The sequence below is a fragment of the Bacillus rossius genome, chromosome 13 (genome assembly GCF_032445375.1).
Source record: "Bacillus rossius redtenbacheri isolate Brsri chromosome 13, Brsri_v3, whole genome shotgun sequence".
In the NCBI taxonomy this organism is placed as follows: domain Eukaryota; kingdom Metazoa; phylum Arthropoda; class Insecta; order Phasmatodea; family Bacillidae; genus Bacillus; species Bacillus rossius.
This window is the reverse complement of record NC_086340.1, coordinates 17,350,248-17,405,321: the sequence shown is the minus strand read 5'-3', so window position 1 is coordinate 17,405,321 and position 55,074 is coordinate 17,350,248. Positions and strand designations below refer to the sequence as shown.

At 37.2% G+C, this 55,074-nt stretch overlaps 1 protein-coding gene across 1 annotated transcript; it reads right to left on the bottom strand.

The window, feature by feature from the left end:
* Positions 1 to 1,545: 1,545 nt before the first annotated feature.
* Positions 1,546 to 54,867, bottom strand: LOC134538284 (probable helicase with zinc finger domain). The gene is made up of 19 exons (XM_063379457.1): positions 53,969 to 54,867; positions 47,948 to 48,290; positions 45,515 to 45,712; positions 43,626 to 44,184; positions 41,007 to 41,229; positions 38,655 to 38,943; positions 36,605 to 36,711; positions 36,332 to 36,431; positions 34,548 to 34,674; positions 30,805 to 30,937; positions 30,376 to 30,494; positions 30,067 to 30,213; positions 28,616 to 28,762; positions 25,958 to 26,141; positions 24,957 to 25,161; positions 19,605 to 20,175; positions 19,029 to 19,141; positions 15,732 to 15,867; positions 1,546 to 10,934 (listed from the first exon to the last, which is right to left on the bottom strand). The coding sequence occupies exons 1-19, from the start codon at positions 54,612 to 54,614 to the stop codon at positions 10,593 to 10,595; spliced, it is 4,689 nt and encodes a 1,562-aa protein (XP_063235527.1). The 5' UTR covers positions 54,615 to 54,867; the 3' UTR covers positions 1,546 to 10,592.
* Positions 54,868 to 55,074: the final 207 nt, after the last annotated feature.

Below are 55,074 nucleotides of genomic sequence, written 5' to 3'. Positions count from 1 at the left end.
CCCTCGTGCTGTTTTCGTGAGTTCTGATTGGCCACGCCTTAAATATTGGAACACACCAAGCAACGAAAATAGGACGCTGTCAATTACGCAAAACCAGTAGCCCAGCTCGTACAGCTACTACTATCCAGTTTGAATTCGAGTGAAGAAACTAGTAGTAGATCCAGTATGACTCCTAGCTTACAATATTGTAAGAAATATTGTTCCGTGTGCGGCGGGCTTAAATCTTTATCCAATTTTTGGTCACATACATGCACATGCGTACGCACTCACACACTTGCACGTCATCGTTACGTTTTTAAAAATGTCCATCGCTGGAACTTAAATTATGCATGCTAAACAATCCGAAGTAGGCCTCGAAGATAAAAGAAAAGTTACTTAAATGGCAAGTGCAAACAGATAATATTCTCATGAGGTGAAGTCAACGAGGTGTGCAGGTTGTGTCCTACTCAGGGGCGGTGGTTCATTACAGTATTTTTTTTTATTTTATCAACTTGGGGTACGGGGCACTGACGCTTTACTGCCTCTTGCGCTGGCGGAATCGTGACGTCCCATGCGCACACGTGTGTCGCTGGTGGGAGGTAGAGGTTGGTGGTGAGAAGAGGGTACCAGGGCAAAAAGGGGTGAGGCTCAACGGGCTTGTGGGAGGGTAAACTACGCAGTAACACAACACACAACCAACTATGGTCAACAACAATTATGGTCATTTATAAAGCACAGACATCTCAAGATGCCCCCAACCCTAAGAATTGAAATTAAGTAAGAACACTAATTTATTCCCAGGGCTTCTTTTGTTGATTCATTTTTATCGTGAAAATGTACTAAACTGTCGATATGGAAGGCAAAAAAAAGCAAGCTGAAATGCAAGAAGTTGAAAGTTGGGCTATGCTTGTGTTGCATTGTGTTTTTGCATCACGCATGGTTTATGAACGAGTATTTGAAATCGTCTCTACTGAACCTTTTTTTTGCACTGTACGTTTCTTGCAGAGTTTGTAAACCCGGCCTGAATTTTTAGCCATTTCCCAGATGCAGGAACTCAGAAAAATGACTTCTAGTGAGTGACTGCAACACAATAAGTTAGTCAGCAAAAAACGTAGATTTTTTTATATTTGTACAACCTTTTACAATAAAATTTTGCTACAAAACCACAAAATAAAATTTACTTGGTGCAAAATTCAAATAAATTGTTTGTGATGAATAATGATGGCATGCAAATTTAATAACTTAACATAGGGAGAGTTATGCCAAATCTGAAAAATAATCTACATAATTAAATAATTACATAATTGGTAGGTATAATTTCAATTCAAGAAAAATATGAAGTAATATGCCAAAAAAATTTTGTTATGTATTCAAGGTTATTTATTGTATGATCTCGATGTTGAAATACAAATTGTAATAAAATATTATTTATTTCTTTAATTTTATAAATTCTGAAAATTAGACAGATACCAATGAAATTAACGTGAATAAGTTTGTTCCATCAATACTAACATCTGTGGCAGCTATAACAGAATTGGTAGTAGACAAGCATAATAACAACATGAAGATCTTGCAAGAAACTTTTATTTTATTTCATACATAAACTCATATTTTATTAGCTTATTAGGTAAGATACACACACACAAAATATTTCTGTTTTATTATGTCACGCTGTTTCTGGAGGGGGAAACCTTCTTCGGGACAAAAACCCCCTCTCAAGCAATAAAATTCAGCAACTACACGTCTACATAACCAGCAAATGTGATCACCCTATCTCCTATCACATCATTCTGAAACACAGCAGATTACAAACTACTCCCTGACACAATTGTATTTTCTGTATAATGATGAAGTCCCTGTATCTACTTAAAAGTCTAACAAGACCTCCTCCAAACACTTTCATTCTGAAAATATATACCAAAAACTCTTACATTAAGTGTGATAAAATTACACAGTGGGACCCGAAATTTCAGAGTGGCCAACTAGATTGTTGTGAACACATTACACTGTACTTATTACAATAATTTTTGTATATTTGAAAACTAAACAAACTACATACACATTTATGAGAAAATCTTACACATATAGGTATTCATTCAACATACATTTACAAGTGTATGAATTTTTCACCAACCTCAAAAAACCCAAGTGGAAATTTGTTGTAAGAGAAGTAAATTTACCTCACTTTAAGTTCAAAACTCTCTTTCTTACTATCAAAATTAAAGTTTTCGAAAATCCTTCTAAAAATTGATTAATTATTAGAAGCTCTTCGTCACAACAATAAAACCACAAAGTCTTCAACTTAACAGAGGGCAGTAATTATTTTTTGGGAATTTTTTATTGTACTTACACATTTTTTTATGAAAACTAATACGTAATACATTTTTCACTCATTACCTACTACCTCATCAGTCATGGGTAACACAATAAGCACATAAAATGAAGAGACAACCAATTCATCATTTTAACAAAACTTCAAGAAGAGCCTTTTAAAATTAATTACAATTACTTACCTTCCAAACTAAGTACTACTGATGTTACGCATAACTATTTAAAAATATTTCATGACCGTCATCTAAATAAATACAAGCAAACTACACACATTTGCAAGTTTAAAAAATCCATAGGGATTTTAAATTTGATTTAAGAAACAGACCCATAATTTTTTACAGTGGTATAAAAGTCACAAGATTTCTAGGGCCATATATATTGTAACATAAAACCTATTTACCACTGATGATGGGGCAGTTCAAAGTTTCCTCTTCAATTAACCTCTCTAAACTCTAACCATGGATATCCTAGTATGAGACTGTTACTTAAAATGAATTTATGTTAAGAGAATCAGTGGTTTATGGATGTGTTTACAGAGTAGACTACCAATTATCCGGGCTAATGACTGTCAAGGGGTCCAATGATAACCGAAAAACGTGGTTAAAGCAATGTCAAAAATAAATGTTTAGTTAAAATGTTTTTATACCAACTAGACAAAACTGTATAAGGTTTTATGTAATAGGTACTAAAGTGTTAGACATAATTCACAGAAAAAGTTGCAGTACATAACACTAAAACATAGCCACATTTCACGTTGCTGTGTTTTAGGTCTAGCTGGTGTATATATATATATATATTTTTTTTTTTTTTGTTGAATGACAAGTACCACTCATTATTGTTTATAATTTGCTCTCGCAGTTTCGAAGTTCATGATGCACAATAACACCAATTATGTACTCACTGTGTTTGGTAGCATTTTTCATCTTCAATAACAGCATGAACTGCTCTTTCACAGCAATTAAAAAAAAAGTGAAATGTTATATTTGTGTTTTTGGTTTATGGAAGTGAAATATGGCACAGTTATCCCGCAAACCGGATAACCCGCACCCGGATAATCTGAAGTTTACTGCAGTGTTTGTTAATTCAGTGGTTTTTTTAACTTTACGTGCTGCTTACTAGCAGCACCCAGTTTACCAGTTGGCTGCTAGCTTCTGGAGAAGCGATAGTAGTTATTTCGACCATCATGGCGATAAGTTGTGCTATGGTTGAAAGTGAATCGTTGGTAATTATTCCACTATTACCTGGATTTTACTGTCTTTTACGTGTACCTGTTTCGACAAAAACCGGTGGTTAGCTAAACGACTGCCACTGCTAGCTATTCTGGTGTACAGTGTATTGAGTCCAACACTCAACAATTAAGAGTAATTCTGTTTTTCCCCCACACACATTCAAACAATCTATAGTGATAGAAACTACCACTTATCTCGTTTCAGCGACTTCCATGACGGGACTCTCATCGTAACAGGCAGAATTTTCTCTGCACATTTTTCGCTCTCAACTACACGACAATGCAAGACACCCAGCCCAAAAAAAAAAATACATGCAGAATAATCAATGATTTTTTTTTTTTTTTTTTTTTTTTAATGCTGATATGTGTAAAGGCAAGGATGAGGAATCATGGACGTTGTATAATATATATATTTTTAAAATTTTTTCGATAGGTTTAGAAGAGACCTGCGTCAAAGTGTGAAACAATAAATTTGGGCTAAACCGTTAGTGTAACACTGGCTTCCGTTTTCCTCAATGAAGGTAAGTGAAAGTAGACTAAAAACTAAAACAAGAATAAATATAAGATGAATGGATTTCAGGATCTTTAAATAACATTTTATTACAAAAATTTTTGTATCACAAGATAATTTTTGTATGTAAAATGCAAATTTAAAAAAAAATGAGAAAGATTTACTATTTGAAAGGAGCATGCCCATTTTTATATTATAAATCCAATAATGATTCAGACATAATTAAAATATTACGAATGTTTACATTTACTGTGCGACTATATACAGGCTTCCCGATCATTCAAACGCCACAGTGGGTGTTCTGGTACACAAACCCCCTTACCTTAACAAAAAAAAAATGCAGTAAAATATGTTTGGTGGGGATGGGAGGGGGAGAATGAGTTTCTCTACCAGACTTTTTTTTACGAAGAAAAAAGCTTCAGCAACAAATCTCAAAAAGATCTCTTATCTTTACATTTTGCAAAGCTAAGCTCAGCTGGCAAAATAAACCAATCTATATGTGGCTTTTTAGATTTGCAATATCCAAAATCAAGCATTATTGATTGTGATTGCAGATACTTCTTGACTGTTGTGCGTAAAAAATGGCATTTTTACGAGTTCCAGTGCACAGAAAAGCATTGTGTTCATTATAAAACCAGCAAAATGTTACTGTAACTGGATTGGGAAATACATTTTATTACATATTATATTATCTGTAAACGGAAAATGCAGCTAAATGAGAATTTTTTTTTTTTACGTTAACGAGCATACCAAAGAAATAAATATTCTTACCTCCAAAGTTGTTTAGTGCAAATTTGTTATTGTACAAGAAACAATTACCTATTTTCGAAACAGTGAACAAACAGTAGGGTAAAGACAGAAGGCTCACAATGAAATAACCATAATCCACTTTACGAATAATAATTTTATGGTTCAATTGGTCACAAATGGATATGTTGGTTCCTTTACTCATTAACAAAAAAAATGTGTTATACATTGTGTGTGTGTGAACCCATGAAAATTACTATTAAATTATTTTTAAGGCTCAGCCAGATTTCTACACAGGCAGGAATCGACTATACTACATACCCCTATGCCGCACAATAAGTTAACCAACCCTGAATATTACCTATGTGAATGTGTACAGCCAACCAATAACCAAAAAAATGCAGTCATCCCTTAAACACTCTAGTAAATATTCAACTGTTGCACTTGTTGTCACACAGGTAGTGCAACAAGGTACATTTCAGGATAATAAAAATAGACACGGATGAGATAAAAAGCTGAGTCCACAAGAAAGTAAGCTCTGCAGATAGCAAAGAAACTACAATCTCGCCCTAAATTGTTAAGGAAAAATTTACATTTCAACGCCATAACAGAATACTGAACTGAAAACCTTCAATTTGAATGTATAATCTGTTAAAACATTAATTTTCTTAGGATATAAATAAAGCAAGATGTACTGGGAAATAAATATTAACATTTTATTATGGTCCCACACATTTTCTACACAAATTATGTACCACTGTATTTCATTAATATGTACTGCCTGTGTGTCTAAACCTCACTACTGGTTGTCTACAAATATCTGGTGAATCGGGACATTTTTCAGGACAGCGCAATATATTTTCTAAAAGCATTTTTATATGAAAGGGTCATTTTTATATAAAATAAATAAGTTTAAACATTGTATGAAATAGATCTATTATTTGCAGAAATGTGCCACTTTTAAAGTTAGAAAACTAAAAGGTTTTGAAAAAAAATGCATACTGATTTAAGTGGACATTTCCCAGATATTTATATTTACATTAAAGGCGAAACTGAAAAAAGGCATAAAAAATCAACATGCACGAAAGCAAAAGGCTGATGAAAATTAAAATTTCATTACTTCCAACACCATTACTGTTTATTTCGGGACTTTTTCGTGACTTTTGTGACCAGTCCAGTTCAATGATTTTCATGACATGTGGACATTTAAGACACCCTGCAAAAGCAGTAAAATAGTGGGCTTTATATCTCTAAACTAAGACTGCAAACACTGCAATCAATCAAAAATACATATCATATAAAAAACAAACACAAATGTTACATTGTATAATGAGGAATAAAAGATCAAGACTTACAAAACACTAGCAATTTCTCCCTAATTTAACTAGGGCATCAAGTTATATAAATGACTAGTTTTCTATCTTACATATTTTATAAATGCAAATTATGATAAAAAATATAATACAAAATCAAGAATGTGCATAATTTTTTTTATTATTTTCCCCATCTTTCCGGTTTATTTCCCCCCCCCCCCCCCCATATTTATAGGGTTTTTGTTTACTAAGTAGCTATTTTCTTAAATTACAGACACCAATATTGTAGAAAAATAGCTGAATAATTTTGCACTTTAAAAAAGATAGCACACATATTTGAACTCCGTAAAACAGTGCACTAAATTAAAATCGGGCTGGAAACAAAAACCTACAAATAAATTTTCAGAAATGTTATCAACTGAAATACATACATAGTTGGCAGTAAACATATGAAAAAAATTAATATTTTCTCATATGAAGTTGGAAAGAAACAATAATTAAGCATTTTTAAGGGGGAACATGAGTGAAAAATCATTACTTCACGAGGACCAACAATTGCAAACTAACGTGTTTTAACACAAAATCATCAGGCACAAAAATTATGACACAGGTTTCCTTAAATAACGGCTCTTCTACTTGCTGCCAAACCATGGAGCAAGCATACTTGATGATACAGCTCGGAACTGCGTCAGCAAAATGGTCGATGCAAAAGCAACGTGACGTAAGAAACTGAAAGTAACGTTAAAACTATGACTTCTTTCACAACCCACACCACGCAGCAGAGAAAAAGGGTGCGTCAACGAGACATAACACACGAGTTGCCAACTAAAACCATCCTCAAATCCCACCTTCCGTCAGTTCTGGAAAATACTGCAGGTGCCAATCCCAACCTCAAACCAAAGCTTGCACAGTCAGGTACGGGAAATCTAAACAAAAATGTTGCGGGTTGATCCAAAGGCATAATGCTTTCGTTTGGTTCAAGTCACGGCCGTGCAAAAGTGGACCTTGAGTCTTTTCAGTCTTACCATTCCTCGCTCCGTACCCTCCAGAGCTATTTCTTGGCCAAACTGCAATGAACTTTGATACGGCAGCAGAAAGTATTTATCTAAACAATGCACATTCACGTAAAGCTGTTTTTTTTTTGTCATCCTCTCTGGTGAGACTGGGACTTTATCAGCATCCTGAATCTGCCCTGGGACTGGAGTTAGGATGGGTTCTCAATTATAAAACATCAACGAGTGCATAGCACGTCCACAGTAGACTTGTGCGAAATAGATTCACAATTGAAATCTTACTGTTTATTTCAGCCAATGAAATTTCGCGATGTAACCGTGTTAGTAAATAGCTACAGTAAATACCAAATGATTATCCCGTGACATTTGACCAGCAATTTGTGACACAGTTTTTCAACATATAAATAAATAAGGGTTATATATAAATTTTTTAGTAACCATTCTAACCACGACACTTTTTTTATTTGCAATTTTCGCTAGAGACTTAAAGAAATTGCATTGATTCATTTTAAATCAGGAATTACATATACCTAAGCATTGTAATATCTCGACAATCTTGCCATAATATGATTGATGAACACAAACAGTAGCACCGTGTGTCCGTAACAGAAATTGTAAAGAAAATTTATTTATTTAAAAGAAATATCATTAGGACAATGTAATTGATGCTTAAATACCACAGACTTTATGCTAAGAATATGATTTAATTACTCTAGGCATCACAAATATGACAAGTCTAGAAACAGTTTTGGAATTATATGTGCTTTGCAGTTAACTTTATTTATAAAAGAGCTACATGGAAAGACAACTGAGTTCTTGGTAACGACAATAAGTTGGTTCTTTAGACCATTCGAAAAAGAACATTTTGAGCAACAAACGATGTGTAGGATGGATGTGATGTAGGAATTCTTCGAGTACTAAGTTAAGTTTTAGTACCAAAATTTGTTTGATTTATGAATTGATAAGATGAAGTTCCTAAAAGAGGACAAATATTTCGTCTACTGATAATTTTGCTAGATTTACATATGAAAGTACTACATATTATAGTTCTAGATTTATTGAAGGAGAAATAGGTCTTTACTTCCCGCTCTACGGTCAGACTGAGGATTGTCATGCAGCTAAGAGCTAGTAACACATGAATGGTTTGATGTAAATAAGCCAAAATCCTGAAAAGTGTTTTCGCGATGAGACAGTCTGGGAACTCCAAGAAGAATGACGACGTTTACCATTGAAGTCATTTTTGATACACAATAAGTAAAATTAAACATAATATGAAGTGGGAAGTCTATTTGCAGTAACATGCATATTTTTTTATGTTAGAAAGCTAAAACCTTTCCATAAATAATTTCCACATGATTTGCGTGATCAGCCTCAGATTATTTAAAAAATGTGTGCAAGTAAAAACTGAGGAGAGGCACCCAAAAACAAAATACAAGTTAGTAAAAAGGCTGCTAGAAAAAGAAAATTTCATGACATTCCAGGATTATTACTGTTCATTTAGGGACTGTCATTGACTAGTCCTTCAATGTGTTTACTTTTCCATCGCTTTCTGTACTTCAGTTTCGTTACTTTTTCATGAATTTTGTGGCCTGTGTACACTCTAACCATCGAAACAATCTAATTAAAAAAAATCACAACGTATTCACACTTGAGTGTACACCCAGTCAGTTACCACAGTTTGGCAGCATATTGTCAATCCAAACCTTTATAAAGTTTATTTTTTTGCAAAATGTTGGGCAGACTTATTTTTGGCAAGTTCTCTCCAAGCCTCGTAAAGGAAAACTATTGCTCCTCCTATTTCAGCACACCTCTTAAATTCAACGGTTTTGAAATAGAATTAGCTATCTGCATATAACTCAACCTTTGTTTCAGTTGAGTTATTTTATTTTAAAGTAAAAGGTTCATGTAGGTATTTTTTTACAGTAAGAAAAACAGTCATTAGCATTTTTTTATGTTGTATATTTATTAAATATTTCATTTTAATAAAAACAAATTATAAAATGTTACAAAATAATGACACATTTCACTACCGTATATTTTTATTTTCCTGTACAATTTCGCTTGGGTGAGTCTAGAGGTTTGTTAACTAGACCGATGATATATGTATAAGAAAAATTGTCCCTCAACTTAACACTGTGTTAAAGTTTTGTGTTTGAAAATGGTGGCTGCTAAAATACGTTTATTTTCTTTTACATACATTAGAATAAGTTTGAACATGATGGTGATAGCAACAATTTTTGTGTTTTCATCAATGTAACTGTTTCACGTTTTACACTATTTAAGAGATAATGCAACTGTAACATGGTAATCATTGACAACTGCATTTAAGTACCCGAGTAAAAGATGATTATTACTGACAAAACACCAGAGAATAATTGACCTGTGCCTCGTGAAATAATGGTTTACAAGACAGGTGCTTATAAAAAATGTTTAAAATGAATATGAAAACATGTTCCCCACTTTGCACTTAATTTGTACTTGCTCTCCGACCGTTACAAAATCGTGCTTTTTCTGATCCACGACTGTGGCTACATTTGTGCTGCAACACAATCGATCGGTGCCGGCGAACAGCACTCTTAACCGCACCGTAACACAAAATGTCACACGGTGGGTTCCGGACGAAGCTGGAACGTGGGGGCGACCGTAAGGATCTCGCACCCCGACTCTCGCCACACAAGATGTTCTCGACACCCCCGTCGCGAGGACTCCACTCGCGACGTACCACTCACCTGACGCAGCTGTAGCTGTGCCACTCTCCTCCTCGCGAGCAGGACGTGCAGTGTGACTTTGACAATGCCACGGCACGGCACCTGAGCGCGGATGCTGTCGCCGCACATGCGCTCAGCCATTAGCCTCATGAATCACCTGAAGGTTTCAGATATAAATGATGGATATACAAACTTGCACAAATTTACAAGACGGCCGTGTGTTCCCGCTTTAAAATTTTTACGCAGACGATACAACCATGACACAAACTTACATTAACGACACTGCACAATCACACAAATTTGAAAGTAGGTGGTATACTCAATGGAAACTTGGGTGTTTCCATTTTTTATATTAAAAAGTCATACAGATCCATATAATTTAAATACAACATATAATAAATATCACCTAAAAAAAAAAAAATGTCTGGACGCAGTGTAATCTAATGCTCACAATATATATTTTCCAAAAATAAACAAATATATATAAAAATTATTCTACTTTTAGTAATGCGGATGAAACTGAAGCATACGATGCTTTTTTCAAAAAATTTTTCAAGTTTTGGTCGAAGTATGTATACACATTACTGAATTACTTTCTCGGAAGAAAAAAAAAACACTGTGCCGTGTAAAAAATGATTCTGGGTAAGTATCATGATTGTAATAACCGGTTGGGAGCGCAATGTTTCAGAATTTCTTGAAGATGGAAAAACTGGGTTCGTACGGAGGCGGCCAAGTCGGTAAGGGAACGAGGGGAGAGCAGCGCTAGCTGAAGTGGTGGTAGAGGCCGGACGCGCCCTGCATGCCCTTGCTGCCCAGCGCCCGCAGGACGACGAAGGGGTCCTGGTCGGGGGCCCTGCGGGGGTCGGCCCGGAGCACGCTGGCGTACGTGGCCGAGCCCCCAGCGTCGCCGGCCGCCGCGGGCCGCAGGCTCCCCACCGCCGCCCGGGCGTAGCCCGCGAACGCCCCGCTGCTGCTGCTGCCCGCTCCCGAGCCGTCGCACTGGGGCTGGCGGCGGTACAGGGGGGCGGAGCGCCGCGCCTCCCGCGGCAAATCTTCTGCCCCCCCCGCCGCGCCGCGCCACAGGGCGTCGTCCTTCGCGCTCCCCTGCGGGCACCCGCGCACACACGCCTCACACAGGATCCGTCCCAGCACTCGCCGGGAGTGATCTCGACGAAACCACCGAGAATACAGACCCGGAGCCTCTGCAACGAGAGTCCGGCATCTTGAACACTGCGTAACCTCACCCCGTCCTTTCTACCAGGCCGGTGCAAATACGTACTAGTTTTCTGATGCGATGTTTTGAATATTTTCAAAGTGAAATCGAATTTTGAATATTGTTCTCCGCGAAGCTGTACTATTGTAATAATTTAACGTGCCCGTCCACCTAGCTTGTGAACAGCGTTGCAGAGTGTATGAAATACATGTTTTTACAGAAAAAATTTCTAAATCTGTTTCTGTACGAAAAGAAAACACACTTCGGGCAATGAACTAAATATCTTTTTAAAAATTAATCGCTAGGGGTATGCACTTTTCGTGTTTATTTGTTCACTGAATTCAAGGTTATTTTTCTGGAAAATCTGTGTTATTTTTCTCTGAAAGGGAGGTTATTTTGACTACCAAAATGGATAACAGTAATACCAATTTCATATCTCAAGTGTTGTGAAAGTTGTTTTAACACTAATACACACTAAATACTAAGTACTTAATATTAAAAAAGATGACAAAGAGGTATAATTGAAATTGAATATCCAGTATTTGGAGAAGTATGAAGTCATTTCTCACTTCTTATTTAAATACTTACTGTACTAACTGAATTGTTAACTTCAAACCATTGGCAATCTGGGACCTTACTACTTCAAAATTATTACAACACTTAATCAACACAGCAAACACTATTTAAAATAAAAGTTAGCTTAAAATAAATGAATATCAATTAAAAACAACACAGTAAGTAGGCTACGCTCACAAAGTTGTTCACAGCTCAAATCTTCAAAAGAAAATATGGCCATTGTTGCAAGTTTTGACTCTGTGAGTGTTGTTCTTCTATCCGTCAACACTGTATTGTACGAAGACAAGAACCGTTCACAGTCAAAATTGGTACAAGGGAACCAAATCGCTTCGAAACACTTGGTCGCAAAATCTGGCCTCGTTAATTTCACAACTCTTAAAGCTGTGAGAATGTCTGGGCGATTACTTTCTGAAACCTGCTGGTTCAGTGCCGCTTGCAAATGACAGAAACCTGAAGTTATTTCTTCAGTATCCAGTGAAGTAAATCCAAAAATATTTCTAATATTTTCAACCAGGCTTGGGTTTACTGTTGCTAGGATGATATATTTTGAATCCAATACTTTAAGGTGTTCGAACATTTTTTTGCTGGGATCCTGTGCCATTAAAGAAGTCAACTTTGCTTGGGCTTGTGAAACTACTCTTTGAAGTGACAGTTTTGCTTCTGCTGCCTTAGTTGGGGAAAGAGACTCTAGTGCACTTTGGGTGTTATCAAAGCAAACACCATTTGAAACAGCTGTGTAGCATTCTTTGAGATGCTCCAGTTCACCGTGTAGCAAATGTGAAGTTGGATATGATGAACCCTCCAACTTTAGCATCAAATCCACCAATTCCTTGGCATGCTCCTTTACGAAAATTGCTTGTACATGAACAACTGCCAGATGCTGTTTGCTGAGGGCACTGAAGTATTCTACACCAGCATTCTGAAGCGCTTTGATCTCGTCTTTTTGGCAGAAGTCAGCAATATCAAGCAAATAATCTGCAAGGTAAAACACAGATGTGAACCAAGAGTTCCACCTAGTAATTACAGGAATGGGGAACAAAGGTCGTTTCTCTCCGTATTTCTCTTCTAGGAAACTTGCGTACAGGTGTCGCCTCTTCCTAGTATTCAAAAAAATGTTCTTTACCTTAACAACTGTAAGATTCAGCTCGGACAGTTCTTTAATCCACACCCCACCAACAAGATTGAGTTTATGTGGCCAGCACTGCACATACTGTAAATGATCGCCAACAATGATTTCCAAAGCTTTGCTGCACTTAACCATGTACCTTGCAGTCTGTAACTAAAGATCTCACATTGTCATATTTAATGTCCTACTTATGCAAGGAATCAACAATTGCTCTTGTGCATGTAGTTGCATTAGCTGCAGCTAAAAAATGTAAACCACCCACAACAATTTGTGGCTTATCAAAATCATCAACAAAAAAACGAAATAAAACAACAAACACACACATCTTCCCATACGATCTGTCGTTTCATCACAAAACACATCCACTCGTTTCTCTTTCAGGACTCTCTTTAGGTCTTCTACTCGCTGGTGTGCCAAGTCTTCCACGCATTTTTCTCTCAAAGTACGTGCATTTGGCAAATCACCAGCTCCTTCTATGTACTTATCGAGCCATTTCTTAATGTTGGGATTATCAAGTTTTTGTAAAGGTATATTTGCTTTAATAAAAGCCTCTGTGGTGTCCTTGATGAAGTTAGTCTTGAAATCTGTCTTCTTTGCGATGTTACTGAAAGATGCCGATATCAAACACTGCCGTTTTACACTTTGCTCAGCAATACTTTCTGTTGCCCGTTTCTTATGTTTTTTACTGCCAATATGCTTCGCTCAGGAGTCTTTGCGGTCCCATGTCACAGACACATTACAAAAACGACAGAAAATGGTTTTTTCATCGCTTGCATACAAACCGTGTTGCGAAAACTCTCCGGCCCGTTGTTTGGCAGTCACTACAGGTTTCGGCGTTTTTGTCAACAAAAGTAATCACGGTAAATTAACGCATTTTTGTTAAAAATATTTATGACTTCGGATAAGTATGTAGGCCTACGCCACGTAAGTATTAGAGCACAACTACCACGCCATGCAAGTTCAATTCATACCGTTTACAAGTTTGTCGTATTCAACCACGCGCGGGCACGGCCGTAAACAGTTTTGTTTTGTTGTGACTTCGTGTGAGTGTGCGTGAGCGTGACTGCGCGCGCAGCCTACCGGCTGCCAGCTGCACTGCTGCTGCTGATTGCATCATTGTGTGAGCTCAGCGAGTAACAACGTGTTTTGTAGCTACTGCGTATTTGTTTGATGTTTTGTGTACAAGTGTATCAAACTATACTCACGTCTTTACTTACATCGTTCAAGTTATTAAAAATATTCAATTTCGCCTCTATACATGTTTACACAGTTTTTCTTACCATAAATACTAAAAAAAATCGTCACATGTTCGCGTGTGAGAGGAAGCAGCGCATCGTACTCCAGTTGAATTATGGCGGCTGTATTGTGTTTACTAATTCTGCACTAGGTTAGGCCTACGTTATGGACTTCGTCAGAAGTACGTATTTTTAGCATAGTTTAATCAAATAGTTATGGATATCGGGTTTATTTGTTTTCAAACGTTAAGGTTCGCGTAAAAATAGTGTCCTATAATGTGTATATCGGGTTTATTCGTTATAAATCGTTAAAATTCGCGTAAAAATGATTTTATTGAAAATTCGTGATTATTCGCTTTAAAATGTCAAAATTCACGTAAAAAATCGTTTTATCGCAAATGCGAATTTTGCATACCCCTATTAATCGCCAATCTAAAACAATATTTTAGAACCCCTCGGCATAGCCAAAAGCAAGGTTTTAGTGCTGTCGTATCTTACAAACTATTCACGGAATTTATGTGGCACCATTGTAAGTTCATGCGCTGAACCTTTCTACACACTTTACGCCAATAAAATTATATGGTCACCACATCAAATTCCGAGAGGCAGGAGTACAACTGTGGCATGTTTTGCCCTTGGTTGTCCATCACGTGGATGCGCTCTCGGCCGGAGAACCACCCTCGCCTTGTTTACACATTGTTTTTGTTCTGTCTTACATCATAATGTCCAGCTGTTTCCTTTGAATATTAATTTGTTTTTCATAGATGAAAGAAGAGAAAAAAGGAAACAAGGTTAAGATTACATGCAACTCGTACGAAACAAATTTAGAATACAGGGATGAATAGGATCGGAGGGGTGAATAGGATCAAAAGTTTGTAACATTATATTTTGAAACGTAATACAGCAGAAAATATTATTTATTTTTAAAATAGTTCTAATGGTAGTTCTAATACATAGTTCTATGTACAATTCTTTTTTTTGCTGTCTTACGCTTAAAAATATAATGTTACAAACTTTTGATTCTATTCACACCGCTGATCCTATTCACCCCATTTCACGGTATGTATTTGAGACAAAACACAAAAGTGCACGAAAGATATTATAATAAATTACAGAAAAAAACCCTCAATATGTAAAACTAATGTTAATGAAAATGAAATAACAAATAGCAAGACAGAAGGAGCCTTAAGAAGCCACTGCAGTGTTTCAGGGGCACTACGCAACCCGCGTTAACATCATAAGATTCAATGCTATTTTCATTTTGCTTATAACTAATATAGATTTCGAAATGCTGCTTGCTTGATATGTAAGACAACGATGCTCTCATCAAAGCCCCTTTCTTCAAAAACGTGCATAAATTATGGTTTTATACTAATCTTTACTAATATCCATAGGCTAAGTGTATTGTCTAGGTTTGAACCGTAATTTATGCACGTTTTTTGAAGGAAAGGGGCTTTGACGAGAGCATCGTTTTCTTACATATCAAGCAAGCATCATTTCGAAATCTATATTTAGTTAATTAGTTATAAGCAAAATGAAAACAGCATTGAATCTTATGAGGTTAGCGCGGGTTGCGTAGTGCCCCTGAAACACTGGCGTGGCCTCTTGAGAATTTTTTTTTTCTTTCTCTCATTCGACGACCAGTCCACGTATATTCCCAACATTTTATTTTCGAACATGATCTACCCACGCAAGACAGACATGCCCTGGCGTGGGAACTGCCAGCAGAAGGTCGGGTACTGCCCACGTACCTGCGGGGGCCGGGCCGGGAAGGACTCGTCGCAGTGCGGGGGCAGCCGGCCCGAGGACGGCGCGGCCCGGGAGGCGGGGACTTGCGCGAGCTTCGCCTGGCCGTCGGCGCTCCCCAGCGAGAGCAGCTCCATGAACCTGCCAACCCACCGAGCGCTCCGTGACTCCGACTGCACGTGGGGACAAGAAGACTGCGTGGTGGATTGCGGCAACACCCAAAGGACACTGAAAAGCTCCTCAAAACACTGCATGACACCGAAATGCGGAAAAATGCACGTTATATCACGGAATTCAGCAGTATTTAAACCAAAATTTAATTCAAATCGTAAAAAGAAGTACTTTTTCAATGTTTGAAATTCCAGGTATGTCATTCCCTGACAAAAAATTGTACCAAAGTGCAGGGGTGCAACAACAGGGGGGGGGGGGGGGGGGGGGGGGCAAGGGTATTTTGCCCCTCCTCTGAAACATTGAAGTGGGGGCAAACGGGGGCAAAGAAAGTGCTGTGTAATCAATTTTTAGATAGTAAATCTGCTTAAATAGCACCATTTTCCACCTTGAAATACAAATTTCCACGGGGGAGGACCCCCAAACCCCCCGCTTCAATAGGGGGGATAGATAATTATTTATGAAAAGGTATATTGCCCCCCCCTCTTTGGAAATTTAGTTGTTGCGCCCCTGCCAAAGTGTACGGATCAGAAAAAATTAATTTAATTTTTTTTATTGTACATCTCTTATTGAATCACTCATAATACACAAATGCTCACTAGAAAAAACTCAGAACGTTTCTTTCCCAAAACGTCGGGCATAAAATTGCTTTCTCCCCATCTCCTGATTTTATTCTGGCGGTATACATGTCAAACTTGTAAACAAACTACTATTTTCAAAGAAATAACTGCAGTCTATCTTGATTCAATACACGCAAGCCATTAGAAACAAAACCTTTTCAGCAGTTCAAACAAACTAATAAGGGTGGCTTACAAATTATTCAGAGGCACAAATTCAAACAAGCACTTTATTCAACATTTTAAAAATTTCACCACATAATCAAAGTTATTTCACTCTTTTCGCAAAACGGTAGATGAATAAATCTTGTCCATAATTGAAAATATGAATTTTAGACGTGTTAAATTCATAATAGTTATTTTTTAGTTTTGTATCATATAAAAAAGATTCGGTTTGACCATGGAGATTATTTAAAAAAAATGAGAACCATTATATTATGAACAAAATGTGAACAATGTAATTAAAAGGATGTTTAAATCGATATATGCGTTCAATCCTTCAATCTACCACCATATTCACACAGTAGACGATGCAACTTTCACCTTGAAAGCAACATAAACAATCGTAAACAACAACTGAATGGACTTGAGTGGAAATTAGCTGTAAATATGTTTGTAATATTACCAAATGGGTACATGGGCGTCGTAACCTATAATAAGTCAATTACTTGAGTTGAACAAATTTTGTCACTATTCCATAAGTTAGTGTTATTGTTTTAATTCTGCGGGTATCATAAAATTAAATAAGGTTAAATTTATCATGTATTATTTTGTGGTCCTTGAAAATTACTTGTATGGTTACTAGATTTGGGCCTGCACAATAAATTTCCTTTGAACCAATATGGAAATCATGGAAATAATTGTCACAATCCCATTCCATTTCCAGCCCGAAATTTTCCAGGGTCTAAATTCCATATCCTGCAAACTCTAATTATTTAAATTAATAAAAAAATAGGTTGTCTGTAAAGTTGATTTACAGACGATAGTTTAACGTGACGTCATAACAAAACATTGATGAAATTATTGCATACTTTTATGAATAAAATTGAATAATTTTAATTTTAATAATAAAAGAATAAATACTTGAAATAATACTAGTAACTAGTAATCAGATTTTTAAAATGCAAGAATAATTAACATTTATTGCCGAAATTGTTGTTGTAATAAGCAATGAAAACCACATTAACTTTTCACTTCACTTTATAAACAGTCGACAAAACAGTTCACGTGTAGATGACTTGTAATTAATTTTAAAAACTGGCGTTTAGCTATAAAGTTTAAATATAATAATGAACAAGTTTTCATATAAATAAACTGTAATCAAATATCTTATCAAATATCTCATCAATTAATTATATGAATCACCATAATTTTTTAGTCGATTGTGACATAACTAGGGATGGTGAATTTTAGTTTTTGCTAAATAGATGCTAAAATATGCTAAATTATATTTTTTCCGCTATAAAATGCTAAATCTAGACTATTCCGAGGTAAATGCGAAATCAAGGTAAAAAACGTAGATTCGTCTTCACTCTACACAATTTACTTACCGATTGTATTTCATTTCAGTTCAGTATCAAAAGAAACCATCATTTTATGGCATATTCAGCACAAGTATCTTATTGTCACGTCATTCACAACTACTATTGTTCGTAAATATTGAATGTAGAATGAACATCCGTGCCTCGCGATTGTAAACAAAGCAAAGAACAACAAGCTGGAAGATTGTCCGTCATCTTGCAGAGTACAAGTTTTTAGGCCACCATATTGCGACATCTCTGCTTCGTTGCGCTAACAATTGTAAGTCCCATTTTCTGGCTGTGTTTCACGTGAAAGCCGCGTTCTTGTGTAGTCTGTGGAATGTTGCGTGTTTACAAATACGTGCATACTCGCGAATGTGTTGTATACTGTTATTTCTCGTGGTAAAAATGGGACGAAACGTCATTTCCATTCGCAATCGCATAAATGTTATAGGAAAGTGATACAAATATTTTTATTGCGCAATTTTAATTTATGTAATCGCCATCTGGAATGGAAAAAAAAATATTTACTTGAAAAGCACATTAAATCTGAGGGACATCAGACTGCAAAAAAAAAAAGATTCACCGAGAAGTCGGTTGAAGAAAAAAAGTCTGTAAAACGGCAAGCAACAGTTTCTTTTTTAAAAATATACTTTTCTTCAGTAATGTAAAATGAGAGAATTGGCAAAATTGTGTTTTTTAAATGCTACAAAATGCTAAATGTCATTATTTTAAATGCTATAAATCACCATCTCTAAACATAACCTATTATTACTGCACTCGCTGACAGCGTAACGGAACAATGATCGTAACGGGACACAGCGTAACGGAACAATGTGCGTAACGGGACACTTTTTTGTGCGTGCAGCCAGCGTTCATCAATTTATTAGACGTCACGTCAGAAAAAAAAAAAAGATAGCCAAACTAAAACCTTTGTCTCCAGACGAACATTACAACTAGAGGTGACAGCGGGCTTATAGGTAATGTGGGTGCTCACTTGGTGGCCGCCTCCACGCCCGAAGCGTCGGCCAGGTGGGACCACTCGAGCTGCTTGGACTGCGGCACCGGGAGGGACGGGGGCACCACGGCGGGACGGGGCGGCCCGTGACCCTGCGAGCAGCGGGCACCACCCCCGTCAACAAACACCACACAGCTACTTCATTATTATCAAAAGCAAAACCTAAGAGAAAAATTCAAGTCCAAAAAGAACAAAATTATGTAAAAAAAAAAAAAAAAGCAGCATTTTACTAGTCAAGACTTATCTATTTTTAATTTTGATATTTTGTCTTCATAACTTATTTTTAGTGTTTATTGTTAAACATTGTTTTAGAAACACATTATCAAGAGACAATAATTTTTATATTTATTATGTTTGGCAGTAGTTAAGTTTATACATATGTAAATACGTAACCATTTTGACTTTCATTTTAACTATTAAGAAAATAATAACAGATGTCACTCAATGCACATCAGTAACAAGAACCTGTTAAGGATTCTGTATACAATGGTAAAGTTTGGTTTTCAAATTTTTTCTGCACGAACTGATGAATAAATGCGAAAGGGGGGGGCTCACGTTCATGAAGAGCTGGCTGAGAGGCGGCAGCTTCTCGGGGAAGTGCACGTTGCGCAGGAACTGTATCTGCTCGGGCTTGTCGGCGCACGGCCGCGCCGCCGCGAACCCCGGCGGGTCCCCGGGAGCCTCGGGGGCCGAGCCCCCCTCAGCGGCCGGCCGCTTCTCGCCCGGGGACGCCAGCACGGCCACGGCGGCGGCCTGCCAGCCCCCGGGCGACACCAGCGGGTAGTTCAGCGCCCACGGGTTGAACGGCAGCGGCGGAGGGGGCGGCGGGGGCGGCGGCGGGCGGCAGTAGTACACGGGGGGGAACGGGTACACGCAGGGGGGGAAGGGCGCCGGGGGCAGGCGGAAGGGGGGCGGGGGGGCCACCCCGGGGGCCAGCAGCGGAGGGGGCAGGTTGATGTACGACTCGGCCAGGTAGCGCCGGGGGACGAACTCCGGGGCCAGAGGGTTCAGGACGTAGGTCTTCTTCAGCTCCACGCCGTCCAGCTGGCTCCTCAGGTAGAGCCACGTGATGCCGAACAGGCTCTTGTTCTGGTCGCAGATCTCGATGAAGCGCTCCCACACCTTCCTGGCGAAGCCAATGCAAAAGAAAACATTTAGAACATTTAGCAGCTAAAAGAAATGAAACAGAGTTCAAAAGGTGCAAGTGACGGTAGGGATGTGCCAATTCATTCAAAGACTGATTACAATTCAAACTGCAGGTTCAGGAAAATACCGTGTTTTATCGCATAATCGTCTCACATTTTATACTAAAATCAAGTCTGAAAAGTAGGGGTGTTATTTTTATGCAAAAAAGGCATTTTTTTTGGTGAAGTTATTCATAAAAACAAAAAAACCTATCTATGGAAAGTATGTTTATTCAATAAGTACAGTATACAAATGCACGCCAAACAATTTAAACTAACAAGTCATGAAAAAAAAAAAACATTTCGTTCAACTTTAAATAGACAAACAAAACAAACATGAGCTGGAACTAACGCATAACTATCATCGTAGCACATGCTTACCACGAAAGAGAGTGGGCTATCAAATTTAGTTAACTGGACACTAGACAGAGTGCGTGCGTTGCATGCAATCAGCAAGCTATCGATACAGATATTCGACTATGTGCGCGCGCTCTACATGTAAATCAACATAACCAAACATGAATGATGCCAACTAGAGCTGGCTGCATTTTTATAAGCGGTACACAGGAATGATGAAGAAGTACAGATAAAGGTTATAAATTTTGAAAATGTCTTTAAAAGAAAATTTACAGATCAGACAACTTCGTATTTCTGTTAATTAAATAAGTGGTAATATCCAAATGAATATTAGATTTAAACTTTAAAATACATAGTTTTATATGGGAAAACTACCTACCAAAGCGCATGGATCTAACCGCAGGACCAAAACCAGCATGCAATGTTCCTGCAAGAATTTATTTTCTCCAAATTTTGACGCCCTAAAATAACGGTGCTACAATGATGCGATTAAAAACAGTATTTCCAGTCCAAATATTGATTTATTGCTGAAACAAGTAAATACAGCTAAAAATTGGTGTAATTGAACTCAATTTTTTTAAAATACATTTATTTATTTTATTTTATTTATTTATTTGATTTGTTACATGCCACACCAACAGCACAAGGCTCCAACGGTGGGCACAACATGTAAGACATGTAAAAAAAACAAATACAGTAACAGAACAAAAATAAGAACAAAACAATAAATTATAAGAACAACAAATAGTAGGACAAAAACAAAGACAAGACAACATAACATACAAATATCCATATGAGTGCTTAACTTCTGAAAAGTACTTAAAATAACAAAAATGTTTCATGAGAGTAATAAATGTATAAGTACAGAACATATAATATTATGTGGATAAATACAGTTGGTATCCTTAGATTAATACATCTGGTATTAAATAATTTAGGTAATAACATTAGAGCATAAAGATAATTAATCTTTGGATGCCGAAAGAATAATTTTTTTAACAAGTTTTTTCTCTCTGGTAGGTTGTAGTAAATATTAAGTACATATTCATACCGCACATTAAAGTTCAACAAAAGATAAATGGGCAAAAGGAGAAATTGAACAATTATTGCCCTGTGAAACAGTTCATGTTTGGTTTAATGTGTATATTTCTGGAAAAGAAAGGTAAAATTTGGGTAGGTACATAATGGGTAGAGTCCCGGAAAATTCGCAAATGAGAAATAACCGCGATAAAATGCGAAATGACTCAATAAATGCGATAAAATGCTAAATAAGAGTTTTTCTGCGATAAATGCTAATACAGTGGAACCTCATAATTACGAGTACGGGATACTACGAGACCTTCGAAGTTACGACAGTTTTGTAATGCACCGTCGATTGGACTACGTAAATCATGCTAAATTAAAATGGCTAGAGTGATTTAAAAGGCATCTTCAAACAAGGAAAAACGCCTGCTGTTAGGAAAAAAAACATTCACGTAGTATTAACACGGACTGATAAGCGCCTTTGTGTGTGTTGCTGGGTCTGAGGGTGTGTGCGTGCATGCGTGTGTCTGTGACTTCCTCCCCCTCTCTACAAATGAACAAAGAAGATGGCAGATGCCCTTCCCTTCCCCTCCTCTTTCCAACCCTCCGGTGTTTTCCTTTCTTCTCACCACTTACCTCCCCTCCCTGAACAAGCTAGGCGACGGTCACAGCTTTTTTTTTTTCGCTGCATCTCGGAGCACGGTCATGAGTGTGACCATTTCATTCGCGATTAAAACAAAAACTGTTGCAGATACAAAAAAAATCACAGATACATTTTATATTAGAAATTTAATTTGCTACAACTTTTATTCTATGCGTTTTTTTACTACGAGGTACCGTTTCCGAGATGTTGTGCGACATTAAGACATTCTGGGAATGTTCTGGATTTTAAATTTGACTTAAATCTTATATATTTGGTTATTAGGAGTACTCGTAGTTATGAGGATTTTTCTCGCCATGGTCAGCTCTCGTAGTAGCGAGGTTCCACTGTACTGCCGTGAATGCACGAAAATCCTGCGGATGGTCCGGCGGTAGCCAGCCAGTGTGTGTAGGTGTGTTTGTAAAGCCTGCCCCACACGACACCCATTTCCTTAGCAGTTTTCATGTAATTTTTATGCTAGCGCGCCTGCTCCCGTGTGGGTAACATTTCAGCACCCTTCCAAGGGGTCTGGCTCTGGGTATAAAAGTTTTCATAACAGAAGTCTTAGCCAAAACCGTAATAGAACGTGTTCTATTTTTCTGCTATACCCACGAGCTGGAGCCGTCAAGATGGCGGACCCACGTGTTGCAATATAACCCCGTATATAGTCTGTATCGTCAACATTAAGGGACGTAACAAATGTAATGGTATGCCAAATGAAACTTTATAATAGTAAAACTACTATGGAATATATTTGTTAAGCTGAAATTGCCACAGAAAGAAGTAATCGAAAATTTTAAAATACGTTATGAAAATACGTTGCAATTTATATTACCCATTATCTCCTATCACATCCGTAGAAGTTGCGGTAGCGTAGTGGCGAAGGGCACGATGGCAGAGGTAGAAAGGTGACTTTTGAATGTGGTTCGAATCCTCATCAATCCTATTTTTTTTTTAGTTTTTTTTAAATAACAGATAATTAAATTGTACATACTGTGCTTTCTGCAAATATAAATTATTAGAATTAATTTATGATATAATATTATTAACTACATTTAGGTGTCTCAGTCCATTGATTTTATTCATAGTACTACGTACCTAGATTTATTTTTACTTTTAAAAAAGTAAAGTAAAATCACATGTTCACAAATAATTTAAACCAAAAGTTAATTTTATAATTAAAACGCCAACGTTTATTAAGAAACGAGTGTCCATAAATTAAATAATGAATAAACTGATACTTCATAGCGACACACCTGTGAGGGCAAAAAAAAAACATGCAAAATGTTTTTCTTCACCGAAGATTTAAATTTATTACGCGGTATGTGCGTGTTTATTTGTCTCACTGGGTTACAAAAAATATTAGTTACAATTCCTCTAATTATGTAGTTAAATATATAAGTAATCAATAAATCTTATATATAACATATATGAATCGGTAGCATTTTTTTACTATTACAATGAAATTAGCTTGATTAACTGTATAATTAAATTAAAATTAGAATTTAAACCGTACATAAACTACATTTAGTAAACCCAATGTCCCTTGTATCATTTAAATTTATATATTTTTAGATTTTGAAATTAACCTACAACTTAAAAATATATTTGTAATTCCAAAATTGCTCTTAATTTGTTTTTAAATACTAAACCAATTTTGTTATTTATTTGCAAATGAAAAATATAAGATAAAATATCAAATAATATTTCCGCAAGTTACATAATTTTTAACACAAACAGGTGTTTTTTTTTTTCAGTATTTTGATAAGTTGACTACGACAGGTTTATCCTCCCCTGATATGTTTGCTTTGGTCGGCAACTGCGTTGGCTGGTTTTCTGTTAGCATTCTAGGTATCGTGTGTATGGAGTTAAGAAATCTTTCTGCGGTTCTGCTATACAAATTTTTATGAAAATTTTTATACCCATGGGTATAACAGAAGTTATAGCAGAAAATGGGCATCGTGTGGGGTGGGCTTAAGCGATAAGAATGTAGGAGAGAGAGAGGGAACAAGCAAGCCGAGTCGGCCCAGTCAGCAGGTGTGTTTGTGTGCGTAAGAGATTATTAGAAAGAGGAGGAGAGAGAGAGATAGTGTGAGCCCAGCTTTCGTGTGCGTGTGTGTGAGAGCAAGAGGAAGTCGCCAAGGTCAACTGGTACAGTCGGTTCACACCAGCAATACCCCTCACGTGTCTCATAGGGAAAGGTTATACGGGTAGTTCCGGTGCAGAGTTTTCTTTGCAAATTGTGTTCCACAAGTTAAACGTGGTGTATCCCTAAAACATGTCACACATCTAAATATAAGAATACCTACTGATAAATGTTAGATAAACAGTATCCAGGTAAATAACATTTTAATTAGTTGAAAAATAATTAATCATGTTTTTTGAATTTTTTTATATATATTTTTTTTCAAAATGCTACAAAATGCTATATTTCACTTTTTAAAATGCTACAAAATGCTAAATTTCATTTTTAAAATGCTAAATTATACATTTTAAAATGCTAATTTTCCGGGGCTCTAATAATGGGTTATTGCAGCAACGTAAGAATCAACTCATGGAACATGACAAATAATTACAAAAATCTTTATCTGAATGAATGGATATTCTTTTCCCTTTGTTTTCCACAAGTTCCCGGTTCTGCCGCTGGCGAGTCGAGACACCACCCCGAGCGCGGAAGGGGACAGGGAGGAGGAGGTTACGTGCCGACATCTGCCGATGGAGCAGAGCGCGACGGGGTCGCCCACCACGGCCACCAGGCTCTGGGCCCTCGTGATGGCCGTGTTCAGCAGCTTCGAGTTGGACAGGAAGCCGTAGTCCATCTCGTCGCCGCCCGCGCCGGGCTTGGTCCCCGAGTGGCAGGTGCGCCTGGTCCGCACCGTGCTCAGGAAGATGGCGCGGAACTGCTTCCCTGCGCCGGGCACCGTCACGCCGTCAATGACAACCCCCCCGGCGGCGAACAATCCAGTACTCACTCAAGAACTACAGTAGAGTCCCGCTAATCCGAACTAATTGGGACCGAACCCTGTTCGGATTAGGCGGGATTTTCTTATATAATGCCATTTATGGTCTTTATGAGGCGTGGGCTATTTAACATCTGATGTGTCAAATATTAAAGATCAGACACAAAAACCAACCTTTATTATTTAGCGTATTTAGCATAATATAAATACGTAAATATTTAAGTACTATGTACGTAATCATATATTTTTTTTCTTTTTAGTTGAAGGAGAAATAGATAAATCATAATTTTCTTGTGTACATATTAATAAGCATATGACATTACTTGAAAAAAGAACTTGTTTTTCTTTGCTTTTCAAGGTTCATAATTGTTATAAAAATATTTCTTTTTTCGTCCTAGCCCTGTTCGGATTAGGCGGATTTTCGGATTAGCGGGACTTTACTGTACTGTATTTACCCTAAAATAATGCTGTGATTTTTTTCACCAAAACTGCTGGATATAAAGTTGGGGGTAGCGTTATAATCGCAAGTTCGCAACATTTTATTGAAATTCGTATTAAGAAACATTTTATTTGGTCTTATCGTTGCTGTTACATAATTAATTTTATTGATAAATAAACTAAAATGATAAAAAAAAAATGGAAATCTCCCATTCCAAAAAACGACACAGCCTTAACGGAAGAAGCTGTAAAACCTGCCCCCCCCCCCCCCCCCCCCCCTCCCGCACGCCAGATGTCAGTCAGTACCTTGCACGTTGAGGACTCGCTCGACCGAGATGCCGCCCATGCGCCTCTTGCGCAGCTCCGAGCGGATCCGGAACACCTGGTCCGAGTACGGCGTCATGATGCCGATGCTCTGGTCGTCCAGCTTGCCCCACACCGGGGGCCAGCGCTTCCTGAGCTCGCACACGCGCTCCACCACCTCGTACACCTGCCGAGACGGGACTACCGCGATTCTGTGGCCGTTCTGCACAGCGAATGTTGCCCGGTGGGCGGCACACACGGATGAAAGGGACCACATTTAAGCTTGCTAACAGTGTTTTAAAATGTGTACTGTTTGTGTGAAATTCCACACACCTCGTTGGTGTATTATTATCAAAACATAACGTGCTACTTTATGATAGTTAAAATTTACTAGGACAGTATTTGAGCTATCAGAATTCTCGAAAATTTACACGGAAACTGTGTATTTTTACATCAATGTTGAGCTTCGAAAATATCAACTTATATTTGATGTAATCTAATAAGTATCACAGGATGCAGTATTATATTTTTTTTCGAGCCGGCGGGCCACGGACCATCGTTTGTGGCCGTAGTGCGTTCCAGCTGTTCTGAACACTTCTTAACCGTGTGTTGAATGTTTCCTTTCGGTCAATTAAATGTGATGAAATGAGTCCTGAGCCGTATCCACATTTTCTCGAATCCACATCTTAAAAGAGTGCTTGCATCCGAGTCTAGATCTCAGAATTCAGGAATAAAAGAAATATTTGACAAAAAACATAAGAAAATATTGAAGAAACATTCAACCCGTTAAATTTTAACAATTAAAATAAAATAAATTTTACATTTTCAGGAAAGAAACTATTTCTTTTTGTATCAAAAATGTTCGCTGAAGTGCTAAACAAACATTCGCAAAGTACTGGAACAAAGATTTGATGGAATTTGAGGATACCATCAAATCTTTAGTACTCTCAATCTTTAATGTTTGAGAAAAAAAATTTAAGAAAACTATTTCAGAAAGAAAAATTTATAAATTAAATCACTAGCACCAGTGTGGTTGACAAAGTCTATTTTATTCTTCTCTACAGACTACTTGTTTGAGCATATTTTTATAGGAATGACTGATGAAAGTTAAAATTTTATAATCCGGATAAGTTTAAATGCACTACAGAGATTCGTAAATTACCAACACTACTGAAATTCTCTGAAGGAACAATAACAAAAACACTGGAGAAAGTTATTGAAAATGAAACAAAATTGCAAAAAATTTAATTGATTATCAGAGATAAAGATGATTTTTAAAAGGCAGAAAATGACTTCACATAAACTACACGAACCTTTACTTGAGTATTAGTTAAACTTGAGAATTCCTTATTGAAAATTAAATGAAATTGTATGAAAGTAAACATGTAGTTTCCTGCCTGAGGCAGGGTCTGCATGGATGGAACGAAGCTGACGCTCACAGGAGCCGGCTGCCTTACCTGAGGGTCCTTCTGGCCAGCCTAAAGGATGCACATGGCGAGATGAGATGGAGTGTGAAGCAGCGACGGAATGAATTGATGGTGAAACTGGAGTACCCTGAGAAAACCCCCTGGCCAATGCAACGTCCGCCACGTTTCCCGCATGCGAAAAAATTTCTGGTTTGAACCCAATGCGAAATGAACCCAGATTGCCTTGGTGGAAGACGAGTAATCTTCACACTCGGATCTGTAGTACTCAAAAAAATATTCGATATCCATGACTAATTTGATAATCGTTATTCATGAATAGGGGCAGGCATTTTTCGCGGAAAAAAAAAACCGAACGCCTATCAAACTGCAACAAGGTATATCCACACCAGCAGTTTCTGGCTTGTGACTGACAGCTGTCTGCGAGAGAAGTAGTTGCCTTATTTGACTGAGCCACTTAGAGAACATTTGCTTTTGCACAGAATTACTGTGATTGGTGTTGTAATAATTGACATGTAGCTGAAAAAACTCATCCAATCACGAAAACACAGACGATGCTACAGTATTTTTACTTTCAGCCAGCTTTGAAATTTTTTTTGGCAAAAAGTACATAATTTGATAATCGATTCTGCATTTAAATTGAAATTTTTTTCAAATCATTTGTTACCAAAAGACAGGCCTACATCATGTCAAAAGACACATTCAAAAAAAAAAATTATCAAAAAAAATGTAACGTGTACTAGACTAAGATGATTTATTAAGATATTTTGATTTGTACTGCAACATTATTCACATATTGTTTCATATTCAACAAAAAAATCAATGGTTATAAATTTTAATTATTAATAATATTCTATTTTATGTATGTAACAAGATTTAAAAAAAAAACCCTTTCAAAATGAAAAGTTACTGGTTTACGAAAATGCATTGCCAGGTTTTTTTTTTTTTTAATTTACTTTATTTTACACCTCTTATTATTGGTTCCATATATATTATTCTCTTTTTTTTTTATTTTACAGTATGTTGAATAGAATTTTTTTTGGACTCCTGTGAGATGTGAAAAAAAAAAACTGTAATTTTAAATTTGATTACAAAAATATTCAGTATTCATGAATATTGTGGTGTTCTGTTCCAAATTTTATTTGAATGGAAGCATACTGAACACTTAGCCAACTTCTCACTGACAACGAACGCTCATAGTGAATCACGGGCGAACATGAGCACGGGCCCGACGCACCTCCGCGTTGTTGTAGAACGCCGTGGAGTTGACGTCCTGCACGTCCTCGCCCCGCGCCGTGAAGAACGTCAGGGGGTAGAACTTCTCGTGGCGGGGCTGGTTGCCGCTGCTCACCAGCTTCTGGTCGTAGAACAGCTCCGACGTGAACTGCGGAGCAACAGGACAACGAACTATGTACGCATCTAACTGAGCTCGGGAGGGGGGGGGGCAGCCGAAAGGAAAAGCGGGGATCGAGGTGACACATACCCATCCAGATATTTCGAATTAAATTGAAGTCTGGGCGTTAACAGACATGACCAACATTCTAAAGGACTGGAACCCACACTGAAGTTAATACGTGGTTACAAAATTAAGGAGAAGCTGTTTTTTTTTTTTCCTTCACACCCTTCCCACCTCAAAGAACATCTATACCCTATACTTAAGATAGAAACCTTAAAAAAATTGTTTTTTCAATATGGCATCAAATTTTATTTTTCAAATTTCAACACTTTAAATCAACAATTTTCGTTTGACTAATCAAATGAATTCCAAAAAATTGTAACAATGCTCCAGTAATCACAACACTCCACTAATTGGTGAAAACCCCATTAATTGTACGATATCCCACTAATTGGAAGATACCTCACTAATCATGCAATCATCTTCAATTTAGGTGATTCCCAACTAATCAGGCTAGTTTAATTAATAAATTATTTGATTTACTAGGAGTTTTAGGATCTTGGTTAATCTATTAGGATTTTGCTTAGTTTATGTTTTTATCGGTTATGTACCCATTATAATGAACACAATTCAATTACTGCACTATATTTAAATCAACGTTAGTGAAAACTTTAGTTCCTAAATTAATGAATGTAGATTTTTCACATTTACAGCAACAATTTGTAACATGTCCTATTAAAACCGTATTTTACAAGTATCATGCATTTCTACACGATTCTATAATTTAAATAAGGTTTTCAAAAGTTTTCAACCTATTAATAATTCAATAATATAAATACAATTTTGTCGCAGTGAAAAATATATAAAGTTTATGTATGTATCACATCTTAATTTTTTAAATTTATTTTTTAAAACATATAGTTAAATATATTACAGTGTTCAAAGTTTAATGTCAAACCGAACCAGTTAATTAATTTTTGGGTTGTCACAAATACTTAATGAAATATAGAGCTCAATATATTTAAGCAATTAATTAATTAATTTCAATAATTGTAAGTAAATAATAATCATTTTTTTGTATGTAGTATGTACATATGTAAAAAACACCCAACAGGTATTTTTATCTGAGTTTAAAAAATCAGGAGTAGTTTGACAAGCATTATCATAAAAAAATGGACTCTGATGGAATCATAATAAAAATCGAAGAATTAAATCCCAAATATCATAATCGCTTTAGTGTATTTTTGGTAATCGACCCAACATACACTGAACACAACCAAAACACAACAAACCTGGATGATCGCATCGTGAGCTCTGTAGTTCTCACACAGCAGGATCTTGCACGGGAACGTCGAGGGATAGTGGTCGTACAACCTCTCCAGAAGGGACACGTGGAGATTTCGCTCCTTCGCGAACTGAGAAAACAGCTCCGGGCTCAACTGCAAGCAAATGAAAAAGAAAATAACATCACTTCTGGAGAAAACTTCACATCATTCAAAACTAGGGGAGCAGCAACTCGAACGTGAATTCATTCTTAATGGCCACTATATCAATATCTGCAATATCATCAAGAAGAGCTAAGACTACTGATATTACTTTACCTGCATGTGATCACCAGCGAGCACTATCCTAGTGTCGTCATTGGCCAGCGCTAGAGGCATGATGGCTTCGCACTCCATGGCCTGTGCCGCCTCATCCAGCAGAATGTGCGTGAAGTGTCCTGCAACAGTGTCGCAACATGCGTACAACGACACTCCAGAATCGATGGCAATGGGTATAATACAGTACATTGCAAAGTAATGGGATTTGAACAAACGTGATAAAAAAAAATTAAACTAATACGGTAAACAGTGAAATGTCTTTAACCTGGCACTTTATGGTTCTTAACATTCTATAACCTGGAAACAATCGAGCTACTTCTGTTCAGATATTTTCGGATGGACTTCTCTAGATGTGCTAACAACCTGATTGGGTGCGTACCAGACACTGAAAATTTTAATTTACGCAAGCTGAGAGTGGACTGCACGTACCTTTCGGAAGACCGAGAGAAGACAGGTACATGGATATGCTCAGGGTCACCACTATGATGCGGTGCTTCAACACGTCCTCCAAGGTCGGCACACAGAACGTCCTCATCCCACCGACTACTTCGATCAGGCAATACTAAAAATGTTTTAAAAAAAAAAGTGTGTGTAAGGATTTACCAACCATTTACATTTTTAAAATTCACGTAAAATAATAACAAGCACTTCTCACACAACATTTAACAGACTATGAAGGCTCTCGTTAAACAATAACACTGTACAATATCTGTTTACAATATATTTTGTAAGTTTTTTAGTAACAACGAGTCAAGTTATCAAATCAGTGGTGGACTTAAAACTTGTAAAACCAACATTTTTGGTTATTTTGCAACCACCATAACGGAAAGATTTAAACAACTGATTTAAAGATTCCAAAGTCTTTGAGGTTAAATACATGCAAGAATCAGGGAAGAAAAAAAAAATATTTTTTTTTAGATTGTCTCCACAAAATGATGTATGTATTTTTTAAAAAAAAATAATTTTGGTACTCATTAATAAAAGTTCTTTATATTGAACTGTAGTTAAATTTAAAAATCTTATAGAGATCAGAAAATATGAATTTTAATGTAAGAATAACTATGTATTAAGACTACAGTGTACATAAAATGAATCATCTATAAGAATAAGAAAAATCTATGAAATGCTGGAATATGAAAAATTAAAAGGCTTAAAAAAAATCAATGATGAAAAATTGAAAACAAAATTTCAACATGTTATGTAAAACTCTGCCTTAGGAAGTGGTTTCGTAAACCATTATCTACAGAACATCTCAGAACTCGATGTCAAGCCTAGGAAAGTCGGTAGGCCAATTAATTACGATTCTGAATAAATAGTATAATAAGGAAAAAAAAAAAGAGAACAAAAAACTTATTTACTATTCGCCAGAAAGTGGGGATTTTCATGACAGAAAACTAAAATCTAATCTAAAATAATTTCAAAAAGATCTGAGAGGTAATTCTCCAATTTTTTTTTTTTTTAATGTGCTACTACAAAATGAAGTGAGATGACAATATAAACTAGATGCAAGTTAGCAAAAGGTGGAAGGGAATTAAAGTTTTGTGACTTCCAGCACAATTGCTGTTTATTTGGGGCCTTTTTCTATGACTTTGGTGAACTGTAGACACCTTGGTTTTTGTAACCAAATGTGAACGTGCTGGCTGGGATCACCAACACACGCTCCCAAACTCAAACAGGGATGGGACAATCAAATCCTCAAATACCATAAAATCCTTAGTATTCCAAGGACTCAATATTCGAGAAAAAATATTCCAAGAAAAATATTAGAGGAAATAAAGTACACTAAAAAATTCAACACTGATAACTAGAGGCAAGATTAGATGGTGAATAGTGTTAAAACCGAAATAACAGCAAAATTGAAGTCAATACACTGCATAAGGCATAACACCAAAATGCAAAGCAAAACAAAAAATGCAACAAAATTTACCTCAGTTACCTCATTTGTCTGTTAAAATATGGAATTGATTTCATAAATCTTTAGCTTAGGGTATTATGTACTAAGTAAAAAATACATTTAGTTCCAACTTTTTTTTAAGTAAAGTAAATTTAAATAAGTCTATAGCTGATACCTACAGACATGGCTAAAGGCCTACAGAGAAACATGTGATTTTGGGTATTTAATACTGCATTTTTTATTTATAGTAACGGTGTATTGAAATAATAAGGCAGTGACATGAAGCAAAATTTAAATTTCAAAATATGTTTGACTTTCTCATGAACTAAGAAACACTACAGAATAATACTGAATGTTTGATTGCAGTTTTTTTAAACATACTCTTACTAATATATGTAGTATGTAGTATTGTTTTATGTGCATATTTTAAGCATCATACAAAAATTTTTTTGTAGCACTTGATTAACATTATCGTGCTTGATGTGCAGGCCTACTTATTATTTCACATGTTTAATCATTAAAGACAAAATCCACTATTTTTAACGACGAAATTTTGCATTTTTATAACACCATAAAATTTTAGCTCTACCGAAAAAGTCTGAATTTTACTAATTCAGTTTTTTTCTTCATGCCTATCTTGATGTAAGTTTTTGGACATACACCATTGCTAAGAACTTTTTCTGTTGAAGAAAAACTGAAAAATAAAAAAAAAAAAATACCCAAAAAAAGACAAAAAAAAAACAAAATTAAGCAAAAAAAAATTGGTTGTCTGTAAAGTCGGTTTACGGACGATAGTTTAACGTGACAACGCCATAACAAAACATTGATGAAATGATTGATCCAGAAGAAATTGAAATATCATATTCGGCCTGAGACTGAGCCGTAATAGGTTTTTGCAACCAAATCATTTAGGCATTAAAAATATTATTTTCTTTGAGGAAGAATTTTTTTTTAATTTTTCTATATTTTGCATGATAAAATTTACCTCTGCATACTTTTATGAATAAAATTGAATCATTTTTATTGAATTATCACTATTTTGTATGGATACAAAGGAGTGAAATGAAATGTGCAATTGAATTAATAAATTTACTTTTATTTGCATTCATTAATTTAAATATATTTATTACTTTTGAAATGTTGCGTGCGCCGTATTTATTTTTATAAGTACAAAAAAAAACTTCGCAACTGCTGGGTTTTGAACCGTCAACCTTTAGTTTATGAGTTAGGTATGCTAACCACACGCCCACGAGGCCATAATAAAATAATGTAGTTTCAGATGTTATATAAATATTTATAAAAATTTTGTTCACGGTAGGGGAATAATATTAACACGATTTTATAACAAATACGCATCCCAAATACACCAAACTTATTTATAATGTGTGTTACAATATTTTTTTAAAACATTGTGCAAAAGATCCCGGGTGTAATTTGAATTGTTATGTGTAACTGTAAAACACCATTGTTGGTTCAAAACATATTTGAATTTTCAAAATTACGTTTAAATAACCGTACTGATTGTGCTGAAAATCGGTGGACGATCGTTAAATTACATAATATTAATAATTCAAACGACGAAAATATGATTGAAAAGTCAAATCGATGGTTGTTCCAATTGAGTGGAAGAGAGATGCCACGCATGCGTACAATGAGCATGAAGAGAGATGCCACGCATGCGTACAATGAGCATGAAGAGAGATGCCACGCATGCGTACAATGAGCAAACAGGAGACATCCATAGTGGGACATCCGTAGTGGGACACATTTTCGTGCGTGCAGCCGGCGTTCATCGATTTATTAGACGTTGTCACGTCAAAAATTGCTGTTGTCAACAAGGATATCTTCAACAGAAAAAGTTCTTAGCAATGGCGTAAGTCCAAAAACTTACATCAAGTCATGCACTCGCATTGCACAAATCTTTCAAAGATAATGCCTATCTTCTTAACATTCCCCAAGATATTGCACTTTCAACATGTAATATATAAATAAAATTACAATATGTTTTGGGTCTAGAAACTTAGTTTGTGAAAACAAACAATTAAAGGGGGTGAATATTTCAACACCACAGTTAATATTTTTTTTTAATTTCTTGTTTGAACACCACAGTGACCATAGTTAATATTTTTAATTTCTTGTACATTATTTAATTTTTGACCCTTGAGACTCAAGATCCGGATTCGAGGGGGTGGATTCGAGGGGGTACATTCGAGGTACTCGTCGTGGTCGGAAACATCGCCGCCCTGGAAGGGACCGCGAGGCCGCCGCAGGAACCAACCTTCTGCACCACCTGGTTGACGGTGGCGACCCACCGCTTGTGGTAGTATATCCTCAGGGGCCGCGCCTCCTCGTGACCCTCCTCCACGTACGGGTGGAGGTACTCCTTGATGTACAGGTCCGCCGCGCTGCCGACACACAACGCGCACACGCAGTGCTACCACCTCGGTCAAAGCCGCGTGGGGGCCCGTACGCCGGAGCCGAGCCTCCGCCGAGCGAGTCAATCAGAGCTCTCTCGAATACCTATTCTTAGAGACCCGGAAATTTTGCGGATTCTTCCGGCCTCAGGATAGAACTCAAAGTTATGGGTGTGCTCGACCCGTGTTTACTTTCCCATTGGTTGATTTCTCAGCGAGAACATTTTTTATCCTTGTTGATTTGCCACTACCTGATTCGCTCACTTCTCTCCTACCGGGGCATCGTCGGCTCACGGTCGTAGAGGGGCGCGTGTCCAAACAACTGTGTTACAATCATGAACACAGTGCGAGAGTGCGAAGGTTTGCATTCTAGCTTGCGACTAAATGAATCCGCGAGATTTCCGGGTCTCTACCTATTCTATTTGAATTCTGCTACTCATTTTCATCTGAAGCGTCTGCTGTGAAGCTTCAAAAACTTTGGAAGCTTGAGATTTGCTCATGAAAATATTTAGTTTTTTTTTTGTGTTCTATATGTTTTGCTCGAATAAAATTGGTTCCTTAAAAAAAATCAATAGGAGGTGCTCCATTAGCTTTTATGAATGCTTAATATTAGTATTATGCATGGCTATTTCAATATTTGTTTAATTATGTTATATATAGAGCCCGATAAGATAATCAATCAATTAAAACATTACAAATATATAAGGATTTTTTTTTTACTTCAATCCTCATTATATAAAATACCTAAGTGTAATACAGCTTCGCCGTGAACAATATGTTTTCGCAATTTGATTTGACTTGGCGATTATTTTAAACATACAATTTGATATTCGCTAGTTTTTGCTCAGGCCTAATGTCTTGCACTGCAGATTAAATCAATAAGGTAAAAAAAAATTATAAGAAATAAACTGACTGAGAAGAAAAAAATAGTTAAGTTGAAAGAAAATTAAAAAAAAAAAAAAAGCAAACTAATTTTCATAAGCAGAAAACAGCAGTCAAAAAAGAAAAATAAATATTTGTAAGCAAACACTAGCCAAATTTTAAAATAAAAATAAGGATCTAGTGACAAAATTATAAGAGACAGAAGAAAATCAAATGTATAAAACGTAAAGCTCTTTTGAATAATGAGAAGAAGCCTTTCTTCAAATAAATTTACTTGTAACAAGAAGGCACATTAAAAAAATGATGCTAGTTGTATTAGATCACAAACTTAAAGATGTACAAAACATTTTGATTATTTTTACTAGTTTTACTAATATTAGTGAAACATTAATTAAATTAGAAGAATGAAACTCCTTCCAAGTTATACTACACTATCCTCACTGTTGGAAGTGAAGAGAAGTGGTTAACAAATAATTTAAGGTTTTGACAAAGTGCGTAAAATTTTACACATAAAAAGGTAAAATAATGACTAGTGGTAAGCTTTGTTTGAGTAGAATCAAAAAATAAAAATTAACAGCAAAACATAATTTGAACCATAGAGATTAAGAAAATCAAATTACTTTTAAATCTTACTTCAAAAGGTAAGATCCATGCACAAGTTGTTAACAGCGCAGTGTATGAAAAACTGGCTACATAATGGTATCATCAATGTTTTAAGATAACATAAAGTCATTACTACAAAGACAATGTCAATGCAATTTTTTACCTGTTGGAATGTGTGCATACCAGAACACGAGCTTTTGGCTGAATCAGCAACTGTTTGATTGCCTGCGCGAGCGTGTAAGTTTTCCCAGTTCCGAATGGACCTGCACAGGACATACACATAACGTACTTGTTAACAGGTTACATGTTGTTTTCAAAATTAGTTAAGACCAGTCCGTTCTTAACGGCCCGCCTATAAGCGTGCACAAATCGACTCAAAATTAAAAATAAAATAAAACAATCGACACAACCAAAATGACAGCAAAATAACACATACCTATGATCAGAATGGGCGGTAAAGGGCAGTTGACTGGGGTGGTGATAGCCACGACCGCTTCTTTCTGCTTCAGGTTCAACCGCGAATCCAAGATTTCGCTCCACTGCCTGCCAAAAATTAAATACATTCGTTGAGAACGGTACAGCCCACCAGGGCTGGGTTGGCAGATGTGCACCCAACTCTCGGTTTTGGGTTTTTTTTTTTTTTTTTTTCATTATTAAAATTAATGGAAACTCAACAATTACTGTGTTTGGTTTTCAAAGTCATATTATCAAGTGCCTGTCAACAAAGTACAATTTCATATTGTACGGGGCAGTAAACAATTAAACTAAACAACCGTAAGATACTTTAGTTTTAAAATATAAAAAAATAACCCCTTTGGAATTAATACAAATAATAGATAAAAAATATGTAATTATAAAATCTAACAAAGTAGAAAAATAATAAACACAAGGTTTTCAATAAGCTTAATATTAACATGTTTACTGTTTTTTTTTTAAATTACTATCAGAAAACCCTACAAAATACAAACACCTTGCTGTCTTCTTCCCAGACCCAATCAAGCATAGGCCGGCTCCAACCCCCTCAGCCTAAGAAAGAGCTCGGGAGATACAACGCCCCGCACTGGGACCGCCTCCCTCTCAGGGGGACCCCCTCCCCCTCGCAACTCATGCTTTCTCCCCCCAACACCTCCTAGGAATATACTCTAAGTCAGCCGAACCTACTTATCACAACCAAACAGGCAGACAATGCCAAACAAGTTGTCAAGTGTCAGGTGCCTCTGTCAATTACCCTACATAGACCATTCACATGACAATATTTCCAAGAAAACATTTTGTATGTGTTATTATAAATAAATGTTCTCAAAGTATAAATTTTGTACGCATTGCATAACTACCATCATAGAATCATTTTAATATTAAAAAATTACAAATTGTATTAGTTTTCACATTTATTTTTGATTACCTAGCACAGTGATACAACTACAAAACATCGGACTCGGAAGCTGAGGACCCAGGTTCGAATCTAAGCTTGGCCTTCCTCACATCTGTTCTTCGTGGTTTCCAAAATGACTCCAAGCAAAGCTAAGATGGTTTCTTTGAGTAGGTTTCCAAGACTTGTATGGTCTCTTCCGTCTCTAATGACCTCGTCAATGAAACGTAAAACCAAATACCTACCTACCTACCTACCTTGGCTTTTCAAAATAACTCCACCTAAGACGAGAAATGGCCAATGATTTGAAATCAAATCTAAGACAAAAACACACATTTAAGAAAACTGTGGAAATTGATACCAATGCTCAACACACCTGTATGTTCAAAATTATTTTTAATGAAGAACTTCATGAAATGAGCATCTTGGCTTTCGAGGTTGAGCCACATCAAAGTGGTTGATTGTGCTGAAATCAGTTGATTTCTTGATCCCGGATGATGACTGCTGCGAATGCAGACCGAAACATCAGTACAATTTACCACTTCGACACAGCTCAACCTGGAAAGCCAAGATAGCTTATTAGAAAATGTCCGCGAAATCCTGCAATCTACCGTAAAGGTCCTGCCTACCTGAACACACATACGGTGTACAGAGCTTCAGAAAAATTCATGTGAATAAAAACCTACGCAAGATATCCGAGTAATGTCTGTTTACGAAAAGCTTTTAAGAACACACCGACAGCAGATCAGTAGTTCTGGTTCCGTATTTCCGTTTTTAAAATAAGTATAACTTTTAGAACAGTGGAAAATGACTAAAATGTATATTTTCGGAATAATATTTAGGTATGATACATCCGGTGCTGATTCTCGAAAGCACTCAAAGGACAAATTACAACTCTATCTTCTTTCTTACTGCTCTAAACTCATAGTTGTCCTATGCACAACGAGGCGACACCGTGCCAGAAGCACCAGCGAGCATCGTACCAATCATTCCTCCTCACTGACACAATCACACCCACGACCAAGCGGTCCTCTTTAACTTCATGAATACCTGCGGGGGGAAAAAAAACCCCAGCGAAATGTGATTTTACGTTATTTTCCTTGGTTGCGACCATCACCTCTGCGGTGTCCAGGGTATGCTCGGCTCCAGGTACGTGTCCGGGAATACGACCCGGAAGTCGGCGATCTTGTCGATGGCGTAGTGCCACTCGCAGTACGGGATCCTGTTCAGCTGGAACTGCACCTCCGCCACGAAGTCGGTGTCCGGCTCCAGGCGGAGATCCTTGACGGTGGTCGCGGACAGCCGGAGGTAGATCATGTTCTTTCCCTTGTCCTCGATCAGCGCCTCGTAGACCACCCGGCCTGGCCGGCTCCTGGTCCCGTCCGACAGCTGCCCTTGGGACGAGCCTGGCCAACAGGAAGCGCGCTCTCTCTCCCCCGACTCTGCTCGCGACCGCACAACTACCTCGCGCAACAGGCGCTCGCAAATAAGTTACCGCTTAGAGTTTTAACAAGACAATTAGGTAGATCCCCGCCTATTTTATCACTGCGTACTTACATTCTAGTTGACATCATAATGTTCTCAAAGGCTATGAAATAAGTGTATCATATTATAATTTTATATGTTACGATATAGGTAAAACACATATTATTATTTATGATTTGATGATTATTGTTACATAAAATATCCAGAAAACGATATTTTATTAAAATACGAAGAAAAAAAAAATGTATATGTTAGGAATTTACAAAGTGTGACTAACGGTTGTAAGACACTTTTAAGAAACCTTAGTTTTCCCATAAAATCGCTATTGGTATCTAAATTGTATGCAATAAAAAGCAAACATACCATCTTTATACAGGTCAAAATTTAATGATACTTCAAAAATTACTAAGGTTTCTTACAAGTGTCTTACAACCATTAGTCACACATTTGTCAATTCCTAACATATAATTTTTTATTTTTCATATTTTAATCAAACTATTGTTTTCTGGATATTTTATGTAATAATAATCATCAAATCCTAAATAATAATATGTGTTTTAACTATATTGTAATATATAAAATTATAATAGGATACGCTTATTTCATAGCCATAGAGTACATATGATGTCGACTAGAATGTAAGTACACAGTGATTCACAAATTCCATGGAGTTAGGAATTGTCAGGAGACTGCGTACTGTGACATATTTGAAGTCAATTTTTGACCTCAACATCATCATAATGTTCCATCCAAAACATTGTGGAAACTAAAGTAAGTATTAATTAGAATCTCTGTTGTTAAAAACAGTCACTTTCTTTAATAAAATCATTTAAAACTGTTTCTACACTGCGACCAATACACTTCATCCAATGTTTTTGGCATCTTACCAATATGGCGCAACAATGAAGGAAAAAAACAGCTTCAAACACTTAGCATGTAATCATGCAGACATTGTCACCCCCGACACATTCTCGGTTTCATAAACTTTGTGTATCACCGAGATATAAATTGTCCACTTCAGCGGACAATTATACTGAAAGTGTTAAAGGAACTAATATAATCACAATTTTATTTAAAATCTGTTTTGACTGGTGTATACGCACTTTATTGAGCATTAAATATACTGGCAAACACGAACACATGTAATGTTTCTTAATGCTGTTCATACTGGACTCCAAAATATCAGAAAAGCATTAGTAACAACCGGATTTCTAAAGCCTGGCATACCCCTAATTGCCCCAATGACCCCAGATAGCCAGGTCCCTTAAGACATCAGAGGAATTATTATTACCTGTGATCACATTTTAAAAAAAAAGATCACATTTAAAAATAAACAAAGCAAGTCTCTCTTTATCCGTACATAATTTTTATGTTATGTCAAAATATTTAAATTATCTATTTTTACATAAATTTTTCTTAGGAAATTTTAATACTGAATCATTTAGTTGCTAAACATGTATTCTAAATGCCAAAATAATAAGAAAAAATTATCTATAAATACCCATGTGATAATTCGTCGATATACTACCAAAAATGACAATCTCAAAATGTACCCTAAATCAAATTAAATTACTATTTGTCTAGTAAAGGAGAGAAGTATCAATTTAAAAAAAAAAAACCCAAGTCAGTATCTCAATCAGTAGATAAGTAATTCAAATGCTGCTATTCTGAACAAGTCACAATAACCAAAATAGTATTTGTGAAAATTGATAAAAGTTACTTCAAATTTTTGACTTGGTCACTTTTGAGAGTATACCAACGATATAGGTATTTATGATTGTTACATTTCGTTATATACAAAAATAAAAAGATGTTCTTCCTTTTTTCATTTGAGAGTTTTATTGTCCGAAAGACGAAACAAACGAAATATTCTCAGCAAGACATTTTAAGACATGTTTAGATTCATGAAAATAGTTTAAAGTTTAAAAGAAAAACATTTAGCTAGGAGGGCAGGGTTCTTGCAACGTTACATGATAACACTCACCCGAGTTCAACGAAACATTGGAATCAGCCAGCAGAACGCTGGTGCAGTTGGTGAGGATGAGGCGGCCCGCCGAGGTGTCCTCGGAGATGTCCTTGCCCAGGTTGATGAGCGCGAAGAGCTCGCCGAGGTGCGCGTACTTGGCGGTGCTGGTGGCGATCCCGTTGGGCGCCAGCAGGTAGCAGTCGGCCAGGCGCAGCTTGGCCGTCAGGTTGTACCTCGCCACCTGCCGGTACGACCCGCTTTACCGAGCTCTGCTCGCAAAACTGAACCGAAACCAATAGTTTAGCTGCGTGACGCCCAGCAACGCGGAGAAACGGCAAAAGACTGACGAAACTGCTTACAGATGGTGCTGCTGAACACGGCACGGCCGCCACAGTGGCGCACTCACGATTGATGGCGCCAAATTCAAATATCTAAACCACCACACATTCTAGCACTACGCCCCAACAAGCTCTCTGTCTCTCGCCAAGCTCACGACAAAACTAAAAAACTACATCTTAACAATCTACAAACACTCATTTCTGCACCTGTTTTATGAAACGTGCAGCTTCACCATCCGTTTTTACTTCAATCTGACGTACACGGTATACCTATCTGGTTTATAAGCCGTCTTTACAAAAATTTTTTTTGCACTTTTACAGAGTGGCCCATTAACCCATTAACCATGGAATAATTTCATTTGACGCTTCACAGGTTTTGGGAAAATACAATCTAGGAAGGAAGGGGTGGTGATAATCTACATACATGAATAAAAATGTAAATGTTCCGTTCGTTCAAAATCTTAAATCTCCAAAAAAAAAAAATTCACATATTGCTTTGGAATTTTGACACAGCGTTGCATATAAATACACACGTGTTTTTACATATATATATATATATATATATATATATATATATATATATATATATATATATATATATATATATGTGTATATAGAGGAGAGTGATAATGAGAGATACAGATGTGTGTATAGAACAGTGGCGAGGCGTGAGGTTTGCACGAGGGGAAGCAACAACACAGTTCACCCCAATAATGAGGGGAAGAGCAGAGGAAGGCCAACGGTACCCCCTGCCAAGTCCTAGTTCCTTTTATTCTTCCTAGATAGAGCCACCAGTCCAGCCGTGCGCACGCAGTTACTGGCAGAGTCTTTTGTATGAGCCGACTGCTTGCAGTGTTAGTGTGCGACACGCATTTACACTGCTGAAATTATTTTTGTTGCTGATTACATTTTCCAGCTAATATTTTTGTGCACTTGTTAATGGAAGGGAAGTGTCGCTTCCACAGCTTCAATTGATGTTTCACCTCTGGTATACAGAGATTATTTATATATATATATATATATATATATATATATATATATATATATATATATATATGAGAGAGATATAGAGATAGAGATGGATATACATAAGATATAGAGTATCGAGTTATATACAGAGTGATAGATAGAGGGATAGAGAATTAGAGAGAGAGAGATAGAAAGCTGCTTTTTATATGTGTACCTACTTCAAAAATAAACAAAAAAATAAATTGAAAAAGGCATTTCAATGCATGCTGATCATTAGCTAGTAATTTATAAAACGAATGAATACAGTACATATACACAATATACGTACTATTTCCATTACTACAGACAGCTGGCAACCTGCCAATAACCATGCACTCTACTTGTAAACCCTATCTATGCTTTGTGAACAGACTCACCCTGTTCATGGTAGAGAATGGCATACATACATATCACGGTCACAGGCTGCCAACCTTCTGATTTATATTTAAATTGTCAATAATCAGTGCGTACTACTTACACACTGAAAATCAACCTTCATAAGCCATTTACCATGAAACACTGTTAAGAAGTTTCTGAAACAATTATGACGGAGCCCTGCTGTCTGTGATCACAAGCCCAAAACCCTCATGTGGTTAAAGGATCGTGGGTTCAATTCCAACGCCCGGGAATAACTCTTATTTATAAGCACGGAGTCGGTGTCCACGTGGTTCAGAGCCAATTAAAATCTTCAAGGTCCTTTTGCCTTAGGCCTCTAAGTGTAACCATGCAACATAAAACCATAAAAAAAATTGGTTGTCTGTAAAGTTGGTTTACGGGTGATAGTTTTAACGTGACGACGTCATAACAAAACATTGATGAAATGATTGCATACTTTTATGAATAAAATTGAATCATTTTTTATTGAATTATCACTATTTTGTACGGATACAAAGAAGGAGTGAAATGAAATCTACAATTTAAATGATAAATTTACTTTTATTTGCACTCATTAATTCAAATATGTTTATTACCTTAACGAACAGATTATTTTAACTATAACATTTATACACGTTTGCTATTTAACTTCTTCCGATCTGTGTTATTCTGTTAAGGATACGACGATGATTGGAAAAGTAGGAAACGAATGGGAGAGTTTCAAGTTGAATGTGCCTCGAAAAAGTCAAATCGACGGGTTGTTCCAATAGAGTGGAAGAGAGATAGATGCGGCGCAAGCGTACAATGTAGCGTAACGGGACACTTTTGTGTGCATGCAGCCGGAATTCTTTGATTTATTAGACGTTGTCACGTCAAAAAAAAATATCCTTAGCTGCGGACGTCTGACGCCGGTTACCTGCTCGTAGCGCGCCATCTCCTCGACGCACAGCAGCTCGTGCATGCGAGCCCGGTAGTTGTTCCTGGTGAGCTTCTTCTCCGACACCGAGCTCTGCGTGAGGGAGAAGGTCTCCGGCCTTGGGCAGGGGTACGCGCCCAGCAGCCCCCGCTCCCGCTCCCCGTCCTTGGCCACGCCCTCCGGGGTGGCGATGGCGGGCGTGACGGACGACGAGAACGGCACGACGTCGGAGTTGGCGGCGTCCCAGCGCTCCGACGTTGAGATCACCAGCTCCTTGCAGATCTCCTTCAAGCGATCGACGTCCGTCACCGGAACGACGTCGACACACAGGTGGCGCACCAGCACGGGCTCCTCCCCGAAGTCGAACACCACAGACTGCCGGAACGTCCCGTAGATGTCCGTCGCGAACTCTATCTTCACGTGGTGGTGCAAGTAGGGCGGGGCGGGCTGTTCCTCGCCCTGCTCAATGCCGGGGATGGCCGGGACACTCCACTCCTGGTCGTTACTCGGCGACCACTCCGACAGAACGTTACGGAATAAATCCCTGGTCGACACGTACCTGAAACATAGCACCGTAATACCTGTACACGGAGCTGTGAGAGACACTCACATTTATCTTCACAAAATGCATTTCATTTATGCTCATTTCAGATAAAACACATACAGTAATTTGGATTATCCAAGACAACATAGAACAACTGTTTTTATAGATGAAAAATTTCAATCATTCACAGGTATTTTTACACAGCATCTTCACAAAACATTGTACGAAAATTAATCAATGCTAATTTTGGCAATCTCAAAACACTAGAGGCTGAGCATTTATTAGTGACAAAAAAGGGCACCTTAGAAGTAAACGTGGCAACCACAAGTACGTCACAGTGGCCAGATGGTCTAAGTTGTTTGCCTGCATTCACGAGGAATAAAAGCATACCTAGTTTATATGGGGCAAGGCTACAATGCAGCAACACACTGCTGAGACATTTGGAAAAATTTAGACTATAGCCTGATAGGAAAAACACTTTAGAGCAATCAGTGTACTCTTGGCTAGCTTGGTTGGGTCTGCTGAGACTTTTTCAGGCCCATAACTGCAAACCGCAAAAAAAAAAATTCACATTAAAAGAACATAATAAACTTGCTAGAATGCTATGTTATGGCAGTTATGTCTAGTCGTCTCTGGTGGAAGAAAAAAAAAACTGACTTTCCCTGACCAATTCCAACTTTCCTAACTTTCCTGACTTTCCAGAATATGGATACCCTGACCAAATAATGGTAAATAATGGCAACTATGAATATCCACTTTTACCGAAGCCATTCCACACCTGCATGCAATAGTATGTAGGGAAAAAAATGTAGAGAGAGAGAACAAGTCAATACCAACTAGGGTGGACCATGAGGAACTACCAGGCATTCCAATCCCTGCGGGTTCCTCAGCGAAGAGGCAATGGTAGCCGGATTGGCAGGAGTAAGGTTGCCCCACTGAACATACACCGGCATGTGGAAGGATGTTACACCAACTTAGTACTTGCATACCAATCAAAAGTTATGGGACATTTTTCGCTCCAAAAAAATTAATTCATGACCGCTATGCAGTTGTGCATTTTGTTATATTCCCTCACCTAAATGTATTAACTAGATGAAATGGTATATGTTATAAGAAGACGTTAGAATGCAGAATCAGTAAAAAATAACAAATTAAAATATTCAAAAAAAGATCATGGAACTGAGCATTTAATATTAAATACAATAGTTATGTCAAGTTGTTAAGAAGAGCCAAAAATAAAATAACAAACAAAAATTCATTTATGGGGAAGAGTACGGTATTAATTTCTATTTTCCATGCACACACAGAAATAACTTTTAATACAGAACATGTAGGACACACTTACTTGATGGCGAAATGGTTACGATGGGCATCTTGCAACAAGGCAACTATTCGTAACAGCTTGTTAGTTTTCAGTACAAACAGCCACTGTTTGTGGCTGGTTTTCGATGCCACCGTCGTCACCAACTCATCGCTACAAGTCTCTTCAACTCCAGACACCGACTCCCGCATGATTTTCTCTGGGCTGGCCGCCTGGACCCACCTACAAAATTACACAAACAGCTTGAAATTCATACAACCAACCATTTCTTAAGTGGTTACATCATGGCCAATTATTTTCAACTGTGCATTGAATCTTCGCATGACAAGACAATGTAGGTGAGAAAAATGTAGGTGAGAAGATCAATGCCTTACTCAAGCAAGCTATACTTTTTATTAGCCTATCCATACTACTTTATTACTATAAATATCTTTAACCACACCAACTGATTGAAAATTGTTACCCCCATGCTTTTTGTAGATACGCTAGTTATTCCAAGTTAACTAACAAGCAAAATTTATTACATTTTAGTGGCACTGATATTAAATAAAAGCATTAGCGTTATGCTTTATTTTGCCAGACCCTTTCTAGGAAACAAACACAGATTATGCAAATTACTCTGTCATTACAATTTCAATTCTATTACTAGCATACTCACACACAAGTTAAGCATTTCTTTATTTCCGTACTTTGTGCCAATATCATGGTTCCACAGTTATTTTTATTTCAGACAGTATAATCGTACACGATTTATGTCAGAGGACTACGTGATGGGAGTTAAAAGACTAATTCTAAAAACGTCCACGTGTGCAAAATGAGACTCAAAATCCACATCCCACAGTTAGCAGTCATACATGCCAACCATTAGTTAACATAAATGTTTAACATTTTAAGACACATTTGTCAGGAGAACTCTAAACAATGACTGAAAATGATTCACCATTTAAAAAAAAACTTCTTTAGCACAGCACTGCTTCCATACCACTTTTATTTCACACATTCAACATTTTGGCAATATTTCCTCAAGGTTTATTAATTGAAATCGCAGGGATCCTACATTCTTACTCGAGATGATTTCCCTGAGTTTTCCCTGTTTGTACCAATTCCCATAAAAAAAAAAATTGTAATGCATACATAAGTCTTATTTAGGCAAAAATAAACATGTCAGCATGCAATTCCTACAGCCTAATTGTCAAAAAAAATACCTACGATCAAGACAGAATGTGCATTACAGACCTTACATGTAGTTTAGTACATTAAGAAAAATGGTGATGTAGGTTATGATAAATAAATTAAATTATTTAATACTATATATTATTTTAAATCACACATATAAATACAGCAACATCTGACACTTGTATATAAATGTTCATATACAGTTCTCAGTCCATGCTACATACATCTTCCTTATAAAAATTAGTATCAGTTCCTTTTCCTTTTCTCCCTGTCTCATTTATCGGTCGATCTTGCAGAGTGACATAAAACACATTCAACTACAAATACTTACCGAGTCACATGACAACCAGAGACATCAGTTGTCAAATCGAGCATTAAATATTTTCCCTGAAAATACAGACTTTTTCATACTCATGGCCCGGGCCATTGTTAGTTAGATGCCCAAATCATTGGCTGAAGTATGGTGTTTGTAATGTAAAAACAGTTTTAAACGGCTGTATTTAATGGAAGTGTCCGTGTTTGTTTGATGATAGATATTCTAATTTATTTTTCCTATCATTAGACGTTGTAAGGAGGTTAGGCACTGACCTACCCTAACATTGATTCTTTAGCGTGGGGTTTTGAGAAGATAAAAAAATATTTATTCTTGTGTTATGTTTCGTATTGAAATATTTGTCTCTGCATTCCTTAAATGTTTTTCTATAACTCCTTTGTTTCTGTTGGTGATTTCTGGCAGAGATGATTTATAAATATAAGTTCAAGCCCGGTTTTGGGAAGAAGGAGTAAGGAAGGGCCGTCCAGCTGGCGCCAAGAGGTGTTTGAAAGTGTTGTGGTGTGACCTAGTTAGCTGTGATTGGCCAAGTGACGTTTCACTTTATTTGAGAAAAAATCGCTCTAGGCTGCCGCCATGTTGTGCCGGAACTATTTCTTCATAGGTTGCCAGAAGTTATTGTAAGCTGTTAAATAATGGTAAAGTAAATGAATTTGTGGTTTAAAATCTTGTATCTTTTTTTGTTAAACTTATGTTACTTTGAAGTGTATATTTGGTTGAAGTAAGTGCAAATATTGACCGCGGAAGGATCTGGAACTTTTGTCTTTGGAGGGAGAGAGAGGCTTGTGACGGTGATTTGGAAGGAGCTGTGAAAAGGTGGTGAAAATAAAGCTTTTCTTTTGTAGTTGGGCGTTATTAAATTTATTACTGGAGAGTTACCCACTACAATGTGGTAAAGTTTCGGACGTGACGACGGCGAGGTGAAGAAGCAACCGCATGCAGGCACGCACCTCTCGAGCAGCTGCTCCGTGTAGGACTTGCCGAACAGCTCCTTCTCGTAGGCCCGCTGCACCTTCATGGAGCGGTAGCGGAAGCGCTCGCGCCACTCGGCCAGCTCCTCCGGGCCGTGCGCCTCGACGCACAGCGCCCCGTAGCGGCACGGCGCGCCCTCGCACAGGGTGTAGGCGTCGGCGGTGAGCCCGCGCGGGGGCGGCCGCCACTCCCAGTCCCGGCCCTCGTCCGACATCACCACCGTCTGGTGGCCGTCGGACTGGCAGTGGGCCTGCAGGTCAGCACGCGACGCGAACGCCAGGCAGCAGTACGAGCAGACGTTTGCGTCGCGCCCCGGTCCCGCTGCACGCACACCGAACAAAACAACCTCCTGTACGCACTCACACGCTCCCCGGCGAACAAACTAACAACCCGGGGCTCTAACACTTTGAACTCCTATGTCGAGCAAGGTTCGCCATTCTTAGTTTCCTGTTCCAATCCCTTGTTGAATCTGTCCCTTGGAATCACATTGCATAGAACAATTTCACACAATTCAAGAAATTAGAGAGCTATACTTGGAAAAATAATTGAGCAGGATTTTAAAATACGGCAAACCTGGTTCAAAATAGGAGTTCAAAGGGTTAGGGGGCCCGCCTCGTCAGGGGTGTAAGCGTGTCGGCGAGGCGGGATGATAAGCGCGACGCTCGCTGGTGTCTCCTCTGGACTGGCGCGCAGTCTTCTCGTCCTGCAGAGGACAACTGTGAAATTTGACCGGTGACCGTTAAATTACACGGCCGAGAAATGAAGATAAATGTGTAATGCAAGTCCCTCAAGTGCTTTCAAGAATCTGTACCGGTTGTTTTACGTCTAAAAATTACTCTGAAAACACGCGTCTGAACCGTTTCCACTCTCCTAAAAATACAGTTTAAAAACTTAATCCGAAATCGAAAGTACTTTTCGGCCCTCGGCGAACTATTAAATGCTTTTTCGTAAGCGGACCCCCCGATCGGATATCCGGAGTAGTTATGAAATCGCGTTTGTTTTTTCCTGAAGCTCTGCCGCACCGTGTGTGCGCCTGGGTGGGCGGGACCCTTAAGGATCCCACCTACCCGGACACACAGACAGTACAGTGCTTCAGAACTTCAGAAGAAACCACACAATCTCCGAGCGGTAGAAACAAGAATTTATTGTTTAAGTTTTAGTGCAGTTTCATATTTAAAACAGAAGATTTCAGTATTACTGTTTGTATTTTTACAAATACTGTTTTTTTTTTTTTTTTAATACCGACACCATGCTGCATTTTTATGATAAAATAATTTTGTAATAAATTGGTCTAAAACAGATACATTCAGAACAATAAAAATAAATTGGTGGGCTTTTGTGGTTTCAAAATGTGATTCAATGAAAGATGCACAGTAAAAAAAAAATTAAATTAATGTTTATGATCCATGTACTTTGGTACAATTTTTGTCTGGAAATAATGAGATTCCTTAAATTTAAAATATTACTTTGTTTTTGTGATTTAAAGTAAGTTTTGGTTAAATGCTTCATAATTCCATGATATAACTTTAATTTTGGTGTTGTTATGGTGTATTAACTTGCATTCCAGTGTTCTTCGGTGTATTGACATTATTATTGGTGTTATTTCGGTTTTATCGCAATTTACCACATAATCTTGTCCCTACCGAGTGGTTTAATTATGAAAAGCATTCAAGAATGCACTAAGGGCAGATGAGTAGTTCTGTTTTCATGTGTTTAGGAGAGTAAAAAGGAATACGTATTCTCTCTGGGATTAATTGTAGAACTTCCTGTAGACCCTACTTTAAAACTCTTCAAATTAAAACATTCTACACAGAATACGCCATTCAAGCACTGAAATTGATTAAACAAAATCTGAATAACTACAATAAAAATGAAGACATACACACACACAATACAAGAAATGCACACAAGTTGAGGATAACCCAACATAACAGCTCACTCTTTAGAAAAAGTCTATTTCACTCTGGTCTGAAAATGTACAACAATTTACCTAAACAAGTTACTTCTGAAACTGATATACATAAATTTAACAATAAAATAAAATACATTTTTGAAAACCAGTATCTATATAGTGTACAAGAAATTGAAGAATATATCTTGAGCCTTTGCAAGTACAACATTAAATTTTTGACTTAAATTAATGTGTTTAGCTCATAACCATTACCCTAGTCTGCTCTATGAAGTGTCATGTGAACAATAATTGCATGATTGTAAAGTTCAATAATTGTGACTGTATAGATAGTTCATAGTGTATAACATAATACAAGTGAGTGAATTTTAACTATGATGTGAACTATGGTGACTAATGTGAATAGGACTAGAAATAGACAGATTGATTTAATTGATCTAATGTTCAACAAACTCTGCTCATTAATACTTATTTTAATTGTTTAACATAATATCCATTATTAGAAATTTGTAATATAACTTTAATGCTAGCTAATGTATATATTGTATCATATAAGTACCTACATGTATTTCATAAATTTTGTAACCATGTTGACAAGCCCTATATTCAGAGAGCCACTGCTCATAAACTGAGTCTATTGGGTGCTAAGAAAATAAATAAATAAATAAATAAATAAATAAATAAATAAATAAATAAATAAATAAATAAATAAATAAATAAATAAATAAATAAATACAATGCATGTTTTCAGATTAATCTTTAGACATGAAACGCACAGTACCGAATCTTGAAAGCACCCAAGGCTTTGCATTACGCCTTTCTCCTCATTTCCCCAGCACATAATGTCGTAGTTGTTCTGTCATGACAGAGAAGACTGTGTGCCAGTTCAGAGGAGAGACCGTGCCAGAAGCACCAGTGAGCATCATACTTAACATCCCGCTCCACTAACACAAAAGCACCACTGACTAGGCTGACTCTATGATGTATCATCGACAACATCAGTGTCTTTCGGCATGATAAGGGGGAAGAGCATGGGCATTGATGGAATGGATGGGTACAAGCTGAGAAAACCCAGCTCCAGATGACATCTGCCCCGTTTCCACTAGCAAAAAGACATACTTCAACCACAGCTATATGCAAGCACTAGCGTAGAAATCTAACTGTACGGAAATGGATTATTTTTATTACTATGATCAAAATTACTCGATACCTACAGCAAAACAGAGTTCTGTAAGAACACAATTCTTACACAAATATGTAAATTGTTTTGTTTCTCTATGCCAGGGATGAGTTTAAGCATTGAATATAAATAATACTTAGTCGCCAAGCCATAAGAAAAATTTTGTGCACTTTTATAGTTAGTAGGACTGCCCAACATGAGATGACATTGTAGTCGCCTCGTCAAGCTAGTGTGTCATTGTGCGGTGGGCAGGGGAATTACCTTAAAATGTCGCGCTCTTTCTCTGTCTAAACAACACGCGAGTAGAAAAATAAAATAAAAGTGCCTTTTTAAGCCAAGGAGAATTATAATTGCTGTTTTCAGCATACTTACATTGTGCTTTGCTGAAATATAATATTAAGGATGGTAAGTGATATTCGACAGCAGGACTAAATTGTGTTTTAAAACGGTAAAAATTGAATGAGCCCATTATAGCCGGTTGACAGAAGGGTATGATAACGTAGAAGTTGTCGGCACAGACGTCATACGCGGAAATGTGCGTACAACGCCCTGCAAATGTGTTCCTGCACGTATTTAGACGTCCTTTCAGTTCTGCATGGCCGTGTGCATCCGAAAATAAAAAGCCTTACTGTTGGTTTTGGTGGTAAAACTATGAGCAGTTTCAGACGGCAGGCCCTAGGCTCAAGATGGACTGGGTTGAATTTATGGAATGAATAATTTAATGTTAATATTTATAACGTCTCGCCGACATGAAGTCATTAGGGTCGACAGAACAGTGACAATATGCGTTGGTGCGGAAAACGGAATACTAAGTATACCAAGAAAACCCACCGGCCAACGGCAACTTTTACAATTACGAAATCAAATGGGTTTAATTATGCCGGAGTATCCTAGTTGGGGCGGACCCTTCTCAGGAGCCCGCTCGTGGAACTCAAGCTCAGAATTCCCAAACAACCAGAAGCAAAACTATCCTGTTTATTGCGAGCTCCAGCCGACCACGCCAACAAGACAGCAAAGCTAGACAGTAGTGCAGCAGATAAATATCCGCCAATAATTACCCAAAATAAACAACTAATGAACATTCAGCCACACCTTCATTAAACGATAGGTCACAACATGCTGTTATATTTATTTTTTTATAAATGTTGTGGTAATTCAGCCTCCAGAATAATCATCTTACTAGTTTCTTGTTAAATTTTAATTTTTCGAAATAGAAATTACAAATCATAGGTATACAAACTTTAATCTAACACTAAAATGATAACGAAACAGCAATTATTTTCACCAGGGCTTCAAGCCAATATTGTTTTACGTTCACCAGTTAACACAATAAAGGCCTAATGTTTGAACTTGATTATACCAGCCAAATTTGGGAAAAGGAAGAACTCATACTGAAAGCTACCACGTGACTTTAAATTCATCAGTTGCTTTTTTTCTATAATAAAAAAAAATCCTAAAACATAACATTCCATACTATCAGAAAATAGACTACATTACAATATTAATGACTCACAAAGTATTGAAAAAGAAATTAATATTTAACAAAATTATTTTCTTGCATAACTTAAAAATAATTTTGAAAACTCAGACTTGAATCTAAATTAAATTTAGATCTTTACGCCACACGTTGTGTGCGCTCCAAAACTCTTGGGTACTGACTCAAGTGTTCATGTGTTTGAGACAGGCGGAGGTGTTGGGATCAAGTCACGACCTGCCTCGTGAGCAAGACGTGTTAGCAACCACTGCCAACTATACACTAACATAACGTAAATAAATGCTTTACAAACTTCATGTATTAATGTATACCTAATGCATTATGATGCATTACAAATGAAAATATGTTAAAAAAATTTTCAAACTAAAGCCAAAGATAATTTGACAGGTTTTCAAACATATCTGAGGTTATCTTGCCAAAATTTATTCAATGGCATTCATATAGAATGCATTTATATGTCAAGAACAGTATATCATGTTTTAAATTTCCTTGCTCTTTGGTATAGAGGAGAGTAGACGAGATGGTTCGATATACAGAAACAATATGGCCAGTAGAGTAAGTGGAGGCAATGACTCGTCAGAATGTAACAAACAGAGCAACGTTCAGGAATGGGGAATTTGATGCTGAAGAAGGGAAGGGGGATTAATATTGTGTCACTCAATGAGGGTGAGATGAAGGGGTAATACAATGAAGGGGGCGCCCCACTCTTCACTCTCAGGCAAGTGTTGATGAAGCCATGCTACAGTGCTGCACTTTACGTTATACTGGAAACAGCAAACACTTTTCTTAAAAACTTTATATAAGGTTTGTCTAAGAGCCAACGCTAATGTGGGATCAACAAAATGTAAATAAATAGTTTTACACTGATTATGTTTTAAAGAAATTTTTTTTTTTGCAACCATCTAAAGATTTCCAAAAGGCCTGTTCTACAATGACACGGCAGCGGAGACGGATCACGGAAATAGAGCCGGATCTAACAGAATAGAGTATTTACAATGGCATGCATCCGAACACAAACCTGTACGGATCAGCTCAGAAATGCCCAGCATTAACGTTTTTGTCTAAGTGCGACTAATGAAGCCAAGTACTTAAACGCGATGCTACACATATTTATACCTAAAGTTCTATCATTATGTACTTTGTGATTTATTTTTATTATATATGTAAATCCTGACTGTGGTATGTTCTCATAAGATAAAATTTTTTCAAATTAATTATTTTTATTTTTTACGTTTTGTTACTGTCAAATTTAATCTGATCAGTTGCAGTTTGTTATGATTCCGTGCATTGCGGAAGCTGCAGACAGAAAGTGAAACATAAAAATCTTGAAGGTCCGTGATCCGCTCCCATGTTCACATTTCCGGGTCATTGTGGAACGGGCCTATGGAACCGGCCAAATGTAATAATTTTCTTACCATGATCAGCATGAAATTCATAATTTGCTGATCCTGTTAACATTGCTTCTTCTCTATGAAAGACTTCTTGGTGATTTTTCTGAACTAAATTATCATTACTTGTTTTTTCACTAAAATCGTTTAACAAACGAACTGGGTGCTTCCTCTGTTTCGAAAGCTGTTCCGGCCAATGCTCCACACTGTTCACACCCACATGATTGTCCATGCTGTCCCCTTCGCTGCATGACCTGCGGGGATTTGACATTTGCGAAACTATCCTCAATCGCTCAAGCATTTTCAGGGCTTCGGGCTGATTGGATGGCCCTCCTCCCGTCGTCAGCCACTCGCGAGCTACTGCCTCTGCTTCGGTGAAACGCCCGAGGGCGAACAGCGAGTGAACCAGACATCGCCGTGCAATGATGCCGTAGTTCCCGATACTGTGGACTTCGCCAAGAAGTTTCAGAACGTGTCGGCAGTCCGAGACCACCGTTTCGTGCTGACCCAACTCATGCATGCATTCGGCGCGGCCGAGTAAAAAACACACGATTTTTGCAGCAGAGACGCTTTTAAGGAAAACCGGAGACAAAAGCTGATCAAACAGTTCAGCTGCACGGAACCACTCGCGGCGTCGCAACAGTTCGTAAGCTTGGACTTCTAATTCGCTCATGTTTCAAGTTAACGTGAACTTCCTTGTTAATTTTTTCTGCTCACTTTGCACATAATCGTGCTTCAAATGAAAACACGACTATCGCAAGCTTGCACAAATTAGGTTGCATTTCATTACTCAAACAAATGTTCTTGTAGAAAATACCTTACAAAATTACACACTTTAATTTTTTTATGCTGTTCCAGTAATTCACAAACATAATTTGTTCCTAAAACATAAACAACTGTCAAAAGTGACTGATGTCAATCATAGCACAATTGAACAACATTGGAAAAATTAATTCCTAGACAATACAAAACGTTTCCGCCAAAATAACAAATTGAAATAATGATTTACTACATTAGAATACAACGAAATAAAATAATAAAAATGTTATCTACTAAAAAGTGTCAAATATTAAAAAAAATATATTTTAATAAATTTATTATACTATTTACATTAATAACTTTGGATGACTTAA

Bases quoted from the DNA above. Each gene is read 5' to 3' on its own strand.
- LOC134538284 (XM_063379457.1), bottom strand. From the start codon at position 54,614: ATGAGCGAATTAGAAGTCCAAGCTTACGAACTGTTGCGACGCCGCGAG. The intron at 30,214-30,375 runs GTAAAGTAATAT...ATTTGCTTGCAG, and splicing joins TCGCTGGTGATCACATGCAG to TTGAGCCCGGAGCTGTTTTC. The intron at 25,162-25,957 runs GTACTGACTGAC...TGCCCGGCGCAG, and splicing joins GCGAGTCCTCAACGTGCAAG to GGAAGCAGTTCCGCGCCATC.